This window comes from Arachis ipaensis, chromosome B10 (assembly GCF_059453495.1).
Source record: "Arachis ipaensis isolate K30076 ecotype BB chromosome B10, ASM5945349v1, whole genome shotgun sequence".
Lineage (NCBI taxonomy): Eukaryota > Viridiplantae > Streptophyta > Magnoliopsida > Fabales > Fabaceae > Arachis > Arachis ipaensis.
In genome coordinates this window covers 44,480,366-44,552,454 of record NC_142435.1, presented here as the reverse complement: position 1 = coordinate 44,552,454, position 72,089 = coordinate 44,480,366, and the positions used below count along the sequence as shown (strand labels likewise).

At 38.5% G+C, this 72,089-nt stretch overlaps 2 non-coding genes across 2 annotated transcripts; both read right to left on the bottom strand.

Moving 5' to 3' along the window:
* Nucleotides 1–20,460: 20,460 nt before the first annotated feature.
* LOC148579875 (small nucleolar RNA R71) lies at nucleotides 20,461–20,568 on the bottom strand. The gene has a single exon (XR_015896027.1). It is a non-coding gene; the product is annotated as a small nucleolar RNA R71 (small nucleolar RNA).
* Nucleotides 20,569–54,580: 34,012 nt separating this feature from the next.
* LOC148579874 (small nucleolar RNA R71) lies at nucleotides 54,581–54,688 on the bottom strand. The gene has a single exon (XR_015895794.1). It is a non-coding gene; the product is annotated as a small nucleolar RNA R71 (small nucleolar RNA).
* Nucleotides 54,689–72,089: the final 17,401 nt, after the last annotated feature.

Here is a 72,089-nt window from a genome sequence, read left to right as displayed (position 1 = left end):
TTTTAAAATTTTAATTTTGGTGTCCTTTTTGTGTTCTTTGTTTTCTTTGAATTTTCAAATTGTTCTTTGTGTTCTTTTTTGGTATCCAAGTTGTTCTTGTTTCTTTTCTTGTTTTGATCTAAAAGATTTTAAGTTAGGTGTCTTTTGGTGTTTGTTTGCCTAATTTTCGAAAATTATCACTCTGAGATCTAAAAATTTTAAATTTGGTGTCTTTTGGTTGTTTTTCTCCTTTTCATTAATTCAAAAAAAAAAAAAATATATTTTCTATCTTTATTTCAAATTTTAATTTCAGAATCATTATCTTATCTTATCTTAATTTCAAAAATCAAATTTCAAATCTTATCTTTTTATATCTTATCATATCTTTCTTTTCATTTGATTCTTTCTTATCTTATCTTTCTTTTGAATTTTAAAATCCAAAACTTTTTCAAATCTTTATCTTATCTTTTGTTATCTTTCATTAAATTTCAAATCATTATCTTATCTTATCCTAAATTTGAATTTTAAAATCAAATCTTTTCAAAAAATCAAATCTTTTTCAAATCTTTATCTTATCTTGTTTCAAAATTCAAAATTTAAAATTTTAATTTTCAAAATCTTATCTTATCTTAATTCAAATTCAATTTTCAAAATTAAATCTTTTTCAAAAATCAAAATTCAAATCTTACCTTTTCAAATTTTTTTCAAATCTTCAATCTTATCTTTTCAACTTATTTTCAATCTTTATCTTATCTTGTTTCTCTTTCAAAATTCAAAATAAAATCTTTTTCAGATCTTTTCAATTTCTATCTTATCTTTTCTAATTTTAAATTTCAAAATTAAATCTTTTTCAAATCTTCTATCTTATCTTAATTTCAAATCTTTCTTAATTAGTTACTTGTTTTCTCTTTCTTGTTTTTCAAAACTTCCTAACTAATTCTTCTTTCTCCTATGTTCAAAAACTTCCCTTCTATTTCTCTCTCTTCTTTTTCAAAATTCATCATTCAATTTTTAAATCTTTTTAGTTAATAAGCTTTTATTTTCGAATTCAATTAATAAAAAAATAAAAACAAAAATGTTTTAATTCCAGTTTCTCTTTTCACTTCTTAATTTTCGAATTCTTTACCCCCTTTCATTCGAATTCTTCTTCTCTTCTCTCCATCTTGATTCTTCTTTCTTCTTCACATCTCACAGGGAGTCCTCTATTCTTTGATATAGAGACTCCCATTTTTCTTTGTCTCTTATTTATGTATGCAGGAACACCGAAGTCACTATGGATCAAAAGGAGAATACACGAATTGGGAGACCTATGGGTTCCTATACATTTGACACTCCTATTGACTCAGATGACTTTAAGGTCAACCAAGACCAGATCCTGCTATTACGGCAAAAGTGCCAGTTTTATGAACACGATCCCAGTAAGTTCATCTCCGACTTCCTGCAATTTTGTGACATTGTAGAGGCTAATGGAGTGGACCTTGAAGTCCCCAGACTAAAACTTTTTCCATTTGCTTTGAGTGCTCAAGCAAATAAATGGTGGCATATGGAACTCAGAGGGAGTGTGAACTCCTGGGATAAGGTTGTTTACAATTTCCTGAATAGGTCCTCTCCCTCACAGGGATTAACTAAGCTAGTGACAGATGTTCAGAACATCAGGCAAAAGGAGAGCGAGTCTCTCCATGATGCTTGGGAGAGGTACAAGCTGATGTTTAGGAATTGCCCTCCCCATATGTTCTCAGGATGGAACAAGACTATCATCTTCTATGAAGCTATCTCTGAGATAGCCAGGAAGACAGTAGATCACTTTGCAGGTGGTTCCCTATACTTTATAGAGACACACGAAGAGGCAGATGAGCTCATTGAGATAGCTGCCAATAACCAACATTTATACTCCTGTGAGGAGATCCCAGTTAGGATAGACGTTCTAGACATGAAAACCATAAAAGAAGGTGGGACAGTAGTCTTCACCAAGGAGGCCGAAGCTCAGGAGCCTGCTACTGAGGGACTAAAGGAAATCAAGGACCAGGAGGATCCTGAGAATACCATTGAGCACGCCCCTACAGAAGAGAAGGAACCTCAAGTTGATTCTTCTCTAGGCGTGCAAGAGGAGCCTATGACTCCCACAGAGCACGCCCTTGCAGAGGTAAAAGAGCCTCAAGAGCTACCGTTCCTAGGCGTGCAAACAGAACCAGAAGATGAGACTGTGGTACTGACCAAGGAGTGCAGTACTTTAGTCCAGAATGAACTACCAAGGAAGATGCCAGACATAGGGAGCTTTCAGCTCCTAAGTCCTATTAGAAAGATCACTTTTGACAAGGCCCTGTATGATCTTGGCTTGTGTTTAAATCCGATACCTTCATCTGTGATGAAGGAGCTGGGAATCCAAGAGACACAAGAAACAAGGATTACCTTGCATGAGGACTGGATGGTGTTCAAGGCTCTTGACCCTCCATTACCCCCTGACAAGGGAAGTACTCGCATAAAGGATTTAGCATTCATGCCTCCCCCTTGATTGAAACCATTTCAATCCCTCCTAAGACCAAACGTAAGTTTGGTGTTGGATGTACACCATCCACCAAGGAGGAAGCCCCAAAAGGAAGATGCCTAAGGGTTGGAAAAACAAAAATATCCCTACTGAAGGCTTTTTGCCATGGAAGATGATAATATTCACTTATCTCATCTTAGTATTCACTATGGAAGAGGAAAATGGCACTAAGGGACACCAGCATATTACTGCAAGCCCAACCCTACATCATGCAGTGAATAAGAGCCTGTCTCTTGAGCGTATTAAGCTAATCCATGAGAGCACAGGAAGGATGCTTCTAGTAAGGAGTAAGAATTTATTCCTCTATGATTATCTTCCTCCTTGAAAGGAGCTGTCCGTCAAGCTAATGACATTAAAAAAATGCTTGTTGGGAGGCAACCCAACCATGAGTAAAGTATTTCTATTCTTATTTCTTTTGTTTATTTTCATTTGAGTCTATTTTAGTTTATTTCTAGAGCTTTCCCCTGCTTTTTAATGTTTGTGATCATGTGCAGTAGTTAGAACAGAAACAGAAGCAGTCAGAGCTAGAAACAGAACTCCCTGGAGCAGAGACCTTGCTGGCGTTGGACGCTAGCCAGGGAGGCCAGAGTGGGCGTTCAAAGATCAATGAGGGAAGAACAAAGAGTTATGAGGGAAGAACAACAAAGGCAAGGGCGTGACATAGAGGAGATCAAGTACTCTATTAGATCCTCTAGAAGGAGTAGTAGCCGCCATCACTGAGGTGGATTCATTCCCTTTACTCCCCTGTTGTTTATTTTATTTTTTGTTTTTCATGTATTTTGTTTTATTGTCTGTTTCTAGTGCATGATCATATTTATGTCTTAAGGCTATAAAGTATTCCATATATCTCTCACCTTACTTAAAAGAAAATTTTATTTGAAAAAGAAAAGTAAGATGCATGAATTTAAAGTTTTATTTTAAGAATAGTTCAATTATTTTGATGTGGTGGCATTGTTTTTGTTTTTTGAATGTATGAATAAACAGTGTACATTTGAAATTGGAGTTAAGAATATTGGCACTTGAAAGAATGATGAAAAAGGAGAAGTATTATTGGTAATCTAAAAAATCCAAAAATTGATTCTTGAAGCAAGAAAAAGCAGCAAAAAGAAAAAGAAAAAGTATGTTGCAATAAAAGAAAAAAATATGAATGCGAAAAAAAAAGGCAATAGAAAAATCCAATAGCTCTTTAAACCAAAAGGTAAGAGCATGGGTCCAAGGCTTTGAGCATCAATGGTTACGAGGGTCTAAAAGAAACAAAATCTTGGCCTAAGCAGCTCAAATAAGCTGTCCCTGACCATGTGCTTGTGGTGTAAAGGTGTCAAGTGCAAAGCTTGAGACTGAGCAGTTAAAGTTGTGATCCAAAGCAAAAAAAGTGTGGTTAAGAACTCTGAACACCTCTATCTGGGTATTCTAGCAAAGCTGAATCACAATCCGAAAGGATTCACCCACTTTAGTGTCTGTGGCATTTATGTATCTGGTGGTAATACTGGAAAACAAAGTGCTTAGGGCCATGGCCAAGACTCTATAAGCTGTGTTCACGAATAAAAAAGAACTAAATTAGGAAAGTCAATAATATCATCTGGATTCTAAGTTCCTGAAGATGCCAACACTTCTGAGCTTCAATGGATAGTGAGGTGCCAAAACTATTCAGAAGCAAAAAGCTACTAAGTCTCACTCATCTAATTGAAACTGAGCTTCATTGGAAACTCTGATATTTGTTGTATCTTGCTCTTCTTTATATCCCACTTATTTTTAGTTGCTTGGGGACAAGCAACAGTTCAAGTTTGGTGTTGTGATGAGCGGATATTTTATACGCTTTTTGACATCATTTTCATATAGTTTTCAGCATGTTTTGTTTAAGTTTTATTAAGTTTTCATAAGTTTTAATGAAAATTTCACATTTTTGGATTCTATTTTGAGTTTGTGTGTTTTTATGCAATTTCAGGTATTTTCTAGCTGAAATTGAGGAGCTGGAGCAAAAGTCTGTTTCAGAGACAAAGAAAGCATTGCAAATGCCATTAGGATCTTACCTCCGTGCACTCAAAAGAGCTTTTCTGGAGCTACAAAAGTCTCAATGGATCGTTCTCAATAGCTATGGCAAGTTAACATCCAGGGCTTTCCAGAAATATATAATAGTTCATACTTTGGTTCAAAATAAAAGGCCCAAAACTGGCATTCAACACCAGCCATCTACCGCAGTTCGGGCGTCCAACGCCCACAAGGGAGTAGCCAGCATTCCAACACCCAAAAAGGACCCCCAAGTAGGCGTTCAACGCCAAAGAGCCACCTTAGCTCATGGAGACCCTCAAGGCTCAGCCCAAACACTCACCAAGTGGACCCCGAAAGTGGATTTTCGCACTAAAAGACTGTTTTACCCTTCTTATGTCATCCTTAGTCATTAGATTAGTATTTAAAGAAGAAGATCACCCTTGTTTAGGATCTTTGCCCATCTCTCCTGGTATATTTCAAACCTTTCATTGTATTTCTCTATCAGTATGAGTTACTAAACCCCCTAGATTGAGGCTAGGAGCTCAACTGAGTTTTATAGATTAATAAAAGTACTACTGTTCTATTCTCAATTCATGTTTGATTCTATTCTAAGATGTATCTTCGTTCTTCATCCTTATGAATGTGTTGAACTGGCACAAGGTTATCTCATTCTACATGGGTTCGGAGTGAGTTTTTCATCGGACAACAATGAACCACTAACTTGATTATACATCTCTTAGACAGCTAATCCACGACTTCGTTAGGGATTTCTCGAGACACCAGTTCAGCCGAGGCACGGGGAGATTAGAGTCTTTGTGGTAAAGGCTAGAACCACAAGGCGCAATATTCTCTCATCCGGAATATTCGACCTTGTCTGTGGCATTTTGAGTAGGATCATCAAGGAGAATGAACTGCAGGACCTTTAGCCTCAATCAGACTGGATCTGCACTAACCCTGGGGTTCAGCACTGGAGGAGAATCGATGACCTCTTAAGAAAGGCGTTGATCACATACAACCTGCCATGGAAGAAATCATTCACAGTTGGAGTAGACAGTAAGACCGGAGTAATCCATAAGAATAAAGCATCTCTAAAACCTTAACCATCTTCTTATCTGATGATTCAAATTCACTCCCCATATAAAAATGATGAATCCGTTCTTTTGGCAACCGCACCAATCATCAAGTAATAACCCACAGTAGAGTGGGATCGTATCCACAGAGATTGGTGGATTTGAGCACTTTTAATCAATTGGTGAATTAGTTAAGCTAAGAAAAATAGATTATGATTGTAGAATTGTAATTGGGCAGAATTATAAATAACATCAAAAGTAAAGAAAAGCAGTAAAGTGCAAAAATGGAAATGGCAGTAATGTAAAGTGCAGAAACTTAAATGACTAAATTGTAAATCGGAATGGGGATTGATAGAATGTAAAGAAAGCTATAAAGAAAGTGGAAGATAAGAATAGAGGAGATTCATTGAGATCAGTTGATGTTGTTCTCTTTGGATTAAATCCAGTTCATCCCATCTTCAACCATGCAACTCATTGACCTCTTGGCAATCATGATTGATTGAGCTCCAATCCCTTGGTGACTCAATTTCTCAGATCTTGATCAATAGCCAATTTCTTGGTCTAATTGCTCATGAAGAGAGATATGCTTGGTCCCTGATTATACCACACATCATCATAGGTCCAAGTAGAGGGAGAATTATATGTCACCATATCCAAACACCAAAACCCAGATCCTACTCAAGTGTGAGAAGGTATTTCTAGCATGGTTTCATATTTCCTTTTCCAAGGTTTCCATGAAACCCATTTTTATTCAATCTCTTTTCCAAGATAATTGAACACTAACATTAAAACGAAATTCCTTCTAGCAAATCAAAGAGAAGATGAAGAGAAGAAGGAATTAACTATCATTAATCCATCAAGTACAACAGAGCTCCCTCTCTTAATGAGAGGGAATTTAGCTACTCATAGCTCAGAGAAAGGTACAAGAGATGGAAGAGATGATAAAGTGAAAAAGAAAATCTAAAAACTCTACTCCACAACTTAGCTTCCTAACTGCTTAACCCCCTTCTCAGTACTTTCAGGGGTTATTTATACTACTCCAAACACTAGAATAAAGAAAATACAAAAGAGAAAAGAAAAATACAATTTGGAGGGAAAAGAAACTCAATAAACGTGACCTTTCAGGCTGGCGTTTGGCTGGCGTTCAAGTAGCGTGCCACGCCTAGCCTCCAATTTGGCTTGGCGCGCCACGCCAAGCTCTTCAAGTGGCACGCCCCATGTGTTGATGTCCCTGGCGTGCCATGTCTTCGAGCCCAAGTGGCACGCCCAGGGTCTTCTTAAGTGTTGGTGTTGGCTTGGCGTGCCACGCCTTCGAACCCAAGTGGCACACCTAGCCCTTTTCCTTCTTCCTTTCTTCTCTGGAAAGTTGAACTAGCGTGGCACATCCAGGGTCTGCTGTGCCATGCCCATTGTGGGTGCTTGATCTTCCTCTCTGGCCAATTGAACTAGCGTGGCATGCCCAGGTTCTGGCGTGCCACGCCTATTGTGGGTGCTTGATCTTTCTCTCTGGCCAATTGAACTAGCGTGGCACGCCCAGGTTCTGGCGTGCCATGCCCAACATTCTTCTTTGATCTAGTAGCTGGCGTGCCACGCCTGGGTCCTCAAGTGGCACACCTCAGTGAGAATCTAGAGCTGGCGTGCCCCGCCTTCGACACCAAGTGGCACGCCCAGCCTTTGCTTTAGCCTTTTTTATCATTGGCGTGCCACGCCTGGATGCTCAAGTGGCACGCCTAAGTGAGGATGATAGCTTGGCGTGCCTTGTCTTTGACACCAAGTGGCATGCCCAGCTTTGCTTTGGTTTCCTTGAGTGCTGGCGTGCCACGCCTGAGTCTTCAAGTGGCACGCCCAAGTGACAACTGAGAGCTGACGTGCCACGCCTTCAACATCAAGTGGCACGCCCATCCCTTTTGGCTTTCAACTTCTTCTCTGGAAACTTGTACTAGCGTGCCACGCCTTGATGTTCAAGTGGCATGCCCACTTCAATTTGGCTCTTTCTAGCTTGGCGTGCCACGCCTGGCTCTTCAAGTGGCACGCCAAAGAGATGATTTGAAGCTGGCATGCCACGCCTTCGATACCAAGTGGCACGCCCAGCCTTTTGGGTCTTCAATATTGCTCTCTGTAATCTAGTACTGGCGTGCGACGCCTTGATACTCAAGTGGCACGCCCCTTTAGTGTGATTCTTTTCAGCTTGGCGTGCCATGCCTGGCTCTTCAAGTGGCACGCCAAAGTGACAATTTGAAGCTGGCGTGCCACACCTTCGATACCAACTGGCACACCCTTTTTGTGGCCTTTATCCTTGCTCTCTGGAAACTTACACTGGCATGCCACGCCCAGCTCTTGGCGTGCCACGCCCATGCAATTTCTTCAATCGTTCTCCTCTGGAAATCATAACTGGCGTGCCACGCCCAGTTCCTGGCGTGCCACGCCCATGTAGAGGACTTGAGGATTCTTTCTGGAATTCAATACTGGCGTGCCACGCCCAACTCCTAGCATGCCATGCCCATGCATTTTTGTGGCGTTTGCTCCAAATGGCACGCCAGTTTCACACACCCAGCTTTGTCTTGTTGTTTTCTTCCCTTTTTGATGCCCTTTTCATCTGAAATTCAGCACAAACTCATTTCAAAGCAATGTACCAAAATGTTCATCAAATAGTTCATGAATTACAATGATCAAATGAGATTATGCTCTTTTATGGTCCTTTTTATGCAAGAAAAAAGGGTACATGATGCAAGTCATCACAACACCAAACTTAAGCTTTGCTTGTCCCAAGCAGATCAATGTGAGTAGTTCTTAAATGAATTGAGACTTGACCTTGAATGGATGCAATCATTACTAAGGATGAGGCTATGTGTTTAACACATGAATATTTTTGTTTCAATGTCACAAAGAACTTCTAGATCCTTGAGGGTTCTTCCAAGTATAAGCTTCAGGGGCCCTTTTTATTGGTTGTCACCTTGAAGTAGTAAGAGTTATTTCATTCTCTTTTGGTTGTTCTTTCCTTTTTCACTTTTTCTTTTTCATTGACCACGACTCTAAATGTTTTGTCTCAAGACAACCCTTTAGTTAGGCTTTCAATTAGCACTCCCAAACCAGTTGGCTTTAGGGTACTAGGTGTTGAAACACCCCTAAGAATTTACTTACCCAGGTCTCTTCTTGACACATCTTCACCACAAGCATACTAGGTTCTCTAACTCTTTTGAGCTATTTAGTGTTTCTTTTCATCCTAGTAGTTGATGCTCAGAGTCTTGGGTCTTTATTGCTTACTACTTCTTAGTTCTATAGATATTCAAGGGACACCCCTTAGCCTCTACTTGTCATACCTTCTAAGCCTAGTTGCTTTTCATCACTCATTTTCTTTCTAGTTCATTCAAAGTTCTACACTTAGTTCCTTATCTCTTAGTTTTTGAATAGTCCCACTTGGTTTTAGTCTCTTTTGCTCTTGTTTTTGTAACACTCACAATGACTCTTATGGAAACAACTATTCTTTTATTGATGTTAATGAAACTTGAACTAACATTGCATTTTCTTTCTTGTAATTCATAAGACTCATAAAAGACTTCAGGGCATAAAAAAAACTACGCATTAAACAAAAACTATCCTAGCATTGCTATTTATTATCAAACAGAAATTTAAACATAAAGAAACTAAACAGAAATCCAGAAATTTGATAGTGTCAACCATGGAACTCAACAACCTTGAGCAGCTTTAGTTCATTGGCCCTTTTCCCTTGTCTTTCTTTTTAGAAGGGAAGGAGTCATCATCATCCTTTTTGGAGGATCCCTCTTGTGCCTTTGTGTCTTTGGGCTTCCAGAATCCTAGCCTCCTCATGTAATTTCTTTCATCCTCCTTGTGCTTGGCCAGAATTTCCTTTTGTCTTGCACTCAACTCCTCCATTCCTTGCATGAATGTTGGGTATCCAGGGTTTAAGGCAGCCACAGCATTACACAAGTGATTCAGCTTCGCTTGTGTGTTGATATCATATTGCCTCCTTGAAATAGTTCTGGCATCATAAAGATTTCTGAACTCAGCAAGGTTCCTCTGCTGCCATTTATTTTGCTCCACTATCTTGTTGAGTGCGCTTTGCATCTCTCCCCAGTCGAACTGTTCTTGCTGCTCCTTCCTCATGTGCTCCAAACTCCCTTGGAGTTGTTGTATGTTCTGATTCACTTGGTCCCATTGTTGTTGTTCTTTGAGTTGGTTGACATCCTCTCTCAGATGATGTATATCTCCCCTCATTTGGTGTATATCTCCTTGTAATTGCTCCCAATTAAAACCTTCATAAAATTGTTGATATTGTTGGTATGGTGGTGGTTGAAGTGCTAGGTAATGTGGTTACTCTTCTTCTTGTTGTGGTTGCCCTTGTGGTACATGAGCATGCCCTCTATGCTCCCTTCTCCTCTCAAGTGGGTTGACAGCCACCACTTTGGCCATCTTCTTGGCAGTTATGGGCTTGTCTTGTTCCACCAGCACCTCATCAATAATCTTCTCAACCCCTGCTTCATCACACAGCCTCTGGATAATTCTGGGGAAGGCCAACCTTATGCTATCCTTGGTGCTTTTTCGTACCCTGTTGATGTTGTTGGCTATCATTTCCCCAACATTCATATTCTTACCTTTCATGATGCTGTATATGAGCACAGCCCTTTCAAGTGTTACCTCAGATGTGTTGGATGTTGGGTTGAGAGATCTTCTTACAAAATCTAGCACCCTCTAGCTTGGGGGTTCAAATCCCTTCTTCTCAGCTAGTTGGGTCTCCCATCTTTGTCATTTATCTATTGCACATTCAACACACAAATCTCATTGAGGATTTAATCAAATCCTGGGTCTTCTTGCTTCATTCTTTCTTCTTCATTCTTTCTTCATAGCTCCGAGTGGAGCTTGTTTACTTCACCATGAGCATCCTTTCTATATTAGAGAGGTTGTAGTCAATGAATTTCCCCTAACATAGCTAAGATAGCCATAGGGTTGCCCTAACTGAGGTACATCATTGGCATAGAACTCTCAAACAAAGCTCTCCACCACTTTCCTTGGTGGGTTGCACAAGAGTGCCCACCCTCTGTTGTTGATTTCCCTGTTGATCTCAGGGTGTTCATTCCTTCCCAATTGAAAGCCAACCTCTGGGATGATCTGCCTCTCACTCACCCAACCATAGAATTGGTTTTGGTTGAATGCTGAGAGGAACTTATATTCATTGTGGCTTGAGGATCCTGAGGTTGGTTCCTTAGTCTTTCTCTTCTTTGATGATGCGGCTTTTGGTGGTGCCATTGGGATGAAGAAAGGGTGTTTGAAGGGTAAAAGAAAGTTGAAGAAAGTTGCAAGGGAGCAAGTAAAACACAGTTTTACTCCAACACCAAACTTAGAACTTGGTTGTCCCTAATCAAGTAGAAGAAGAAAGGTAAATAAAAGAGGGAAGAGACGAGAAGAAAGAAGGAATTGTGGGGTTCTTTTCGTATGTGAAGTTGGGGTTTGAAGTGGGAGGAGAGGTGGGAAAAGTGAGGGGGATTTTTATAGGGGTGGAAAGTGTGGTCTGAATGGTGGGAAGTGAAAGCAATTCAATGTTTTCCCACTTGGGGAGTGGCACCTAGCGTGGGAAGAGGCGCCAATCCTTATCCCTCTTTGCTTCCTGCATGTGTTGAGTTCCAAAGTGCAAGTACACTTTGACTTCTTTGCTTTATGAGCTATCAATCATATGGGCCCCATTCTCTCTAGTGAAAATAAAACCGAAACCCTATCAGTAATGACAAAAGAATTCTCCACATTCCTTTTAATATGAGTGAATGAAATTGCAACTGATGAGTGTCGCTTGGGACACCAAACTTAATCCCATTACATTTAATAAATTTGGTTCATCATTGGGTTTTTAATGTGTTCATAAGGGTGAATTAACTTTAATCCTTTCACATTCCTTTGCTTCTAACCCCTTCCGAACACATTTAAAACCAACTTTCCTGCACTTACCAACTTATTAAATGCTTTCAACTTGGATGGTATTGGGCTTGCTAGGTGATCTTCGTATGGTGGTGGCCACACCAAACTTAATCTCTGGGCTTACTTCTCAAAATTTAATTTGTTCAATTGGTTGTAAGCCTAGATTAAGTGGGTTGGTGGCCACACCAAACTTAGCTTTTTAGCTAGTTCTCAGCCCAATTACCCATCATCGGTAATTCTATTCATCAAATTGCACTTTCAGAGAAAAAGAAAATAAATTGAAGGTCTTCAAACTACCAAAACTAATATTTAAACTTCCTAATCTACCACTTACAATCTACCTTTAGAAAGAAATGAAAAAACAATATTAAACTGAGATTTAAACTACCTAAGTTGACAATTTTTAAGCTACTTCTAAGAAAGCAGTAAATCAAAAGGATATAAAGTGTTGGGGTGCCTCCCGACTAGCGCTACTTTAGCGTCATTAGCTTGACGTTCTTCCTTCTTTATCTGAGATGGTAGTTCACTCTCTTCTCATCTAGTGAGTCTCCCAAGTAATGCTTGAGCCTATGGCCATTCACAGTGAATGTTCTTTGTGTTGTGTCCTTCATGAGCTCTACATGACCATAAGGTGATACTTTGAGGATGGTGAAGGGTCCAGACCATCGAGACTTGAGCTTCCCTAGGAAGAACTTGAGTCTTGAATTGTACAACAACACTCTCTGTCCTTCTTTGAACTCTCTCCTTGCTATCTTTTGATCATGCCACCTATTTGTATTTTCTTTGTAAATCTTTGCATTGTCATAGGCTTGATTTCTGAATTCCTCCAGCTCATTGAGTTGCATTAGCCTCCTTTCTCTAGCAGCTTGATCATCAAAATTCAGCATTTTTAGAGCCCAGAATGCTCTATGTTCAAGCTCAACTGGTAAGTTACAAGCCTTACCAAACACCAATTGGTATGGAGACATCCCAATGGGTGTTTTGAAGGCTATCCTGTAGGCCCATAATGCATCATCCAGCTTCTTAGACCAATCCTTTCTTGAGCTTCTAACAGTTTTTTCAAGAATTCTTTTGAGCTCCCTGTTTGAAATCTCAGCTTGTCCGTTGGTCTGTGGATGGTATGGAGTTGCCACTTTGTGCTTGACTCCATACTTGAGGAGGAGTGCTTCAAGTTGCCTATTGCAGAAGTGTGTTCCTCCATCACTAATGAGAGCTCTAGGAACTCCAAATCTGCTGAAGATATTCTTTCTCAAGAAGTTCATCACAACCTTGTTGTCATTTGTTGCTGTGGCTATGGCTTCTACCTACTTTGACACATAATCTATAGCCACTAATATATAATTGTTTGAGTAGGAGAATGGGAAAGGTCCTATAAAATCAATTCCCCACACATCAAACAATTCTAACTCCATTATAAACCTCTGTGGCCTCTCATTTTTCTTGGGTAGATTGCCAGCCCTTTGGCATTCATCACACCTTGATACCAATTCCTTTGCATCCCTGAACATCGTTGGCCAATAGAACCCATATTGTAGCACCTTGGCTGTGGTTCTTTCCCCACTAAAATAGCCTCCATATGAAGAGCCATGACATTGCCAAAGTACTTTCTGCCATTCTTCATGGGAAATACACCTTCTCAAGATCCCATCAGCACACTTTTTAAACAAAAAGGGCTCATCCCAAATGTAGTGTTTAGCATCTTTGATCAGCTTTTTCCTTATGTGTTTGTTGATGTTGGTTGGTAGTTCTCCAATAGCCTTGAAGTTGGCTATGTCCGCAAACCAAGGAGCTTCTTGGATCATCATCAACTGCTCATCAGGGAAGCTCTCATTCACTGCAATTTGGGGTATATCATCTTCTTTTTGTGGGATCCTTGAGAGGTGGTCAGCCACTTTGTTCTCTGCTCCACTCCTATCTTTAATTTCAATGTCAAACTCTTGGAGAAGCAAGATCCATCTTATCAGTCTGGACTTGGACTCTTGTTTGGTAAGCAAGTATTTGAGTGCTGCATGATCAGTGAATACAATTACTTTAGAGCCAATAAGATATGATCTGAATTTATCAAAAGCAAAGACAATGGCAAGTAATTGCTTCTCTGTAGTGGTATAGTTCCTTTGATTCTCATTAAGGACTTTGCTGGCATAATAAATGACATGCACCAATTTGTCCCTCCTCTGTCCTAAGACAGCACCAACAGCAAAGTCAGATGCATCACACATCAACTCAAAGGGTAGATTCCAGCTGGGTGGAACTATGATAGGTGCAGAGGAAAGCTTGTTCTTAAGCTCTTCAAAGGCTAGCATACATTCTTTATCAAAAACAAAAGGTACATTAGAGACAAACAGGTTGCTCAAAGGTTTGGCAACCTTGGAGAAGTCTCTAATAAACCTCCTATAGAAGCCAGCATGTCCTAGAAAACTTCTAACTGCTTTGACATTGCAAGGTGGGGGTAACTTTTCAATCACCTCCACCTTAGCCTTGTCCACTTCTATGCCTCTTTTTGAGATCTTGTGGCCAAGAACTACCCCCTCTGTAACCATAAAGTGGCATTTTTCCCAGTTTAATACAAGGTTGGTTTCTTGGCATCTCTTTAACACCAAGGCTAAGTGCTGCAAACAGCTAGAATATGAATCACCAAATATAGAAACGTCATCCATAAACACCTCAATGAATCTTTCAATCATGTCTAAAAATATGGAGAGCATGCACCTTTAGAATGTTGCAGGTGCATTGCACAATCCAAAGGGCATTCTCCTATAAGCAAAAACATCATAAGGACAGGTAAATGAGGTCTTTTCTTAGTCCTTAGGTTCTACAACTATTTGGTTGTAACCAGAGTAACCGTCCAAGAAGCAATAATACTTATGTCCCGCAAGTCTTTCCAACATCTGGTCCATGAAAGGTAGGGGGAGGTGATCCTTCCTGGTCGCCTCATTAAGCTTCCTATAATCGATGCACATGCGCCAGCCGGTCACTGTTCTTGTAGGTATCAATTCATTCTTCTCATTTGGTATAACAGTGATCCCTCCTTTCTTTAGGACTACTTGAACTGGGCTTACCCAAGGGCTGTTTGAGATAGGGTAAATCACCCCAGCTTGCCACAATTTCAACACCTCTTTTTGGACTACTTCATTCATGGTTGGGTCTAGCCTTCTTTGCTACTGTCTTGAGGGCTTGGCTCCTTCTTCAAGTAGGATTTTGTGCATGCACATTGAAGGACCTTTCAAGTCTGCAAGTGTCCATCCTATAGCATCCTTATGTTGTCTCAGCACTTGGAGTAGCTCCTCTTCTTGCTCCTCACTCAAGCTTGAATTAATGATCACTGGGTAAGTTTTGTTGTCACCCAAGTATGCATACTTCAAGCTTGGAGTCAGGGTCTTCCAGCACTCCTCTCTTTTGAGTCCTTTCTGAAGCATAGAAGTACTCGTTTTCAGTTACAGTCTCTATGACATCTATGGTTTCTTCAATGGTTTTCTTTTTGTTGAGTGAACCTCCTAAAGAATGGTCCACATCTTTCTTTGCTTCATATGATAACCCCTCATAGAAGATGCGAAGTTGAACCCATTCGTTGAACATATCTGGAGGGCATTTCCTTGTCAAGTCTTTGAACCTCTCCCAGGCCTCATAAAGTGTTTCACCATCTTGTTGTCTGAAGGTCTGCACCTCAGCTCTCAATCTATTGACTCTCTGTGGAGGGTAGAATCTTGCTAGAAATTTGTTTACAACTTCATCCCAAGTTGTGAAACTCTCCTTGGGAAATGCTTCCAACCACTTTGCTGCCTTATCTCTGAGTGTAAAAGGGAACAAAAGTAGCTTGTAGGTGTCAGGGTGTACACCATTGGATTTTACAGTGTCATAAATCCTCAAGAATATAGTGAGATGTTGGTTTGGGTCCTCTTAGGCTTCTCCTCCATATGAACAATTATTCTGGACAAGTGTGATGAGTTGAGGCTTCAACTCAAAGTTGTTAGCATGGATTGTTGGTTTGAAAATGTTGCTGCCACAGTTTCCTGGATTTGGGTTGATATAGGAGCCTAAGACTCTCCACTCTTGCCCAATATGATTGCCAGCATCTACTCCAACATGGTCTTGTACCTCTCCTTCCAGAGTAGCTCCTAGATCTTCCTCTACTACTTCCTCTCCAACTATGCCTTTGCCTCTTGCTTCCCTCCTTAATCTAAGGAAGGTCCTCTCAGGTTCACTATCAAAGAAGGATGAAGTTTCTCCCCTTCTACCTGTCATATATTCAACAAACAACAAGAAGAGGGCAAGTGAAGGAATCACTCTTGTTAAGATTAATGGTTAGCTTGGTTGATGCAATTAATCAAACAGTTAGAAGAATGGAAATATGAAAAATGAATAACTGAATTCCAAAGTAAAATCAAAATAAAACAGAACAGAAGGAGAATTAAAGAACTAAAAAAAATAACAAGATAAGTAAAATGCTTAATCTAGCTCTACAATCAATTTAATCATTGTCAAATTCAAACCAATCTCTGGAAATGGCGCCATAAAACTTGATGATTCGAATTCACTCTCCATATAAAAATGATGAATATGTTCTTTTGGCAAGCGCACCAAAATTATCGTCAAGTAATAACCCACAGTGGAGTGGGATCGTATCCACAGAGATTGGTGGATTTGAGCAATTTTAATCAATTGGTGAATTAGTTAAGCTAAGCAAAATAGATTGTGATTGCAGAATTGTAATTGGGCAGAATTATAAATGACATCAAAAGTAAAGAAAAGCAATAAAGTGCAGAAATGGAAATGGTAGTAATGTAAAGTGTAGAAACTTAAATGACTTAATTGTAAATGGGAATGGGGATGGACAGAATGTAAAGAAAGTGATGAGCGGATAATTTATACGCTTTTTGGCATTGATTTTAAGTAGTTTTTAGTATGATTTAGTTAGTTTTTAGTATATTTTTATTAGTTTTTAAATAAAATCACATTTCTGGACTTCACTATGAGTTTGTGTATTTTTCTATGATTTCAAGTATTTTCTGGCTAAAATTGAGGGACCTGAGCAAAAATCTTATTCAGAGGCTGAAGAAGGACTGCAGATGTTGTTGGATTCTGACCTTCCTGAACTCGAAATTGCTTTTCTGGAGCTACAGAATCCCAATTGGTGCGCTCTTAATTGCGTTGAAAAGTAGACATCCAGGGCTTTCCAGCAATATATAATAGTCCATACTTTGCCCGAGTTTTGATGACGCAAACTGGCGTTCAAACACCAACTTCCTGCTCTATTCTAGAGTTAAACGCCAGAAACAGGTTGCAAACCAGAGTTAAACGCCAGAAATAGGCTACAACCTGGCGTTTAACTCCAAAAAGAGTCTCTACACATGAAAGCTCAATGCTCAGTCCAAGCACACACCAAGTGGGCCCAGAAGTGGATTTCTACATGATTTACTTATCTTATGTAACCCTAGCTACTAGTTTAGTATAAAAACTTCTTTTAGTAATTTATTTTATATCTCTGGTTAGTCTTTTGAATAATTTTATATTCAGAGATCACGTTTACGGGGCTGGCCATTCAGCCATGCCTGGACCTTCATCACTTATGTATTTTCAACGGTAGAGTTTCTACACACCATAGATTAAGGTGTGGAGCTCTACTGTTCCTCGTGAATTAATGCAAAGTACTATTGTTTTCTTATTCAATTCAAGCTTATTCCTATTCTAAGATATTCTCTTACACTTCAACCATGATGAATATGATGATCCATGACACTCATCACTATTCTCAACCTATGAACGCGTGCCTGACAACCACTTCCGTTCTACCTTGGATTGAGCATTTATCTCTTGGGCTCCTGGTTCATATCAAAGTCTTCGTGGTAGAGGATAGAATTATTGGCGGCCATTCTTGAGATCCAGAAAGTCTAAACCTTGTCTGTGGTATTCTGAGTAGGATTTGGGAAGGGATGACTGTGACGAGCTTCAAACTCGCGAGTGTTGGGCGTAGTGACAGACGCAAAAGGATCATTGGATCCTATTCCAACATGATCGAGAACCGACAGATGATTAGCTGTGCGGTGACAGTGCATTTGGACCATTTTCACTGAGAGGACGGACGGTAGCCATTGACAACGGTGATGCCTAACATACAGCTTTCCATGGAAAGGAGTATGAATGATTGGATGGAAGTAGTAGGAAAGCAGAAGTTCAGAAAGAACAAAGCATCTCCATACGCTTATCTGAAATTCCTACCAATGAATTACATAAGTATCTCTATCCTATTTTATATTTTAATTATCAAATCTCCATAACCATTTGAATCTGCCTGACTGAGATTTACAAGATGACCATAGCTTGCTTCAAGCCGACAATCTCCGTGGGATCGACCCTTACTCACGTAAGGTTTATTACTTGGACGACCCAGTGCACTTGCTGGTTAGTTGTGCGAAGTTGTGAAAAAGAATTGAGATTATGAACGTGCGTATCAAGTTTTTGGCGCCGTTACCAGGGAATGAACAATCACGATTTTGTGCACCAAGATTTTGGCACCGTTGTCGGGGATTGTTCGAGTTTGGACAACTGACGGTTCATTTTGTTGCTCAGATTAGGTAATTTTATTTTATTTTTAAAGCTTTTTATTTTCGAAAAAAAATTTCAAAAAAATAACTTATTCTATGGCTTCAGAATTTTTAAGAATGAATTCTAGAGTTTCATGATGATCTGTTGAAGTCTAGCTGTTTATGAAGCCATGTCTAATTTTTTGGACCGAGGTTTTAACTCATCTTCACAAGAGCTTTTTGATTCTCATCAATTCAGCTGTTGTATGCTTGATTTGTATGCTAAAGCTTGGCTGGCCATTGGCCATGTCTAGTGTTTTGGACCGAAGCTTTCACTGAAAGCTTGGCTGGCTAGTAAGCCATGTCTAATTCCTGGACCGGAGTTTTAGACTAACATTGCATGATTCCTATAATTCTCATTAAAAATTTTTGAATTCCTTATTTTCTCTTTTTCCAATTAATTTTCGAAAAAAAAAATAAAAAATTTTTTTATAAAATCATAAAAACAAAAAATTTGATGTTTCTTGTTTAAGTCAAGTGTCAATTTTTAAGTTTGGTGTCAATTGCATCTTTTTAATTTTTCTTAAAATTTTCGAAGAACACCTGCATGAAACTATTCTTCATAATCTTCAAGTTGTTCTTAATGATCTTCTTTGTTTGATCTTTGCATTTTCATGTTTTGTGTCTTTTCTTGTTTTTCATATGCATTTTCAATTTGTTAGTGTCTAAACATTGAAAATTTCTAAGTTTGGTGTCTTGCATGTGTGTCTTTTCTTATAAATTTTCAAAAATAAGTCTTGATGTTCATCTTGATCTTCAAAGTGTTCTTGGTGTTCATCTTGACATTCAAAGTGTTCTTGCATGTATCATGTGTTTTGATCTTGAATTTTTATGTTTTGCATCATTTTTATGTTTTTCTCTCTCCTCATTAAAATTCAAAAATAAAAAAATATATATTTCCTTTATTCTTCTCATAAATTTCGAATATTTGAATTGACTTTTTCAAAAAATTTTCAAAATTTAGTTGTTTCTTATGAATCAAACCAAATTTTCAATTAAAAAATTCTATCTTTTTCAAATCTTTTTCAAAAATCAAATCTTTTTCATTTTTTCTTTCATATTTTCGAAAATTTCAAAATGATTTTCAATTCTTATTTTGTTTCATAATTTTAAAATCTTTACTAACAATTAATGTGATTGATTCAAAAATTTTAAAGATTGTTACTTGCCTATTAAGAAAGGTTCAATCTTTAAACTCTAGAATCATATCTTTTTAGTCTCTTGTTAGTCAAGTAATCAGCTCTAATTTCAAAAAAAAAAAATCAAATCTTTTTAATTTCCTTTTCAAATCTCTTTCAAAATGATTTTCAATCATATCTTTTTCAAAATCAATTTCAAAACCTTTTCTAACTTCTTATCTTTTCAAAATTGATTTTCAAATCTTTTTCAATTAACCACTTGACTTTTTGTTTGTTTTGCTAATTCTTATCCTTTTCAAAACCACCTAACTACTTTTCTCTCTCTAATTTTTGAAAACTCCTCATTTTTTTTTCAAAATTCTTTTTAATTAACCAATTGTTTCAAATTTTAATTTTAATTTTATTTCTCTTTTTAATTTTCGAATTATAACCAATAATTAAAATAAAAACAAAAATATTTTCCTTTTATTTTAAATAAAATTCGAATTTTCTCCCCCTCTCTCATATCCTTCTATTTATTTATCTACTAACACTTCTCTCCCACCCAAAATTCGAACCCCATCTTCTTTTCTGTGTTCGAATTTTTCTCTTCTCCTTCGTCTATTCTTCTCTTCTTATACTCACATAAAGGAATCTCTATACTGTGACATAGAGGATTCCTATTCTTTTCTGTTCTCTTCTTTTTCATATGAGCAGGAACAAGGATAAGAACATTCTTGTTGAAGCTGACCCTGAACCTAGAAAGGACTCTGAAGAGGAAGCTAAGTGAAGCTAAGGCACAACTCTCTGGAGAGGACCTGACAAAAATTTTCGAAAAAGAAGGAGACATGGCCGAACCCAATAACAATGGTGGAGATGCAAGGAAGATGCTTGGTGAATTTATTGCACCCTCTTCTAACTTCTATGGAAGAAGCATCTCAATTCCTGTAATTGGAGCAAACAATTTTGAGCTTAAGCCTCAATTGGTTTCTCTAATACAGCAGAATTGCAAGTTTCATGGACTTCCAATGGAAGATCCTCATCAGTTCTTAGCTGAATTCTTGAAAATATGTGATACAGTCAAGACCAATGGAGTTGATCCCGAGGTCTACAGGCTTATGCTTTTCCCTTTTGCTGTAAGAGACAGAGCTAGAACATGGTTGGATTCACAACCTAAGGATAGCCTGAACTCTTGGGATAAGCTGGTTAGTGCTTTCCTGGCCAAGTTCTTTCCACCTTAAAAGATGAGCAAGCTTAGAGTGGAAATCCAAACCTTCAGACAGAAGGAAGGAGAATCCCTCTATGAAGCTTGGGAAAGATACAAGCAACTGATCAAAAGATGTCCTACTGACATGCTTCCAGAATGGAGCATCATAAGTATATTCTATGATGGTCTGTCTGAGTTGTCAGAAATGTCATTGGACCATTCTGCAGGAGGATCTCTTCACGTGAAAACCCATGCAAAAGCTCAGGAACTCATTGAAATTGTTGCAAATAACCAGTTCATGTACACCTCTGAGAGGAATCATGTGAACAATGGGACACCTCAGAAAAAGGGAGTTCTTGAAATTGATACTCTGAATGCCATATTGGCTCAGAACAAAATATTGACTCAGCAAGTCAATATGATTTCTCAGAGTCTAAATGGATTGCAAGCTGCATCCAACAGTACTAAGGAAGCATCTTCTGAAGAAGAAGCTTATGATCTTGAGAACCCTACAATGGCAGAGGTGAATTACATGGGAGAACCCTATGGAAACACCTATAATCCTTCATGGGGAAATCATCCAAATTTCTCATGAAAGGATCAACAGAAGCCTAATCAAGGCTTTAATAACAATAATGGTGGAAGAAATAGGTTTAGCAATAGCAAGTCTTTTCCATCATCTTCTCAGCAATAGACAGAGAATTCTGAACAGAGCCATTCTGGCCTGGCAACCATAGTCTCTGATCTATCCAAAATCACACTAAGTTTCATGAATAAAACAAGATCCTCCATTAGAAATTTAGAGGCACAGGTGGGTCAGCTGAGTAAGAAGGTTACTGAAACTCCTCCCAGTACTCTCCCAAGCAATACAGAAGAAAACCCCAAGAGAGAGTGCAAGGCCATAACCATGATCAACATGGCCAAACCTGGAGAAAGTGAGGAGGACGTGAGTCTGATGAACGGATTTTTGATGGTATAGAATTTCACAAATGAATTCTCGTTGCAAGTATAGTTTCTAAACCAATCACTAATCCTTTCATACAAAAAGTTGTTTGTCACTAAAACAAACCCCTAAAATTAATAACCGAAGTATTCAAACCTCGGGTCATTCTCCCTAGGAATTACAATAAAGCGTCTTGTTATTGGTTATGAGTTATTTTGGGGTTTTGGATAAGAAGCATGAAAAGTAAATGGCAATGAAAATAAACTAACAACTATAAAAGGCACTTGGCAAGGTATGAAAATTAGAAGTCCTATCCTAGTTATCCTTCTCAATTGTGATAAGAATTGTTCGTTGCTACCACTTAGTTAACCCTTACTAATTAAAGGAAAGTCAAGTGGATGAATTGACTTGAGCCACAAGTCCTAGCCAACTCCCAAGGAAAGACTAGCTTTAGTGCACTCCAAACCAATTAGCAATCTCTCCAATTATCAATCAACAAAGGGATTAGATAACTCAAGTGTCACTAATTACTCTACCTAGGCCAAGAGGAACAAAATCTACACTATATCTAGAAGAGGCATTTCAACAAACACATAGAGTGCAATAGAAGTAAACATTATTAATTGCAAGAATTAAAGGAATCTACAACTACAAAGGCAAGAGATCAACAATAGCAAAGCAAAGAAGAATAATTATTATGAATTACCTCTTATTGAATTGGAAGAATGTAGAAGGAACAATACTAGATCTACAACAAAATATAAGAACAACATAAAGGAAATTATAACAAAAGAATAGAAGAAGATTGAATGTAGCAACAAAGAATTGAGAGATAGAAGTGGAAGAAAGCAAAGATTAAAACCTAGATCTAAGAACTAAACCTAATCCTAATCCTAATTCTAGAGAGAAGAGAGAGCTTCTCTCTCTAGAAACTAACTCTAAACTATTCCTAATGAGTGTGTATGATTGGAATCCCCCTTGCTCTTCAATCCTTGGCTTTAAATAGCATCTTTGGCGCCAAAGTTGGTTGGGATTGGGCCCCACAACCCTTGAGAATTCGTTGGTCACGTTTTCATTAAAAAATCATAAACCAGCACCGACACGTACGCGCACAGCACGCGTACGCGTCCATGGGGTGATTCGCAGGTGCACGCGCGCGTCCATGGGCGAGTTCAACTTCTTTGACTTTTCATGATTTCTCCACTTTGCATGCTTTCCTCTTCACTCCTTTGATCCATTCCTAGCCTTTTCAATCTGAAATCACTAACAAACATATCAAGGTATCTAGTGGAATCAAAGGGAGATTAAAACCATCAAATTAAGGGTCTAAAAGCATGTTTTCACATCTAAGCACAAATAAGGAGACAATCACAAAACCATACTATTTCATTGAATAAATGTGGGTAAAAGGTGATAAAATCTCTTAAAATCAATACAGGATAAACCGTCAAAACGGGGTTTATCAACCTCCCCACACTTAAACCAAGCATGTCCTCATGCTTAAACCAAGAATGAAGCAAAGGGCATGGCATTTATTCAATGGAAACTAATTAAATGCAATCTACCTATATGCAACTATCTAAATGAATGCAATTGCTTGGTCAAAATAAATCAATTTTCAAGAAGTATATATGCACAAGGGTTAAGGACTAGAAAGCCTAATCCACAATTGAATTGAGTTATTAAATATTTTTACAAACTTGCATGAAAAGGGATGATCATAGGTGAAAACATGTAATTGAGCATCAAACCCTCACCGGTAGTGTTTGCACTCTATTCGCTCAAGTGTTTAGGGTCGATTCTCTCAATTCTCCCCTAATCATGCTTTCCAAGATTTGTTTTTCTTCTAACAATCGACATACATTTCATGCATGCATACAAGTATTATGAGGTCTTTTCTTTAGGTTGTAATGGGGTTAGGGTCAAGGTAGGATGCATATATGGTCAAGTGAGCTTGAAGGTTGAATCTTTGATAAGCTTAGACTTCCCACCTAACCTATGACATCCTATACAATTAAGTTCTAACCTAACTACCCATTCTTCACTTTTTCACATACTCATGCATTTTCTTTTTCATTTCGCAACACTTATGCATTGAGTTTATTGGACCTTGCTTTGGGGCATTTTGTCCCCTTTTTATTATTTTTTTCTTCTTCTTTTTTTTTCTTTTTTTCTATTTTTTTTCTTTTCCATATTATTTTTTCTTTTCTTTTTCTTTTGTTTTTCTTATTTTTTTTCTTTTTATATATAAGAACCTCAATGCATAAGGTTTTACATTTGATCAATACATGAGTACGTACCCAATTCCCAATATTTCCAATAACATTACAAAACTACCTTTTTATTCACCTAATGTCCCAAGGTTCCCACACTTGAATGATACTCACACACACTAGCCTAAGCTAATCAAAGATCCAAATTAAGGACATTTATTGTTTTTTCGCTTTAAGGCTAGTAATGTGCTAAATTAAAGAATAAGTGGGTTAAGCGTAGGCTCAAATTTGGCTAACAAAGGAAGATAAAAGGTAAGGCCATTTAGGTAAGTGAGCTAATGAAATGATAGCCTCAATCATATAAATGCATGAATACACAAAATAATGGACATAAAGAATCAAACAATTCAAAGATTATAATCATAGAAAGAGAATAATGCACACAAGAAGAAAAAATAAGTGGTTATAAGATGTAACCACACCATTAGGCTCAAATCTCACAAGCTTGTGTTCTTAGCTCAAAAACATGATCCACAATATATATAATTCAAGCAAGTTCTATGAAAAGTTTTCACTCAAATCAATTGAGATGCCCTATAGATAGAAATCTTAAAAAATTTCATTATTTGAAAAATTTCATTATTTTGACTAAGCTTATTGTGTATACATATGCAAAAATAAGAAAATGAAAGTAAAAAAATCCTAAAAACCTAAAATGAAATGCAAAAGTGTTGGGATTAGAAATTTGTCACCCAAAATCGCCGATCGGTCGGACGACCTCCCCACACTTAAAAGTTTGCACCGTCCTCGGTGCACTCAAAGATGAGCAAGGGGGTACGGCGAGTCTCTGGATTGCTGCGTGTGCTTAGTCTTGCTTCTATGTTTGCTTGTGGTGCATTTATCATGAAAAACAAAAATACAACACCATAAGATGGGAAGATATAAAAGCAAGGAAGCATACATTGTTGGAATGAGGTAAATCACTAGAATTGAGTGAGTGAATTAGTGTGACATTAAGAAATATTAGGTGTGTGAATTCTGAATTGCGCGGTTTAGAACACACATTAGCATAAAGAGCTATGTCACAAAAGAAGCATGCACGTCACTTATCCTAGTGTGCTTGAGATGCTTTAAGTAAGCTTGTAAGGTAAAACAAGCATTACCGAAGCATAAAAGCATTCAAGCCAAACATATGGATGGATATAATCATAAAATACAATGCATTAAGGTAAATGCACAACATCATCCATCAAGAGGTTGCCTAATCGAGGAAAAAGATTCAAATCACATGATGGCTAGCTACAACATGCAATTCAAAAGAGTCATAAGCTCAAAGGCAATTCTCATCACTTGGTATTCTTAAAAGGGTAAGCATGAAGAACTCAAAACCAAGTAGCAAAATATAACCTCAATTATAGAATCCAACAAGGATTATAAACATAATGATGTTAAGGAAACATCCCTTTTTAATACTTAGCAGCAATTAATGGTAAACAAGAATTAACAATCCAACACTTACGATGAAAAAAGAGAAAATGAAATGAAAACTAACTAAAACTAACTATCAACTAACTAACTAACTAATTAGTTAACCAAAATAAATGGTTGTCAATGGTGTTTGGAAGTGTTGGATGAGGGGTAGGAGGAGGGAAGAAGAAAGGAGAAGGGAAGAAATGGAAAGAGGAGAAGAAAAGAAATGGATGGAAGAAAGGGCATCCACGCGCACGCACGCATGGCGCGGGCGCGTCGATGGCTTATTTCGAGAGTGGCGCGTACGCGTCATGTGCGTGTGTGCGCAAGTGGGGTTTGTGCCAGAGGCACAACATTGGCGCGGCGCAGGCACAACTCTCTGGAAAATGTATGGAGGTTGGAACTTCTCAATCTACGCGTACGCACGCAAGGCGCGCGCGCGTGGATGGTCGAAAATGCTGGAAATGCGCGTACGCGCCATGTACGCGTACGCGCGGATGGTGCTCTGTTTTTCAAAATATTTTTTTTTAATGTTTTTGCACCAATCTCAGCATTCTAAACCTCCAAGCATCTACCAAAACACCCTAAAACCTTATTTAACATACTAAACTACCAATTAAACTCAACTATCTAAACAAAACATGAAATTAAACTAATTCTATCAATATGTACAAAAGAGAAAATGAAAGAATTTTACCATGGTGGGTTGTCTCCCACCTAGCACTTTTGTTTATTGTCCTTAAGTTGGACTTATGAGGAGCTCCTCATCAAGGTGGGTTGTGCTTGTATTCATCTTGGAACTCCCACCAATGCTTGGTTCTCCATTGTGCCCCAAGATTCTTCATGGATTGAGCCAAGTCTTGATGGAGTTCTTCACAAGCTTGGGGCTCCCAAAGTTGATCCTCTTCTTGTAATCCGAGATCCTACACTTTATTTTCACACCCGTCTTGAAGTTGATCATCATTATTAATCCATCCGGGTGGTGAACAAGATGAATTCTCTATGAAATGCCCAACAATCCTCCAGGACCCATCTATTTGAGCACTATTCCCACCTTTGTATTCAACTCTTGAAGTATCAACCAAAATGAGCCTTGATTTGCAACGCCAACCACGAAACACCTTTCGCTTACGCTTCATCCCACAAAGCATCCTAAGTTGACCATCCGTTTCAAGCAAGCCATACTCAAGTGGGACAATAAAACTAATAGAAATGAATTTTACCCACTCAAGTGAAGGAGTAGATGACAACCTAGGCAAAGATGCTTCCAAAGATCTTGACAAAGCATAACCAACCCTCGTTCTTCTATTTCTAGGGACTTCCACCTCTTCACAAGATCTCTTAATCTCAATCCTTTGTTCAACAATTTTATCTAAACCTTTTCCTTTACTCAAATCATAATAGGGAGGGTGAGAAAGATTTACCTCCTCAACGCTTTCAAATCCAACCGGAGAAGGTTCTTCATGCTTAAAGGATTCTTCACCACTAAGACTTGATGCTTGATCTTCATCACCAAGGGAACTCAATTCTTTCTCTATCCCATCCAAGTCTTCATATGGGATATGCCTTGGAAGGTGTGCACTTTCCTCCCTAGCATCAATTTCAATCATCTTGGAGGGGTTTTGTTCCCATGGAGGCTCCGCATCTCCTAAGTCTTCTACCACTTCTTCCTTGTCTTCAACAATTAAAGCTTCCTCCAATTGTTCCAATACAAAGCAACTTCCGTCATTTCCCACCGGAGTTTCCGATCTCTCCTTCATGCTATGTCCTTCATTCGATTCTCCACATGTAGCCATAGGAGTTCCTTGAGTGTTCAAGCATTGGGAGGCTAATTGATTTGTTACCGCATCCAAGGCGGCCATGAAATTTTGCACGTCCCTTTTCATCTCTTCTTGCCCTTGAACAAGAACACCAAGAGTCTCATCCATTAGAGATTGGGGTGGGTGGAAGGGTTCATCAAATTGGGGGGAGGGTTCATAGTAGGAAGGTGGTTCTTCTTGGTAGAATTGTGGTGGTTCTATGTTTTCCACTCTTTCCACTTGTTGCACAACACACTCCATGGTTGCTTGAAATTGATCCAATGCTTCCTTGAGATGATCCCTTGACTCTTGTTCCTCTTGGATAATATGATTAGGATCATGTGGCTCTTGGATCAATGGATATGAGTATTCTTCCATGGAAGGTTGTGGTGGAAAGTAGTATTCATCTTGTGGTTGAAAATTTTCATATATTGGAGGTGGTTCATCTTGGTAATAATGTGGAGGAGGTGGCTCTTGAAAATATTGATGTTGGAATGGTGGTGGCTCTATATGTGGTTCATATTGCTCATACGGTTCGATCCCCGGCAACGGCGCCATTTTGATGAACGGATTTTTGATGGTATAGAATTTCACAAATGAATTCTCGTTGCAAGTATAGTTTCTAAACCAATCACTAATCCTTTCATACAAAAAGTTGTTTGTCACTAAAACAAACCCCTAAAATTAATAACCGAAGTATTCAAACCTCGGGTCGTTCTCCCTAGGAATTACAATAAAGTGTCTTGTTATTGGTTATGAGTTATTTTGGGGTTTTGGATAAGAAGCATGAAAAGTAAATGGCAATGAAAATAAACTAACAACTATAGAAGGCTCTTGGCAAGGTATGAAAATTAGAAGTCCTATCCTAGTTATCCTTCTCAATTGTGATGAGAATTGTTCATTGCTACCACTTAGTTAACCCTTACTAATTAAAGGAAAGTCAAGTGGATGAATTGACTTGAGCCACAAGTCCTAGCCAACTCCCAAGGAAAGACTAGCTTTAGTGCACTCCAAACCAATTAGCAATCTCTCCAATTATCAATCAACAAAGGGATTAGATAACTCAAGTGTCACTAATTACTCTACCTAGGCCAAGAGGAACAAAATCTACACTATATCTAGAAGAGGCATTTCAACAAACACATAGAGTGCAATAGAAGTAAACATTATTAATTGTAAGAATTAAAGGAATCTACAACTACAAAGGCAAGAGATCAACAATAGCAAAGCAAAGAAGAACAATTATTATGAATTACCTCTTATTGAATTGGAAGAATGTAGAAGGAACAATACTAGATCTACAACAAAATATAAGAACAACATAAAGAAAATTATAACAAAAAAATAGAAGAAGATTGAATGTAGCAACAAAGAATTGAGAGATAGAAGTGGAAGAAAGCAAAGATTAAAACCTAGATCTAAGAACTAAACCTAATCCTAATCCTAATTCTAGAGAGAAGAGAGAGCTTCTCTCTCTAAAAACTAACTCTAAACTATTCCTAATGAGTGTGTATGATTGGAATCCCCCTTGCTCTTCAATCCTTGGCTTTAAATAGCATCTTTGGCGCCAAAGTTGGTTGGGATTGGGCCCCACAACCCTTGAGAATTCGTTGGTCACGTTTTCATTAAAAAATCATAAACTAGCACCAACGCGTACGCGCACAGCACGCGTACGCGTCCATGGGGTGATTTGCAGGTGCGCGCAAGCGCCAGGTGCGCGCGCGCGTCCATGGGCGAGTTCAACTTCTTTGACTTTTCATGATTTCTCCACTTTGCATGATTTCCTCTTCACTCCTTTGATCCATTCCTAGCCTTTTCAATCTGAAATCACTAACAAACATATCAAGGCATCTAGTGGAATCAAAGGGAGATTAAAACCATCAAATTAAGGGTCTAAAAGCATGTTTTCACATCTAAGCACAAATAAGGAGACAATCACAAAACCATGCTATTTCATTGAATAAATATGGGTAAAAGGTGATAAAATCTCTTAAAATCAATACAGGATAAACCGTCAAAACGGGGTTTATCAGAATCCCAGTGAGAAAAGCCTCATGGGACGTCCTCTAGACAGAAAGGAGTTTCCCTTAGAGGAACCAAAGGAATCTGAGGCTCATACTGAGACCATAGAGATTCCACTGAACTTCCTTCTGCCATTTATGAGCTTTGATGAATATTCTTCCTCTGAAGAGGATGAATACATCACTGAAGAGCAGGTTGCTAAATATCTAGGAGCAATCATGAAGCTGAATACCAAGTTATTTGGTACTGAGACTAGGAAGGATGAACTCCCCTTGTTCACCAATGAACTGAGTGCATTACTGAGGAAGACATTACCTCAGAAGAAACTGGATCCCGGAAAATTCTTAATACCTTGTACCATAGGCACTATGACCTTTGAAAAGGCTCTGTGTGACCTGGGATCAGGGATAAACCTCATGCCACTCTCTGTAATGGAGAAATTGAGAATCTTTGAGGTATAAGCTGCAAGAATCTTACTAGAGATGGCAGACAAATCAATGAAACAGGCTTATGGACTAGTAGAGGATGTGCTAGTGAAGGTTGAAGGCTTTTACATCCCTGCTGATTTCATAATCCTAGACACTAGGAAGGATGAGGATGAATCCATCATCCTTGGCAGACCCTTCCTAGCCACAGCAAAAGCTGTGATTGATGTTGACAGAGGAGAGTTGGTCCTTCAGGTGAATGAGGACTACCTTGTATTCAAGACTCAAGGTTCTCCTTCTATAACCATGGAGAGGAAGCATGAAAAGCTTCTCTCAATACAGAGTCAACCAAAACCTCCACATTCAAACTCTAAGTTTGGTGTTGGGAAGCCACAACCAAACTCCAAGTTTGGTGTTGAGAGGCTCCAACCTTGCTCTGATTATTTGTGAGGCTCCATGAGAGCTCACTGTCAAGCTATTGACATTAAAGAAACGCTTGTTGGGAGGCAACCCAATGTTATTTAATTATATCTATTTATTCTCCATTGCTATTTTATGTTTTCTTTAGATTGATGATCATGTGAAGTCACAAAAATAACTGAAAAATGAAAAAAATAGAATGAAAAATAGCGTTAAAAATAGCTCACCCTAGAGGAAGAGCTTACTGGCGTTTAAACATCAGTAAGAAGCAGCAGACTGGCGTTTAACGCCAAAAAGAAGCATCAAGTTGGCATTAAACACCAGAAACAAGCACCAAACTGGCGTTTAACGCCAGAACAGAGCATCTACTTGGCGTTTAATGCCAGAAATGGGAGAAAAGCTGGCGTTAAACGCCAAAACAAGCAGCAACCTGGCGTTTAACGCCAGAAGTTCAATCTAAGGGCATTTTTGCACGCCCTAAATGGAGCAGGGATGCTAAGTCCTTGACCCCTCAGGATCTGTGGGCCCTACAGGATCCCCACCTACCCCACCTCTTCTTCTCTCCTCTTCACACCCTTTCATAAAACTCTTCCACAAATACCCTTCACCAATCACCTCCATATCTCTTTCCTAAAAAAAAAAACCCTTCACTACTCACATCCATCCACTCTTTCCCAAAAACCCCACCTACCTCTAAATTCAAAATCCATTTCCCTCCCAAACCCAACCCTAATACACGAAACCTAACCCTCCCCCCACCCCTATATAAACCCCTCAACACTATTTCATTTTCACACATTACAAACACTTCTTCTCCCACTTGGCCGAATACACCTTCCCCTCCATCTCCTCCATTTTCTTCTTCTTCTACTATTTTTCTTCTTCTTTTGCTCGAGGACGAGCAAACATTTTAAGTTTGGTGTGGTAAAAGCATTGCTTTTTGTTTTTCCATAACCATTAATGGCACCTAAGGCCAGAGAAACCTCAAGAAAGAGGAAAGGGAAGGCAATTGCTTCCACCTCTGTGTCATGGGAGATGGAAAGATTCATCTTAGAGATCCATCAAGACTACTTCTATGAAGTTGTGGAAAATAATGCAAGGAGACCCTCACCCCTCTCACTAGAAGAGTCAACTTTGATCAAAGATTGGACCAAGTCCTCATGGACATCTGTGTGGAAGGAGCTCAATGCAAATAAGAGAGCCCACTCATGGACCTCAACAAGAGCATGAGGAAATTCCTCATCATGAAATCCCTGAGATGCCTCAAGGGATGCACTTTCCTCCACAAAACTATTGGGAGCAAATTAACACCTCCCTAGGAGAATTGAGTTCTAACATGGGACAACTAAGGGTGGAGACCAAGAGCACTCCATCATTCTCTATGAGATTAGAGAAGATCAAAGAGCTATGAGGGAGGAGCAATAAAGGCAAGGAAGAGACATAGAGGAGCTCAAGAACACCATTGGTTCTTCAAGAGGAAGAAGACGCCACCTTCACTAAGGTAGACCCGTTCCTTAATCTCCTTGTTCTTATTTTTCTGTTTTTCGGTTTTTGAGCCTTATGTTTTACTTATGTTTGTATCTTTATTACATGATCATTAGTGTTTAAGTGTCGATGTCTTAAAGCTATGAATGTCCTATGAATCCATCACCTTTCTTAAATGAAAAATGTTCTAAAATCAAAAGAACAAGAAGTACATGAATTTCGAATTCATCCCTAAGCTTAATTTAATTATTTTGATGTGGTGGCAATACTTTTTATTTTCTGAATGAATGCTTGAACAGTACATATGTCTTTTGAATTTGTTGTTTATGAATGTTAAAATTGTTGGCTCTTGAAAGAATGATGAAAAAGGAGAAATGTTATCGATAATCTAAAAAATCATAAAATTGATTCTTGAAGCAAGAAAAAGCAGTGAAGAACAAAAGCTTGCGAAAAAAAAAGAGAAAGAAAAATGGAGAAAATGAAAAAAAAAAAGCAAGCAGAAAAAGCCAGTACCCTTTAAACTAAAAGGCAAGGGTAAAATAAAAAGGATCCAAGGCTTTGAGCATTAATGGATAGGAGGGCCCAAAGGAATAAAATCCTGGCCTAAGCGGCTAAACCAAGCTGTCCCTAACCATGTGCTTGTGGCGTGAAGGTGTCAAGTAAAAGTTTGAGACTGAGCGGTTAAAGTCATGATCCAAAGCAAAAAGAGTGTGCTTAAGAACCCTGGACACCTCTAATTGGGGACTCTAGCAAAGCTGAGTCACAATCTAAAAAGATTCACCCAGTTATGTGTCTGTGGCATTTATGTATCCGGTGGTAATACTGGAAAACAAAGTGCTTAGGGCCACGGCCAAGACTCATAAAGTAGCTGTGTTCAAGAATCAACATACTGAACTAGGAGAATCAATAACACTATCTAAATTCTGAGTTCCTATAGATGCCAATCATTCTAAACTTCAAAGGATAAAGTGAGATGCCAAAACTGTTCAGAGGCAAAAAGCTACTAGTCCTGCTCATTTAATTGGAGCAAAGTTTCATTGATATTTTAGAATTTATAGTATATTCTCTTCTTTTTATCCTATTTTATTTTTAGTTGCTTGGAGACAAGCAACAATTTAAGTTTGGTGTTGTGATGAGCGGATAATTTATACGCTTTTTGTCATTATTTTTAAGTTGTTTTTAGTATGATTTAGTTAGTTTTTAGTATATTTTTATTAGTTTTTAAATAAAAATCACATTTCTAGACTTCACTATGAGTTTGTGTGTTTTTCTGTGATTTCAGGTATTTTCTGGCTGAAATTGAGGGACCTGAGCAAAAATCTGATTCAGAGGCTGAAGAAGGACTGCAGATGCTGTTGGATTCTAACCTCCCTGCACTCGAAATGGATTTTTTGGAGCTACAGAAACCCAATTGGCACGCTCTTAATTGCGTTGGAAAGTAGACATCCAGGGATTTCCAGCAATATATAATAGTCTATATTTTTCCTGAGTTTTGACGACGCAAACTGGCGTTCAAACGCCAACTTCCTGCCCTATTCTGGAGTTAAACGCCAGAAACAGGTTGCAAACCAGAGTTAAACGCTAGAAACAGGCTACAACCTAGCGTTTAACTCCAAAAAGAGTCTCTACATATGAAAGCTCAATGCTCAGCCCAAGCACACACCAAGTGGACCCGGAAGTGGATTTCTACATCATTTACTTATCTTATGTAACCCTAGCTACTAGTTTAGTATAAAAACTACTTTTAGTGATTTATTTTATATCTCTGGTTAGTCTTTTGAATAATTTTATGTTCAGAGATCACGTTTAGGGGGCTGGCCATTCGGCCATGCCTGGACCTTCATCACTTATGTATTTTCAACGGTAGAGTTTCTACACACCATAGATTAAGGTGTGGAGCTCTGCTGTTCCTCAAGAATTAATGTAAAGTACTATTGTTTTCTTATTCAATTCAAGCTTATTCCTATTCTAAGATATTCGCTTGCACTTCAACCATGATGAATATGATGATCCGTGACACTCATCACTATTCTCAACCTATGAACGCGTGCCTGACAACCACTTCCGTTCTACCTTGGATTGAGCATTTATCTCTTTGGTTCCTGGTTCAGATCAGAGTCTTCGTGGTATAGGCTAGAATTATTGGCGGCCATTCTTGAGATCCAAAAAGTCTAAACCTTGTCTGTGGTATTCCGAGTAGGATCTGGGAAGGGATGACTGTGACGAGCTTCAAACTCGCGAGTGTTGGGCGTAGTGACAGACGCAAAAGGATCACTGGATCCTATTCCAACATGATCAAGAACCGACAGATGATTAGCCCTGTGGTGATAGCGCATTTGGACCATTTTCACTGAGAGAACGGGAAGTAGCCATTGACAACGGTGATGCCCAACATACAGCTTGCCATGGAAAGGAGTATGAATGATTGGATGGAAGCAGTAGGAAAGCAGAGGTTTAGAAAGAACAAAGCATCTCCATACGCTTATCTGAAATTCCTACCAATGAAGTACATAAGTATCTCTATCCTATTTTATATTTTAATTATATTTTAATTATCAAATCTCCATAACCATTAGAATCTGCCTAACTGAGATTTACAAGATGACCATAGCATGCTTCAAGCCGACAATCTCCGTGGGATCGACCCTTACTCACGTAAGGTTTATTACTTGGACGACCTAGTGCACTTGCTGGTTAGTTATGCTAAGTTGTGAAAAAGAATTGAGATTATGAATGTGCGTATCAAGTTTTTGGCGCTGTTACCAGGGAATGAACAATCACGATTTCGTGCACCAGAAAGCTATAAAGAAAGTAGAAGATAAGAATAAGGGGATTCATTGAGATCAGGAGATGTTGTTCTCTTTGGATTAAATACAGTTCATCCCATCTTCAATCATGCAACTCATTGACCTCTTGGCAATCATGATTGATTGAGCCCCAATCCCTTGGTGACTCAATCTCTCAGATCTTGATCAATAGCTAATTCCTTGGTCTAATTGCTCATAAAGAGAGATATGCTTGGTCCCTAATTATAGCACACATCATCATAGGTCTAAGTAGAGGGAGGATTATATGTCACCATATCCAAACACCAAAACCCAGATCCTACTCAAGTGTGAGAAGGGATTTCTAGCATGATTTCATGTTTCCTTTTCCTAGGTTCCCATGAAACCCATTTTGCATTCAATCTCTTTTCCAAGATAATTAAACACTAACATTAAAACGAAATTCCTTCTAGCAAATCAAAGAAAAGATGAAGAGAAGAAGGAATTAACTATCATTAATCCATCAAGTACAACAGAGCTCCCTCTCTCAATGAGAGGGAATTTAGCTACTCATAGCTCAGAGAAAAGTACAAGAGATGGAAGAGATGATAAAGTGAAAAAGCAAATCTAAAAACTCTACTCCACAACTTAGCTTCCTAACTGCTTAACCCCCTTCTCAGTACTTGATAAACCCCATTTTGACGGTTTATCTTGTATTAATTTTAAGAGATTTTATCACCTTTTACCCACATTTATTCAATGAAATAGCATGGTTTTGTGATTGTCTCCTTATTTGTGCTTAGATGTGAAAACATGCTTTTAGACCCTTAATTTGATGGTTTTAATCTCCCTTTGATTCCACTAGATGCCTTGATATGTTTGTTAGTGATTTCAGATTGAAAAGGCTAGGAATGGATCAAAGGAGTGAAGAGGAAATCATGCAAAGTGGAGAAATCATGAAAAGTCAAAGAAGTTGAACTCGCCCATGGACGCGCGCGCGCACCTGGCGCTTGCGCGTACCTGCGAATCACCCCATGGACGCGTACGCGTGCAATGCGCGTACGCGTCGGTGCTGGTTTATAATTTTTTAAAGAAAACGTGACCAACGAATTCTCAAGGGTTGTGGGCCCAATCCCAACCAACTTTGGCACCAAAGATGCTATTTAAAGCCAAGGATTGAAGAGCAAGGGGGATTCCAATCATACACACTCATTAGGAATAGTTTAGAGTTAGTTTCTAGAGAGAGAAGCTCTGTCTTATCTCTAGAATTAGGATTAGGATTAGGTTTAGTTCTTAGATCTAGGTTTTAATCTTTGCTTTCTTCCACTTCTATCTCTCAATTCTTTGTTGCTACATTCAATCTTCTTCTATTCTTTTGTTATAATTTCCTTTATATTGTTCTTATATTTTGTTGTAGATCTAGTATTGTTCCTTCTACATTCTTCCAATTCAATAAGAGGTAATTCATAATAATTGTTCTTCTTTGCTTTGCTATTGTTGATCTCTTGCCTTTGTAGTTGTAGATTCCTTTAATTCTTACAATTAATAATGTTTACTTCTATTGCACTCTATGTGTTTGTTGAAATGCCTCTTCTAGATATAGTGTAGATTTTGTTCCTCTTGGCCTAGGTAGAGTAATTAGTGACACTTGAGTTATCTAATCCCTTTGTTGATTGATAATTGGAGAGATTGCTAATTGGTTTGGAGTGCACTAAAGCTAGTCTTTCCTTGGGAGTTGGCTAGGACTTGTGGCTCAAGTCAATTCATCCACTTGACTTTCCTTTAATTAGTAAGGGTTAACTAAGTGGTAGCAACGAACAATTCTTATCACAATTGAGAAGGATAACTAGGATAGGACTTCTAATTTTCATACCTTGCCAAGTGCCTTTTATAGTTGTTAGTTTATTTTCATTGCCATTTACTTTTCATGCTTCTTATCCAAAACCCCAAAATAACTCATAACCAATAACAAGACACTTTATTGTAATTCCTAGGGAGAATGACCCGAGGTTTGAATACTTCGGTTATTAATTTTAGGGGTTTGTTTTAGTGACAAACAACTTTTTGTATGAAAGGATTAGTGATTGGTTTAGAAACTATACTTGCAACGAGAATTCATTTGTGAAATTCTATACCATCAAAAATCCGTTCATCAGTACTTTCAGGGGTTATTTATACTACTCCTAACACTAGAATAAAGAAACTACAAAAGAGAAAAGAAAAATACAACTTGGATGGAAAAGAAACTCAATAAACGTGACCTTCCAGGCTGACATTTGGCTGGCGTTCAAGTGGCGTGCCACGCCTAGCCTCCAATTTGGCTTGGCGCGCCACGCCAAGCTCTTCAAGTGGCATGCCCCATGTGTTGATGTCCCTAGCGTGTCACGCCTTCGAGCCCAAGTGGCACGCCCTGGGTCTTCTTAAGTGTTGGTGTTGGCTTGGCGTGCCACACCTTCGAACCCAAGTGGCACGCCTAGCCCTTTTCCTTCTTCCTTTCTTCTGTAGAAAGTTGAACTAGCGTGGCACGCCCAAGGTCTAGCGTGCCACGCCCATTGTGGGTGCTTGATCTTCCTCTCTGGCCAATTGAACTAGCATGGCACACCCAGGTTCTGGCGTGCCACGCCCATTGTGGGTGCTTGATCTTTCTCTCTGGCCAATTGAAATAGCGTGGCACGCCCAGGTTCTGGCGTGCCACGCCCAGCGTTCTTCTTTGATCCAGTAGCTGGCGTGCCATGCCTGGGTCCTCAAGTGGCATGCCTAAGTGAGAATCTGGATCTGGCGTGCCATGCCTTCGACACCAAGTGGCACGCCCAGCCTTTACTTTAGCCTTTTTTATCATCGGTGTGCCACGCCTGGATGCTCAAGTGGCACGCCTAAGTGAGGATGAGAGCTTGGCGTGCCACGCCTTCGACACCAAGTGGCACGCCCAGCTTTGCTTTGGTCTCCTTGAGTGTTGGCATGCCACGCCTGGGTCTTCAAGTGGCACACCCAAGTGACAATTGAGAGCTGGCATGCCACGCCTTCGACATCAAGTGGCATGCCCAGCCCTTTTGGCTTTTAACCTCTTCTCTAGAAACTTGTACTAGCGTGCCATGCCTTGATGCTCAAGTAGCACGCCTACTTCAATGTGGCTCTTTCCAACTTGGTGTGCCACGCCTTCGATACCAAGTGGCACGCCCAGCCTTTTGGGTCTTCAATATTGCTCTCTGGAATCTAGTACTGGCATGCCACGCCTTGATGCTCAAGTGGCACGCCCCTTTAGTGTGATTCTTTTCAGCGTGGTGTGCCACGCCTGGCTCTTCAAGTGGCACACCAAAGTGACCATTTGAAGCTGGCGTGCCACACCTTTGATACCAAGTGGAACGCCCCTTTTGTGGCCTTCATCCTTGCTCTCTGGAAACTTACACTGGCGTGCCACGCCCAGCTCTTAGCGTGCTACGCCCATGCAATTTCTTCAATCATGCTCCTCTGGAAATCATGACTGGCGTGCCATGCCCATGTAGAGGACTTGAAATTTAGCACAAACTCATTTCAAAGCAATGTACCAAAATGTTCATCAAATAGTTCATGAATTGCAACGATCAAATGAGATTATGCTCTTTTAGGGTCCTTTTTATGCAAGAAGAAAAGGTTAGATGATGCAAGTCATCATTATAACTGGTTTCATTCAATTTCAGTAATTTCATTCCTATTTTACTTTTATGCATTTAAACAAACAAACAACTTTTCTATCCGCCTGACTAAGATCTACAAGATAACCATAGCTTGATTCAAGCCAACAATCCTCGTGGAATCAATCCTGACTAACTCAGGTATTACTTAGACGACCCAGTGCACTTGCTAGTTCAGCTGTACGGAGTGTGCGAATCCGTGTACCAATGATGCTTGTTTATGATTGATCTTTATTTACGTCACCTAGTTAATGTATTGAGATTGTAGAATTATGAAATTGGATCGTAAACTTATCTAATGACATCTTTTTTAGCATTTTAAGCTTTATGGACCATGGTTGCTATGTGATTAATCTAAACTTATATCTCTCTTTTTTTCTAAGTTGCATGGCACCCATGTTCTCTCACTTTATGTCAATTAGGTGATGCCAACAAACTTCAAGGTGTGTCATTGATTGATGTGCGTGTTCCATATTTCATTTGGTTCATTGAATTCTCTTGCACATCAACCAATTTTCATTCATTATCCATTTCACAATTGCTTGATTTTTGCTTGACTAATTTTATGCTTCTTTATTCCTTGTTTGTTTATCTAAACCTACAACTTTCCTTTAAAGTATCTCAAGCATACTTGAATGAGTTAAGTACAAACTTCTTTTGTGTAATTGTGACATAGCTGTTAATGCTAGTGTGTGATTTTTAAACCGCGTGCAACTTAGAATTAACATACTATTTTCCTTAATGTCACAACCTTATTAATTCACTTTATTTTAGTGATCTTTACCTCATTCCAACAATACATGCTTCATTATTTTCAAATTTACTCATCTTACTATAGTCTGTGTTATATTCTTCAGAATGAGTCACCATAAGCAAAAAGGGAAGCAGAAGAAAAGAACATGCAGTAGCTGGATGACCCACCCTTGCTCATCTTTAAATGCACAAAGGATCGTGCAAACTTTTAAGTATGGAGAGGTTGTCCGACCAATCGGCCAATCTTGGGTGAAAATTTATAATCCAAACACTTTCACATTTCATTTTTTTTCTTCTATTACTAGGTCTTATAGAATTTTTAGTTGCATTTTTCTTGGTTTGTATATATTTTAGAGCTATATTTGTAATTTTTCTTAGTTTATTGCATGTCTTTTCATATATACATCTATATAATAAGTTTAGTCAAAAAAAAATAAAAATTTCAAGACCATTTTTTTATAAGACATTCCGAAAATTGATTTGAGTTAAAATATTTTTCATTAAACTTTCTTGAAACATAATTACCGAACATAGTTCTTGAGCTAAGAACACACAACCTTGTGAGGTTTGAGCTTAATTGGGTGGTTGCATCATATAACTATTATTTTCATTATTGTGTGTATTATCTTTCTATGATTGTAATCTTTCATTTGTTTGATTCTTTATGTCCATTATTCTGTGTATGAATGCATTTATATGATTGAGACCTTCATTTCAATTAGCTCACTTACCCAAATAGCCTACCTTTCATCTACCATTGTCAGCCATTTTGAGCCTATTTTAATTCCACTTGTTCTTAATTTTAGCACATCACAATCCCTAAGTAAAAAATAATAAATGTCCTTAATTTGGGTCTTTGAATAGCTTAGCCTAGTGAGAGTGTGTATCATTTAAGTGTAGGAAAGTTTGGAAAGATTGGTTGACATAAAAGTGTATTTTTGTATTTTTGTTGAAGATCTAGGAATTGGATACATACTCATGCATTAATTGTTTAAACCATATGCATTGATACTCTTGTATATATTTTATTTTGAAAAGAAAAAAAAAAGAGAAAGAAAAAAGAAGAAAAAGAAAAAGAGAAAAAGAAAGCAATAAAAGGAGACAAATGTTAACCCCAAGGTAAAGTAATAAGAATAATGCATATGAGATGTGAATTGAAAAGAATGTATGAGTGTGTGAAAAAGTGAAGAATAAAAAGTTAGGTTTGCATTTGAATTATATATGTTGTTATGTATGTTAGGTGAGAGTTTAAGTTAATCAAAGAATCAAATTTTAAGCTCACTTGACCATATATGCATCCTTATCCTTACCCTAGCCCCATTATAACCTTGAAAAAGTCCTCATGATACTTGCATGCATGCATTGAATAATTTTTTATTGTTAGAAGAAGAACAAATCTTAGAAAGCATGATTAGAGGAGAATTGAGTAAATCAACCCTAAACACTTGAGTGACTAGAGCATATACACATCCAGTGAGGGTTCGATTGCTCAATTCGATATTTTCTCCTGTGATTATTTCTTATCTTGCAAGTTTGTAAATTATTTTATATGGCTAAATTCAATTGTGAATTTGATTTGGTTATGATTATTTTATATGATTGTTTTCTTAAAATTTGATTTATTTTGACTAATTAGATAGGTAGATACTATTAGTTAGAATAGTTGCATACATGTAGATAGGTTGCATTTAGATAGTTTGCACTGAATAAATGTTGATACTCCCTTTCTTGTCTTTCTTGGGTTTAGCATGAGGACATGCTATTGTTTAAGTGTGGAGAGATTGATAAACCATAATTTTATGGTTTATTTTGTATTGAAATGAGTGGATTTTATCAACTTTTCCTATATTTATTCACTAAAATAGCATGATTTTGTAAATTTCTCCTAAATTGTGTTTAAGATTGAAAACATGATTTTTACGTCCTTAATTTGCTAAATTTAATTTACTTTAATCCCATTCGATGCCTTAATTTGTTTGTTAAGTGATTTCAAGCTTAGAAGGCAAAGATTAGATTGAAGTGAAGAAAAAGCATGCAAAATGGAGAATTCATGAATAAATAAAGTTTTGGAGCAATTCATGGACATGAGTACGCATGCCTTGCACGTATGCATGCTTCGGGATTTTGCCATGTTGCACGTACGCATGACATGAAGCACATGAATCACTTAAGAAAAACGTGGCTGACGATTTCTCGACTTTCTTATGCCCAAATCCAACTGATTTCTAAAGCTATTTCAAGCCAAATTAAAGAAAGAACAAGGGGGAGAGCAATTAGGAATAGTTTAGTAACATGTTTTAGGTTATTTTTCTAGAGAGAGAAGCTCTCTCTTCTCTCTAGAATTAGGGTAGATTTAGTTTACATCCATCTTAGATTTAGGTTTTGATTCTTCTTTTGATCTAGTTTCATTTACTTCTCCTTGTTTATTGCCTTGATTCTCTTAGTTTTCTTGTTGATTTCTCATTTGTGCCACTTTTAGTTTCATGACTCTTGTTAATTTTGATTTTTATTAATGCCATTTGACGTTTTTATGTTTATTGATGTTTAATTGAGTTGTTTTATTGTTATCTTGCATTTGGTAGCTTTAGATTTTATTATATTACAATTTTACTATGCTTTCATTTTATGCCTTCCAAGTGTTATAGAAATTTCTCTTTTAGCTTTAGAGTAGATTTCTACACTCTTGGCTTGGAATTGAGTAATGAAGGTGACCTTGATGTCTTCGATATCCGATATTGATTGGTGATTGAGAGTTGTTAGTTGTTCTTGTTTCCATTGACAAGTAAGACCCATGGATTAAGACTGACTATGCCTATTTGACTTTCTCCCAATGTTGGAGATGACTAAATAGGATTAACTCTAGATAATCACCATGTTCGTGATCAATGACTCGGATAGGAAGTCCTTGATTCTTAATCCTAGCCAGGAATGTCTTTTAGCATTTATACTTCTTTAGTTGTTGGTTTTACTTTCTTGTTATTTACTTTTTCGCCTCTTTATCCGCAAACCCCCCTCTTATACTCATAACTGATAACATGCATACCTCACTACAATTCCTTTGAGAGACAACCCATGGTTTAGATACTCTTGGTTTTATTAGTTTGTATTGTGACAAACAAAATTAAACTTTGATACGAGTCATTCGTTAGTTTGGAACTATACTTGCAACTAATCAATTCTTTTATTGAGAAAAATTATAAACCGACGTTTGGCTCACATCAGTCAACACCACCACCACCTTCTCCTCCTCCTCCTCTTTTTTTTCTTATTTGAATTTCTTTTTCTCCTTTCTTTTTCTCTTCCTCCTCCTCCTCCGTCGTCATCATCATCATCATCATCATCATCATCATCATCATCATCATCATCATCTTCTTCTTCTTCTTCTTCTTCTTCTTCTTCTTCTTCTTCTTCTTCTTCTTCTTCTTCTTCTTCTTCTTCTTATACGTACGTCGTTATCGTTATCATTATCATCGTTATTGTTATCATTATCGTTGAATTTTTATCATATTGATGACGTTGTCTGAACCAAAATTGATTTAGGTGTGTTTTTGTTCATGATTCAGTCTTGTTTGTTTGCTTGTTTTCGAACTGAATTTGTGTTTCGTAATCATTAAATAATTTTGGTGCATTTCTGAGTTAATTGAGGTATATTTGGTCTCATTCACTTAGATTTGGTATAATCGGGTCTTCAAATGTAATTGTAGTGGTTCTGGTGTCATTTAAGCCATATTGATGACATTGGCTGATCCAAAAATTGATTTGGATGTGTTTTTGTTCAATATTTAGTCTTGTTTGTATTATTTGTATAGCATAAGAACCAACAACATCAACTACAAAACACATATAAAAGTAACCACAACAAAATACACAACACCAAAAATAATTCTTGTATGGGAAGCAATGTTCCTAAACGAAGAACTAAGAGTAACAGAAAAAAGAAACAAAGAAAGAAAGAAGAACAGAAAGAATGAAAAAAAATGCAGTATTAAAGAAGACATTTTTGTGCTTTTGTAGCAAAATTTCGATGTCAAAACTAAGAAGTTTATGTGTTATTATTAAAAAAATTTTGTCATATTTTTCTAATAGATTCTGTACAATTCAAAATCTTCTTCTTCTTTCTCTTCTTATAATTCTTCTTATTTCACTTTCTTAAGAGGAATAAAACCAAGACAAAGAGAAGAAAAAACAAACAAAAAAGAATATATAACTGCAATAACACATGAGAAAGAAGAGGATAAGAAGAAACAAAAATTTTGGTGTTATTTTTTGATAAATTCTTCACAATTCAAAACTTTATTTCCTCCCCGTTCTCCTCTTCCTCCTCCTCACTACAAGAAAAATTAATTTTAGCGACAAACTTTTAACCGACATAATACAATAGTCGCTATTTCTTTTATTTAAGATATTTTTTGTGATAATTATATATTTACCGTTATTGCTATATGTTATAATGGCAATTATTACTATTACCACTAAATTATTATATTTTTATATTTTTTATCCTACTTTCTCTAAATCAATAGTGGCAACTATCAATATTGTGGCTAATTTTTTATTATTTTTTTTATCTCATCTTCTTAATTCAGATGACCATTAACTTTGTTCCCTAAATCAAGTAACCTAAAGAAAAACTCCTCAAGCTTTTTCCACCGCAGCTGACCACCACCGCAGATCACCACCACAGGCCTTACCATTGCCGACAACCGTCCGTCATCCTTCACTCATTCTCACTTATTCAAATTGATCGCTCTTAATGTTTTCACCCCCCACCCTCAGATCCGCATCACTATTCTTGTTTGTTTGTGTCTCAGATCTCTATTGCTAGGTTCAATTCCTATCTTAAAAGCATCGTTAATGGTGGCAGGAAAGTCCAACACGGAGGTTGAGGAGGTTCTTGATCAAATGCTCACTCATTTGGCTCTCTGCGACGATTCCAAGCTTGAGCCCTTACTCTGTAAACTTCTCCCTCTCTGCATATCTTCACTCTCCTTAAACTCCGCCGTTGTTTACAGCAAGGTTCACCAATTCTCCTCTCTCTCTCTTTCTAGCTCAATTTTATTTATCAGCAATTTCAAGTGTTGTTGCTTTCAAATTTGAAGATGCTACTGCTGCTGTTTCGCTTTTAATTTTGTGAATACTTGTGTTAATTCTGCAAATGTCATAGGATTTCAAATTTGCAGTTGCTAGAGACTTAGGGAACATTGGAGTTAGAATATAAGAGGAAAGATAGTTTCAGCATTGAATTCATGGATCTTCAATCCGAAGAGATAAAGTAACAAATTACACAGTTTTGAGTTCTACCAATATTGCTTCTATGATCTATGATTCACTTTTTGGTATTCATTACAGTTTTCACAGTTTCACATTGATCTAATTGTAAAACTAAATAATTTTAGGTTGTATATTCTATGAATAGCATTCGCATCTTCATTTGTTTCGTAAGAATGTAGTTGGTGACAATCTCATCCCATGTTCTCATTTTGTTGCTGTGATGAACTTATTATTTTTCGTATATTACAAGCAACAAAGCTTATTCATTTTTTGTTATGAATATATTATAGGTGCTTCTGGTGGTCACTTAGATTTCATTCTATTAGCAGGATTGAAGGTAATTTTCAATTTTAATTTTCTTGTCCTTTTGGTTATGATTTGTTTCACTTTCAAGTTATTTACCATGTAATATAGTATTGTGATTTTTGACTTAATTTGATTTCATTATTCCTCTGCATTCTACTTTACTTTTGACATATTGATTATGAGTTATGGTTTATATGGAAAGCTATTTCCTAGTTAAGGAACCCCATAATGTCATGCTAGTAGGGAAATTTAGAGTAATAACATATTATAAGGGGCTGGTTATTTGTGGCTTTATGTAATTTGGGATTTCTATTGAATGAGGTCTTAATATTTTAGATTTGGATTAATTGATTTTCCTGTTGAATAGTAAGTTTTGCTTAGGATTAACATGTGGTCTGGACCTCTCTTCCAATCTGCTTCTGTTACGAGGGTTACCTGAAACTGAAGGTCGATCTCGGATGAGATCTGCTGTGGTGGCCGGAGCTGTCGTGTCCGACTTATTTAACTTGGTGGAGCTGGTGGTGCTGCTGACCCTTGATCACCGGAGGGGGCAGTACCTGCAAGAGGCTCTGATGCTTAAGTTAGCATGGGCTTTAAGCAGGTTTTTAGTAGAATCAGAGTATGAGTTATACCTGGGTGCTCCAGTGTATTTATAGTAGTGTAGGTTTTTAGTAGTATGGACTTGTCTTTAATCAGCCTGGGTTGTACAGCTCGACCCAGGACATGAACAGTGCCCCTGCTTGAGCGCGATCTTCCTTTTGAGGTCGAATCTTTTTTAGACTTCCATCTCTTTTTGGAGAAGCCGAGCTCGATCATTTTTGTCAGTCTTTATGGTAGAACTCCTTTTAGTAATTTGAATGCAGAGAATTTTTCTCACTCTTTTTAATTGCAACGCGCGTTTTGTGTTTCCTTGGAAACATGCGAGAGTAAAACTTATTAACTCTTTGCCATTTCCTTTGTTTCCCTCTTTGTATCTCATTTTTGAATTTCAAAGCTTCTTTCAGTTTCTCCTCTCTTGCTCGCTGTAACTCTTCATCTTCTGCTTACCCTTTCGCTTTTGCATCTTTGCGCTTTCTTTTACTCGAAAGATAATTTGCTGGTGTCGTTTCGGTTGTTTGCTTCAATCTTTAATCAGTTATTGTCTCCTTCTTCTCTGCAGGTTGGCTTTCTTCTTCTCTCTTTTTTTACTTTCCACGCCATTCTTTTCATGTTTGCATTGTTTTGATTTTGAAAAGTTTTGATCTTGCTTGGGTTCATGTTGGAAAGTTTGAACCTTTCTGCGTTTTGCTGTGCCTGATCGTTGCTGTAACGTGTGCTTTGATGCTGTCTAGGGTTTTGTTTTGTTGCTTGTCCCTATGACTTCTTTATGTGTAGATCTTTGAATTTTGTCTGTAGCCTTGAAATGATGAACTGTACTTCTGTAAAAGGGTTGTATCTTTTAACGATTTCTTTGTGCGATCTTTGTTTTGACGATGGTGGCTTTCCTGCTATTTTGTGTAAAATGCTTTTTGCTAGAGAAGGATATTCGATCTTTTTTGTGTTTTTAGGATTTAGGCTGCAAGATTTTTCCTGAATCTTTACACTGTTACTGCCTCCAAAGGATGCCTCTGGACCTTGGTGTGAGTCCTGGGGTTTCCTTTTACTGCTGTATCTGACTTCTAACATTCGTATGCTTTTGCCTGAACTATCTCCATATTTTACTGAGCTATTTTCTTGAGCTGTTTGATTAGTAACCCATTTTCCCTTTTTCTCACTATAGGATTAGTTGACCCATGTCTTCTCGCAAAAACATTGTCGAGATGTCCACTAAGATCCCAGATGGCATGTTTGACTGGCTGGATTCTCTTGTCTTGATGTGTGTCACTGTGGTTGATTCTGAATACTGTGCGCGACTTAGGAATCATCATAGGATTTGTAGTAGTAGAGATCAGGAGAAAAACTTCGAGTTGGTAGTGCCTGACCCTGATGAGAGAGTTTGTTTTCCTTCTCTGACTCAGGGGGAACGTCCCTTCTTTTATGCGTATGATTACTTTTTTAGCCAAATGAACATCACCATTCCTTTTACCTCCTTTGAGACCGACCTGTTGTGGTCCTGCAACATAGCTCCTTCTCAACTTCACCCAAACTTGTGGGGCTTCATAAAAATCTTCCAACTGTTGTGCCAAGAATTGGATGTATGACCTTCTCAAACTCTCTTTCTTTACCTTTTTGTTTTGATGAAGCCTAGGGCAGCTAAGAAAAAGGCTTCCTGGATTTCTTTCCGAGCTGCTCAGGGAAAGAAAGTTTTTTCTATATACGACGAATCTTTTAGGGATTTAAAAAACTATTATTTCAAGGTCCGAGCTGTTTTAGGAGCTCAGCCTTCCTTCTTGGAACAGAATAATGAGCCTGCCTTCCCCCTATGCTGGCAAAAGAATGTGGTAGTGTCTAGGTATACTTGGGAAATACTAGATGAAATCGAGCAGGTCTTCGTACATGTGTTAGAGGAGAATTGGGGGGAATCTCCTCACCTCAACACAAAAAGGTTCTTAGGGGATCCTTCCCTTCTCTGAGCTGAATTGGGTAGTTGCCGATTTCTCTTTATCTTTTTCCTTTGTTTTATTTGATGGTTTTTGTGAATCCATCCCTTTCTTACTTCGTAATTCTGACTTTGCTGCTTTCTTTTTCAGAGATGGTGAAGATCAGTGATTCCATGAAGGCCTTTAAGAGGGCGAGGATGGCAATTGCAGCCCAGAACATCTCGGCCAAAGGTTCTAGGGAGGGATCTTCGAGAGTTACCCTAAGGAGGTCGACCTCGGACACCTCTGGGCCGAGGAGAGTCATACCGACCCCCCAGGTTTGCCTAGCTTCTTCTGATCTTTCCCAGTCGACCTCTGGTGCCGCCTCTCCTTCTGCTGCTAGTCCTCCACCCAAGAAGCAGAAGACTGTTGAACCCTATAATCTGGATGCCCCTGACTTTGATGCTGTGGGGTTTGTTGATAACCAGATTTCCCCTTATTGCCGACTTCCTATGGATGACGTGTCCATCCTGCACCACCTGGATTTTATCACCAGTAGTAGTGTTCGGATGGCACACATGGGTGCAGATTTGTTTCGCTCGATCCAAGACTCTCCTATTCATGCGATGAAGGCTTTTATGCTGGAAGCCAAGTCAAAGAATGACAGGATCAATGGGTTGAAGGATGAGTTGGATGCCAAAGTGGCCAAGTTGGAATTGGCTGTAGAGAAAGAAAAATCCAGGGCTGTTGCTGTGGAGGCTGCTGCGAATCTGGCCGAGGAGATGGCCAAAAAGTTGAAGGAGAGTTATACTCGAACTTATGGCGAGTTGCTGGAGACCAGGGAGAGGCTTGACTCGGCCCGTGCTGACTATTTTGAGCTTCAGGGCCATCTTGTGGGCAGCATGATGGATGCATATGAGAACCTAAAAGCTCAGGTCCGAGTTCTTGCTCCCGAGCTCGACCTGAGTCTTTTTAGTTTGGACAATATCGTTGAAAATGGTAAGATTGTCCCTGCCCCAGATGAGGATGAAGAGGAAGGTCCCCCCTCTGAGCTGCCAGTCAAATCTCCTTCTGCGGTGACTTCTTCGACTCCTGCTGTTGAGGCTGGCCACCTTGAGTCCGACCCTGACGTCCAGATCTTAAACCAGGAGGATGGGACTGTAGATGCGATTCTGATGAAGATCATTCCTCCCCCGACGACTCAGGGTGCTGCTCCTGAGGAGAACTTAGATTCCCTATAACTTTTTCTGATGTATTTTGTATAGCCCGGTTTGTGGGCTTTTAAACTTTGCTTTTTTGTAGTTGAGCCCTGGTGTGGCCTTGACATTTTAGTTGCTTTTCTTAGCAACTTTATTTAGGAAAAAACAAATGCTTTTGAACTCCTGAGGTCGACCTTCAGGTGGCCTTCTGAGTTTTTATTGTAGTAGCGTTGTCTCTCTTGGTATGTTTGTTTGCAGCCTTTGATGCTTCCAGGAATCTTTAGAGTGTTGGACTTTGCTGTCCGACCTCTTTTGATTGCCTTTGTGTTTATTTGTTTCCTGATTTAGTCGGAGTGACCTTTGAGGCTATCTTTGTTCGATGATTTTCTAGTGTTCTCATGGAACCTTTTTTAATCTGAACAATTCTGATAGTTTTTTGTGAGGTCGTGGCTTTTTAGGTCGCGCTGTGTCCTTTCTAGTGTATGTCTTTTGTTGGTCCGACTTCTCTTGTCGATTCTTCTCGAGTTATTTTTAGTAATCCATTTTTAATTAGGCTTGGTCAGGCCTGGTTCTATGGATTACTTTTTATAACCCTGTCGCTTTGATTAGTCTGGCCCGACTTCTTCATGTCGGTCCGTCCCATGTTATTTTAGTAATCCATTTTTTCTCAGACCTCGTCAGGCCTCTTTCTATAGATTGCTTTTATAACTTTTGTAGCTTTCATGTTGATTGGTCCGACTTCTTCATGTCGGTCCGTCCCAAGTTATTTTTAGTAATCCTTTTTTTCTCAGACCTCGTCAGGCCTCTTTCTATGGATTACTTTTTATAACTTTTGTAGCTTTTATGTCGATTGGTCCGACTTCTTCATGTCGGTCCATTCTAAGTTATTTTTAGCAATCCGTTTTTACTCAGACCTCGTCAGGCCTCTTTCTATGGATTACTTTTTATAACTTCTTGCATTAACTTATTTTTATCGCTTCTTCATCTTGCCGGTTTTGTAGAAATCGGGCGGTGAGTTTGGTTCTCACTCAGCCAACCTTTGTCGAAATCAGACGATGAATTCGGTTTTCATCATGATCGGGCGGTGAATTTGGTTTTCACCTTGCTGACCTATAGCTTTGTAATCCGACGATGAATTTTTGTGCTCAGATTCATGCGTCTTGGTAGGGAGACTTTTGTAGAGAATCTGAAAAGTTTTATTCAAATAAAAAGTAGACATATAGGCATACGAAATATATACATGTGGGTGCTTACCCTTCTAAGTCAGGCCATTTCGCAGATTTTAGCTTGGTGCCTCGTTAAAAAACCTTTTCTGGAAAAAGAGTGCACCTTGACCTAAAACCTTTATTACCTCCTAACTATAATACCTCCTTAGGTTGCAGGCGTGCCATGACCTTAGTAGCTCTCTCCCTTCGAGTTCGGACACCTTGTAGTAGCTTTTTCCCAGTACCTCGGTAACTCGGTATGGTCCTTTCCAATTGGCTGCGAGCTTTTCTTCTCCTGGTCGACCTATTCCGATGTCATTTCGGATTAAATGAGATCGTTGTGGGCGAAACTTTGCTGGACGACTCTTTGGTTGTATCATGAGGCCATTCGACGTTTTAACGCCTCTTCCCTAATTCGAGCTCTTTCTCAAATTTCTGGAAGTAGGTCGAGCTCTTTTCTTTGATTTTGGGAGTTGGCCTCTTCATTGTAGTAGATCATTCTGGGGGATCCTTCTTCGATTTCTACCGGGATCATTGCCTCCATTCCGTAAGCCAATCGGAAAGGTGATTCCTTTGCAGTAGAGTGTGGAGTTGTCCGATATGCCCATAGGACTTGTGGGAGCTCTTCGGCCCAAGCTTCCTTTGCGTCCTATAGTCTCCATTTTAACCCATCTAATATGACTTTGTTAGCTACTTCTGCTTATCCATTAGCTTGTGGGTGTTCTACGGATGTAAATTGGTGCTTTATTTTCAAGTCTGCTACCAACTTCCTGAAGCCTGCGTTTGTGAATTGAGTGCCATTGTCTGTAGTGATGGAATGGGAAACCCCAAACCTTGTAACAATGTTCCTATATAAGAATTTCTGACTTCTTTGAGCAGTGGCATTAGCTAGGGACTCTGCCTCAATCCATTTTGTGAAGTAATCTACCCCTACAATGAGGAACTTGCCTTGTCCCAATCCTTGGGGAAAGGGTCCAAGTAGGTCGAGTCCTCATTTTACGAATGGCCAAGGTGATGTTATACTGATAAGCTCCTCTGGTGGGGCGATGTGGAAGTTAGCATGCTTTTGACATGGTGGGCATGTCTTAACGAACTCGATTGCTTCTTTTTGCAGAGTCGGCCAAAAGAATCCTGCCCGGAGTACCTTTTTGGAAAGAACTCGTGCCCCCAGATGATTGCCACATATGCCGCTATGTATTTCTTCCAAAACCTCCTTTGTATTAGAGGTCGGCACACATTTTAATAGAGGTGTCGAAATCCCCTTTTGTATAGGGTGTTGTTTATGATGGTGTAGTATTGTGCCTCTCGTCTCAGCCTGGTTGCCTCCTTCTTGTCTGTAGGGAGTGTCTCTGATTTGAGGTAATTGATTATGGGGGTCATCCATCCTTGATCATGACCTGATATGGCTAGGACCTTTTCTTCCTCCGAGATTGATGGGATTTGTAGTATTTCCTGGATGAGGCTTCTATTATTGCCCCCTGGTTTGGTGCTAGCTAATTTTGAGAGTGCATCAGCTCGAGCGTTCTGTTCCCAGTGTATATGGCAGACCTCGTATTCCCCGAGTTGTTCGAGCTATTCCCTGGTTTTGTCCAGGTACTTTTTCATGGTAGGATACTTAGCTTGGTAACTGATGAGCGGATAATTTATACGCTTTTTGACATTGTTTTTAGTATGTTTTTAGTAGGATCTAGTTACTTTTAGGGATGTTTTTAATAGATTTTGTGTTAAATTCACATTTCTGGACTTTACTATGAGTTTGTGTGTTTTTCTGTGATTTCAGGTATTTTCTGGCTGAAATTGAGGGACTTGAGCAGAAATCAGATTCAGAGGTTGAAGAAGGACTGCTGATGCTGTTGGATTCTGACCTCCCTGCACTCAAAGTGGATTTTCTGGAGCTACAGAACTCGAAATGGCGCGCTTCCAATTGCGTTGGAAAGTAGATATCCAGGGCTTTCCAGCAATATATAATAGTCCATACTTTGGCCAAGAATAGACGATGTAAACTGGCGTTCAACGCCAGCCTTCTGCCCAAATCTGGCGTCCAGCGCCAGAAAAGGATCCAAAACCAGAGCTGAACGCCCAAACTGGCACAGAAACTGGCGTTCAACTCCACAAATGGCCTCTGCACGTGCTACACTTAAGCTCAGCCCAAACACACACCAAGTGGGCCCCAGAAGTGGATTTATGCATCAATTACTTACTCATGTAAACCCTAGTGACTAGTTTATTATAAATAGGACCTCTTACTATTGTATTAGGCGTCTTTTTGACCATCTTTGAACGCATTGTTCTTAGACCATAGGGGCTGGCCACACGGCCATGCCTGGACCTTCACTTATGTATTTTCATACGGTAGAGTTTCTACACTCCATAGATTAAGGTGTGGAGCTCTGCTGTTCCTCAAAGATTAATGCAAAGTACTACTGTTTTCTATTCAATTCTTCTTATTTCGCTTCTAAGATATCCATTCGCACCCAAGAACGTGATGAAGGTGATGATTATGTGTGACGCTCATCATCCTTCTCCTTTATGAACGCGTGCCTGACAAACACTTCTGTTCTACATGAATTAAGCTAGAATGAGTATCTCTTAGATCTCCTAACCAGAATCTTTGTGGCGTAAGCTAGAATGATGGCGGCATTCAAGAGAATCCGGAAGGTCTAAACCTTGTCTGTGGTATTCTGAGTAGGATTCAATGATTGAATGACTGTGACGAGCTTCAAACTCGCGATTGTTGGGCGTTAGTGACAGACGCAAAAGGAGGGTGAATCTTATTCCAGCATGATCGGGAACCGACAGATGAATAGCCGTGCTGTGACAGGGTGCGTGAGCATATTATTCACTGAGAGGAGGGGATGTAGCCACTGACAACGGTGATGCCCTTGCATAAAGCCAGCCATGGAAAGGAGTAAGACTGATTGGATGAAGATAGCAGGAAAGCAGAGGTTCAGAGGAACGAAAAGCATCTCCATTCGCTTATCTGAAATTCCTACCAATGATTTACATAAGTATCTCTATCCCTATTCTATTATATAATATTCGAAAACCACATAATTATTTTATATCCGCCTGACTGAGATTTACAAGGTGACCATAGCTTGCTTCATACCAACAATCTCCGTGGGATTCGACCCTTACTCACGTAAGGTATTACTTGGACGACCCAGTGCACTTGCTGGTTAGTTGTATCGAAGTTGTGACAGACAATAAAACTAGATCAGAGCACCAGGCCTTTGAAGCCATGGATATGTATCACAATTTCGTGCACCAAGTTTTTGGCGCCGTTGCCGGGGATTGGTCGTGTTTGGACAACTGACGGTTCATCTTGTTGCTCAGATTGGGTAACTTTCTTTTCGTTTTCTTTTCAAAAATCTTTCAAAAATATTTTCAAAAAAAATTTTCTCTTTTGTTTTCGAAAAAAATAAAAATGTTTTCAAAAATTTATTCAAAATTTTTAAGAATGAATTCTAGTGTTTCATGAAGCATGTGAAGCCTGGCTGGCTGTAAAGCCATGTCTAAATTCATTTGGACTGAGGCTTGCAATTTGTTATCAAAAGCAACTTAGTTGTTGCTCATCCATCCGCTGCTGATCCATGATCACCTGCTGAAGCTTGGCTGGCCATAGGCCATGTCTAGTGTTTTGGACTGAAGCTTTCTTTGAAAGCTTGGCTGGCTAGTGAGCCATGTCTAATTCCTGGACTGAAGCTTTAGACTAACATGGCAAGATTCCTGGAATTCATATTAAAAATTTTGGAATCATTATTTTTTCTTTTTTTTTTTTCATATTATTTTCGAAAAAAAAATCCAAAAAAATTAGAAAATCATAAAAATCAAAAATATTTTGTGTTTCTTGTTTGAGTCTTGAGTCATATCATAAGTTTGGTGTCACTTGCATATGCATTTTGCATTTTTCGAAAATATCATGCATTCATAGTGTTCTTCATGATCTTCAAGTTGTTCTTGGTAAGTCTTCTTGTTTGATCTTGATGATTTTTTGTTTTGTGTCTTTTCATGTTTATCATATGCATTCTTGAATTCTTAGTGCGTAAGCATTAAAGAATTCTAAGTTTGGTGTCTTTCATGTTTTCTTTGCATTAAAAATTTTTCAAAAATATGTTCTTGATGTTCATCATGATCTTCATAGTGTTCTTGGTGTTCATCTTGACATTCATAGCATTCTTGCATGCATTCATTGTTTTGATCTAAAAATTTCATGCATTGCATAATTTTCATGTTTTCATAAAAATTTCAAAAATCAAAAAAATATCTTTCCCTTTTTCTCTCATCAAATTCGAAAATTGAGTTGACTTTTTCAAAAATTTTTAAAAATCAAGTTGTTTCTTATGAGTCAAATCAAATTTTCAATTTGAAAATCTTATCTTTTTCAAAATCTTTTTCAAAATTCAAATCTTTTTCAAAATTCATGGTTATTTTCGAAAATTCCAACAAAATAATTTTCAAAAACCTTTTTCTTATTTTATATCATAATTTTCGAAAATAACATAAACAATTAATGTTTTGATTCAAAAATTTGAAGTTTGTTACTTGCTTGTTAAGAAAGATTCAAACTTTAAGTTCTAGAATCATATCTTGTGATTTCTTATGAATCAAGTCATTAATTGTGATTTTAAAAATCAAATCTTTTTCAAAACTAATCCTATCATATCTTTTCAAAATATCCTCTTATCTTATCTTGTTCAAAAGTATCTTTTCAAAATATCTTTTCTAACTTCCTAACTTCTTATCTTTTCAAAATTTGTTTCAACTAACTAACTAACTTTTTGTTTGTTTCTTAACTTTTTCAAAACTACCTAACTAACTCTCTCTCTCTAATTTTCGAAAATATCTCCCCCTTTTTCAAAAATTTCTTTTTAATTAACTAATTATTTTTATTTTTATTTTTATTTCAAAAAATTTTCGAAAAACCAATTTTCAAAAATCACTAACTCCTTTTCAAAATAATTTTCGAAAATTATCCCTCCCCCATCTCATCTTATTTTATTTATTCATTCATATCCTAACATCTCATCTCACATCTCTTCCATTAGTACAGTTGTGTTTCTTCCTTTACATCACATTCTTTGTCTCCCACTCTTCTTCCACTAACAAAGGGATCCCTATACTGTGGTATAAAGGATCTCTATTATTATTATTATTATTTTTCTGTGCCTTCTTCTTTGTCATATGAGCAGGAGCAAGGATAAGAACATTCTTGTGGAAGCAGATCCAGAACCTGAAAGGACTCTGAAGAGAAAATTAAGAGAAGCTAAAATACAACAATCCAGAGATAACCTTTCAGAAATTTTCGAACAGGCAGAGGAGATGGCAGCCGAAAATAATAATAATGTAAGGAAGATGCTTGGTGACTTTACTGCACCTAATTCCAATTTACATGGAAGAAGCATCTCCATTCCTGCCATTGGAGCAAACAACTTTGAGCTGAAACCTCAATTAGTTTCTCTGATGCAGCAGAACTGCAAGTTTCATGGACTTCCATCTGAAGATCCTTTTCAGTTCTTAACTGAATTCTTGCAAATATGTGATACTGTAAAGACTAATGGAGTAGATCCTGAAGTCTACAGGCTCATGCTTTTCCCTTTTGCTGTAAGAGACAGAGCTAGATTATGGTTGGATTCTCAACCCAAAGACAGCCTGAACTCTTGGGATAAGCTGGTCACGGCTTTCTTAGCCAAGTACTTTCCTCCTCAAAAGCTGAGCAAGCTTAGAGCTGATGTTCAAACCTTCAGACAGAAAGAAGGTGAATCCCTCTATGAAGCTTGGGAAAGATACAAACAGTTGACCAAAAAGTGTCCTTCTGACATGCTTTCAGAATGGACCATCCTGGATATATTCTATGATGGTTTATCTGAGCTATCAAAGATGTCACTGGACACCTCTGCAGGTGGATCCATTCACCTAAAGAAAACGCCTGCAGAAGCTCAAGAACTCATTGACATAGTTGCTAATAACCAGTTCATGTACACTTCTGAAAGGAATCCTGTGAATAATGGGACGCCTATGAAGAAGGGAGTTCTTGAGGTTGATACTCTGAATGCCATATTGGCTCAGAATAAAATATTGACTCAGCAAGTCAATATGATCTCTCAGAGTCTGCATGGAATGCAAGCTGCATCCAACAGTACTCAAGAGGCTTCTCCTGAAGAAGAAGCTTATGTTCCTGAGAACCCTGCAATAGCAGAGGTAAATTACTTAGGTGAACCTTATGGAAACACCTATAACTCAACATGGAGAAATCATCCAAATTTCTCATGGAAGGATCAAAAGCCTCAACAAGGCTTTAACAATGGTGGAAGAAACAGGTTTAGCAACAGCAAGCCTTTTCCATCATCAACTCAGCAACAGACAGAGAACTCTGAACAAAATGCTTCTAATTTAGCAAATCTAGTCTCTGATCTATCTAAGGCCACTGTAAGTTTCATGAATGAAACAAGGTCTTCCATTAGAAATCTGGAAGCACAAGTGGGCCAGCTGAGTAAAAGGATCACTGAAATCCCTCCTAGTACTCTCCCAAACAATACAAAAGAGAACCCAAAAGGAGAGTGCAAGGCCATTGACATAAGCGCCATGGCCGAACCTGTGAGGAGAGGAGAGGACGTGAATCCCAAGGAGGAAGACCTCCTGGGACGTCCAGTGATCAATAAGGAGCTTCCCTCTGAGGAACCAAAGGACTCTGAGGCTCATTTAGAGACCATAGAGATTCCATTGAACCTCCTTATGCCCTTCATGAGCTTTGATGAGTATTCCTCTTCTGAAGAGAATGAGGATGTTACTGAAGAGCAAACTGCCAAGTTTCTTGGTGCAATCATGAAGCTGAATGCCAAATTGTTTGGCATTGATGCTTGGGAAGTTGAACCTCCCTTGTTCATCAATGAACTAAGTGATCTGGATCAACTGACATTGCCTCAGAAGAGACAGGATCCTGGAAAGTTCATAATACCCTGTACCATAGGCACCATGCTCTTTAAGGCTCTGTGTGACCTTGGTTCAGGAATAAACCTCATGCCCCTCTCTGTAATAGAGAAACTGGGAATCTATGGGGTGCAAGCTGCTAAAATCTCACTAGAGATGGCAGACAGCTCAAGAAGACAGGCTTATGGACAAGTAGAAGATGTATTAGTAAAGGTTGAGGGCCTTTACATACCTACTGATTTCATAGTCCTGGATACTGGAAAGGAAGAGGATGAATCCATCATCCTAGGAAGACCTTTCCTGGCCACAGCAAGAGCTGTGATTGATGTTAACAGAGGTGAAATAGTCCTTCAATGGAATGAGAACTCCCTTGTATTCAAAACTCAAGGATCTCCCTCTACAACTATGGAGAGGAAGCAGAAAAAGATTCTCTCCAAGCAGAGTCAACCAGAGCCCCCACAGTTAAACTCTAAGTTTGGTGTTGGGAGGCCACAACCAAACTCTAAGTTTGGTGTTGAACTCCCATATCCAAACTCTAAGTTTGGTGTTGGAGAGTTTCAACAAAGCTCTGCACATCTGTGAGGCTCCATGAGAGCCCACTGTCAAGCTATTGACATTAAAGAAGCGCTTGTTGGGAGGCAACCCAATGTTTATCTAATTCTTATTTTTATTGTTTTTCGTGTTTTCTTAGGTTCATGATCATGTGGAGTCACAAAATAAATATAAAAATTGAAAATGGAATCAAAAACAGCAGAAGAAAAATCACACCCTGGAGGAGCATCTGTCTGGCGTTCAAACGCCAGAACAGAGCATAGTTCTGGCGCTGAACGCCCAGAATGGGAGCATCCTGGTGCTGAACGCCCAGAACAAGCATGGTTCTGGCGTTCAACGCCAGAAATGGCAGCAAAGGGGCGTTGAACGCCCAAAATGGGCACCAACCTGACGCTGAACGCCCAGAGTTGTGTGCAAGGGCATTTTACATGCCTAAATTGGTGCAGGGATGTAAATGCCTTGACACCTCAGGATCTATGGACCCCACAGGATCATCTCAGGATCTGTGGACCCCACAGGATCCCCACCTACCTCATCATCTCTCTTTCCATTCATGATCATCCCTTCTTTTTTTCCATTTACCACTCACATCCATACACCCACTACCTTCAAAAATTCAACATCTCTCTCCCACCCAATCCCACCCATATGGCCGAATACACACTCCCATCCATCTCCTCCATATCTTCTTCTTATTCTTCTATTCTTTCTTCTTTTGCTCGAGGGCGAGCAACATTCTAAGTTTGGTATGGTAAAAGCATAGCTTTTTTGTTTTTTCCATAACCATTGATGGCACCTAAGGCCAGAGAAACCTCTAGAAAGAGGAAAGGGAAGACAAAAGCTTCCATCAAGGGTCTATAGCTCAGTGGTAGAACATTTGACTGCAAATCAAGAGATCCCTGAGATACCTCAGGCGATACATTTTCTTCCACACAATTATTGGAAGCAACTAAGGGTGGAACATCAAGAGCACTCCATCATCCTTCATGAAATCAGAGAAGATCTAAAAGCAATGAAGGAGGAGCAACAAAGACAAGGAAGAGACATAGAAGAGCTCAAGGACATCATTGGTTCCTCAAGAAGGAAACGCCACCATTACTAAGGTGGATTCATTCCTTGTTCTTATTTCTTCTGTTTTTCGTTTTCTATGTTATGTGCTTATCTGTGTTTGTGTCTTCATTATATGATCATTAGTAGTAGTAACTATGTCTTAAAGTTATGAATGTCCTATGAATCCATCACCTCTCTTAAATAAAAACTGTTTTAATTCAAAAGAACAAGAAGTACATGAGTTTTGAATTTATCCTTGAGCTTAGCTTAATTATATTGATGTGGTGATAATGCTTCTTGTTTTCTGAATGTATGCTTGAACAGTGCATATGTCTTTTGAAGTTGTTGTTTAAGAATGTTAAATATGTTGGCTCTTGAAAGAATGATGACTAGGAGACATGTTATTCGATAATCTGAAAAATCATAAAAATGATTCTTGAAGCAAGAAAAAGCAGCAAAGAACAAAGCTTGCAGAAAAAAAAAAAAGAGGGGGCGAAAAAAAAAGAATAGAAAAAAAAAGAAAAAGAAAAAGCAAGCAGAAAAAGCCTATAACCCTTAAAACCAAAAGGCAAGGGCAAATAAAAAGGATCCCAAGGCTTTGAGCATCAGTGGATAGGAGGGCCTAAAGGAATAAAATCCTAGTTTAAGCGGCTAAACCAAGTTGTCCCTAACCATGTGCTTGTGGCGTGTATGTGTCAAGTGAAAACTTGAGACTGAGCGGTTAAAGTCAAGGTCCAAAGCAAAAAAAGAGTGTGCTTAAGAACCCTGGACACCTCTAATTGGGGACTTTAGCAAAGCTGAGTCACAATCTGAAAAGGTTCACCCAATTATGTGTCTGTGGCATTTATGTATCCGGTGGTAATACTGGAAAACAAAGTGCTTAGGGCCACAGCCAAGACTCATAAAGAAGCTGTGTTCAAGAATCATCATACTGAACTAAGAGAGTCAATAACACTATTCAAAATCTGAAGTTCCTATAGATGCCAATCATTCTGAACCTCAATGAATAAAGTGAGATGCCAAAACTATTCAAGAGGCAAAAAGCTATAAGTCCCGCTCATATGATTGAAGCTATGTTTCATTGATAGTTTGGAATTTATAGTATATTCTCTTCTTTTTATCCTATTTGATTTTCAGTTGCTTGGGGACAAGCAACAATTTAAGTTTGGTGTTGTGATGAGCGGATAATTTATACGCTTTTTGACATTGTTTTTAGTATGTTTTTAGTAGGATCTAGTTACTTTTAGGGATGTTTTTAATAGATTTTGTGTTAAATTCACATTTCTGGACTTTACTATGAGTTTGTGTGTTTTTCTGTGATTTCAGGTATTTTCTGGCTGAAATTGAGGGACTTGAGCAGAAATCAGATTCAGAGGTTGAAGAAGGACTGCTGATGCTGTTGGATTCTGACCTCCCTGCACTCAAAGTGGATTTTCTGGAGCTAAAAAACTCGAAATGGCGCGCTTCTAATTGCGTTGGAAAGTAGCCATCCAGGGCTTTCCAGCAATATATAATAGTCCATACTTTGGCCAAGAATAGACGACGTAAACTGGCGTTCAACGCCAGCCTTCTGCCCAAATCTGGCGTCAAGCGCCAGAAAAGGATCCAAAACCAGAGCTGAACGCCCAAACTGGCACAGAAACTAGCGTTCAACTCCACAAATGGCCTCTGCATGTGCTACACTTAAGCTCAGCCCAAACACACACCAAGTGGGCCCCGGAAGTGGATTTATGCATCAATTACTTACTCATGTAAACCCTAGTGACTAGTTTATTATAAATAGGACCTCTTACTATTGTATTAGGCGTCTTTTTGACCATCTTTGAACGCATTGTTCTTAGACCATAGGGGCTGGCCACACGGCCATGCCTGGACCTTCACTTATGTATTTTCATACGGTAGAGTTTCTACACTCCATAGATTAAGGTGTCGAGCTCTGCTGTTCCTCAAAGATTAATGCAAAGTACTACTGTTTTCTATTCAATTCTTCTTATTTCGCTTCTAAGATATCCATTCGCACCCAAGAACGTGATGAAGGTGATGATTATGTGTGACGCTCATCATCCTTCTCCTTTATGAACGCGTGCCTGACAAACACTTCTGTTCTACATGAATTAAGCTAGAATGAGTATCTCTTAGATCTCCTAACCAGAATCTTCGTGGCGTAAGCTAGAATGATGGCGGCATTCAAGAGAATCCGGAAGGTCTAAACCTTGTCTGTGGTATTCTGAGTAGGATTCAATGATTGAATGACTGTGACGAGCTTCAAACTCGCGATTGTTGGGCGTTAGTGACAGACGCAAAAGGAGGGTGAATCCTATTCCAGCATGATTGGGAACCGACAGATGAATAGCCGTGCCGTGACAGGGTGCGTGAGCATATTATTCACTGAGAGGAGGGGATGTAGCCACTGACAACGGTGATGCCCTTGCATAAAGCCAGCCATGGAAAGGAGTAAGACTGATTGGATGAAGATAGCAGGAAAGCAGAGGTTCAGAGGAACGAAAAGCATCTCCATTCGCTTATCTGAAATTCCTACCAATGATTTACATAAGTATCTCTATCCCTATTCTATTATATAATATTCGAAAACCACATAATTATTTTATATCCGCCTGACTGAGATTTACAAGGTGACCATAGCTTGCTTCATACCAACAATCTCCGTGGGATTCGACCCTTACTCACGTAAGGTATTACTTGGACGACCCAGTGCACTTGCTGGTTAGTTGTATCGAAGTTGTGACAGACAATAAAACTAGATCAGAGCACCAGGCCTTTGAAGCCATGGATATGTATCACAATTTCGTGCACCAGTAACTCCCTGCTATTTGTGAGGTGACTACTTGGGAATCACTGAAGATGATAAGCTTTTGAACTCCAACTTCTTTAGCCAGTCTCAAACCAGCTAGTAATACCTCGTATTCGGCCTGGTTGTTTGAAGCAGGGAACTCAAATTTTAGGGAGAGTTCGATTTGGGTTCCCTGGTCGCTTTCTATTATCACACCTGCACCACTCCCGGTTTTATTTGAAGAGCCGTCTACATAGAGATTCCATTTTGTAGGAGTTCCCGGGGTGTCAGTGTACTCAGCAATGAAATCGGCCAAATACTGAGACTTGATGGCCGTCCGAGCTTCATATTGAAGATCGAACTCAGATAGTTCGACTGCCCACTGTAGAATTCTTCCAGCTAAGTCTGTCTTCTGTAGAACGCCTTTCATGCGTTGGTTAGTGGTGTGGGAAATTGTGATTACACTTTTAACAACTCTGCATAACTAACCAGTAAGTACACTGGGTCATCCAAGTAATACCTTACGTGAGTAAGGGTCGATCCCACGGAGATTGTCGGCTTGAAGCAAGCTATGGTTATTTTGTAAATTTTAGTCAGAAGTTTAATAATAAGAGTGATTGTATTTACGAAAAATAAATAACGTGAAATAAATAGTACTTGTGATTCAGTAATGAGAAACAGGCTGAGGTTCCGGAGATGCTCTGTTATCTGAATCTCTACTTTCTACTGTCTTCTTCTCCAAACACGCATGGCTTCCTTCAATGGCAAGCTGTATGATCCTCTCGGATGAAAAATACCAGGTACGATGTCTGCACGGCTAATCAACTGTCGGATTGCTCGTCTCGGATGAAAAATACCATGTACAGCTACCGCACAGCTAATCATCAGTCGGTTCTAACTAGCGTCGGAATAGGACCCTTGTCCTTTTGCATACTGTTACTGCGCCCAACATTCACAGGTTTGAAGCTCGTCACAGTCATCCCTTCCCAGATCCTACTCGAAATACCACAGAGAAGGTTCAGACTTTTCGGATCCCAGGAATGCTGCCCATTTGGTTCTAGCCTATACCACGAAGGTTCTAACCCCCGGACTCGGTCTGTGGATCAGAAACCCAAGAGATACGCACTCAAGCTATCGCCCAATGACTACGTTGAGCTCAGATAGAATGGAGTGGTTGTCAGGCACGCGTTCATAGGGTTGAGGATAATGATGAGTGTCACGGATCATCATGTTCTCATTGTTGAAGTACGAGTGAGTATCTTAGAATAGAATCAAGTGTGATTGAATAGAAAATAGTAGTAATTGCATTAATCCATTGAAACACAGCAGAGCTCCTCACCCCCACCTATGGGGTTTAGAGACTCATGCCGTCAAAGTTACAATATGAAGTGTAAAAAATGTCAAAAGGTTACAAAATAAATCCTTAAAAGTAGTTTTTATACTAGACTAGTAACTTAGGTTTACAGAAAATGAGTAACTAAGTGCAGATAGTGCAGAAATCCACTTCCGGGACCCACTTGGTGCGTGCCTGGGCTGAGCTTTCAAGATTTCACGTTCATATGCCCAAAGTTGGCGTTAAACGCCACCCTGAGTGCCAGAATGGGCGTTTAACGCCGAAAAAGGTGCCAGTTCTGGCGTTTTACGCCAGAAAGTTTTAGGCTAACTTTGGACGCCAGTTTGGGCCATCAAATGAAAACGCCAGAAAGTTTTAGGCTAACTTTGGACGCCAGTTTGGGCCATCAAATCTCGGGCAAAGTATGGACTATTATATATTGCTGGAAATCCCATAATGTCTACTTTCCAACACAATTAAGAGCGCGCCAATTGGACTTTTGTAGCTTGAGAAAATCTATTTCGAGTGCAGGAGAGTCAGAATCCAACAGCATCTGCAGTCCTTTTTTCAGCCTCTGAATCAGATTTTTGCTCAGATCCCTCAATTTTAGCCAGAAAATACCTGAAATTACAGAAAAACACACAAACTCATAGTAAAGTCCAGAAATGTGATTTTTGAATAAAAACTAATAAAAATATAATAAAAAGTTACTAAATCTTACTAAAAACTATGTAAAAATAATGCCAAAAAGGGTATAAATTATCCACTCATCACAATACCAAACTTAAATTGTTGCTTGTCCCCAAGCAACTAAAAACAAAATAGGATAAAAAGAAGAGAATATACATTGAATTCCAAACTTATCAATGAAGATTAGCTTCAATTAGATGAGCGGGACTTGTAGCCTTTTTTCTTCTGAATAGTTTTGGCATCTCACTTTATCCTTTGAAGTTCAGAATGATTGACATCTATAGGAACTCAGAATTCAGATAGTGTTATTGATTCTCTTAGTTCAGTATGTTGATTCTTGAACACTACTACTTTATGAGTCTTGGCTGTGACCCTAAGCATTTTGTTTTCCAGTATTATCACCGGATACATAAATGCCACAGACACATAACTGGGTGAACCTTTTCAGATTGTGACTCAGCTTTGCTAGAGTCCCCAGTTAGAGGTACCCAGAGCTCTTAAGCACACTTTTTTTGCTTTGGACCACGAATTTAACCGCTCAGTCTCAAGCTTTTCACTTGACACCTTCACGCCACAAGCACATGGTTAGGGACAGCTTGATTTAGCCGCTTAGGCCAGGATTTTATTCCTGTGGGCCCTCATATCCATTAATGCTCAAAGCCTTGGATCCTCTTTATCCTTGCCTTTTGGTTTAAAGGGCTATTGACTTTTTCTGCTTGCTTTTTCTTTTTCTTTCTTTTTTTCTCTCTTTTTTTTCTTTTTTCGCAAGCTTTGTGTTTTTCACTGCTTTTTCTTGCTTCAAGAATCAATTTTATGATTTTTCAGATTAACAATAATATTTCTCTTTTTTTTTTATTCTCTCAAGAGCCAACAATTTTAACATTCATAAACAACAAATTCAAAAATATGCACTGTTCAAGCATTCACTCAGAAAACAAAAAGTATTGCCACCACATCAAGATAATTAAACTAATTTCAAGATAGAATTCGAAATGATGTACTTCTTGTTCTTTTGCAATTAAAAATATTTTTCATTTAAGAAGGGTGAAGGATTCATGGAATCTTTCATAGCTTTAAGACATAGACTCTAAACTTTATTGATCATGGAATAAAAATAAGACATAAAATAAACATAAAAGCAGACAAATAATAATAAAAGAAAGGAAATTAAAGACATAGAAATAAATCACTCTAATACTAATGCTTATGTAACTCTTAAAATAGGTTTCTAATAATAAAAGTTATCACAGAGTTAGGACTCAACAACCTTTATTTTGAGAGATAGGTGCTCCTTCAATCTGTGGGACGTCCAACTCTTCAAGGATCAACTTCTGGCGTTTTAGTTCCTGTAGCTCATGCCCTTGCTCCTCTTGTTCTCTGAGCAGTTTGCGGAGCATGCTGTTCTGATTCTGTTGCTCTTCTTTGAGTTGACCCATAGATTCTTGCAGCTTGTTGACAGACGCTTTTAAGCGGGCCCAATAGTCAAATTGAGGAATTTTTGGGAGGAGCTCATGCGCCCTCCTCTTGGTGAGGTTGTCTTAAACTTGAGGTCCATCCATTACCCTTTTGGTGATTGGGTGTTCAACTGGGATATACTCATCCATACCTATCTATACTCTCGCATCATTACATAACAGACTTATCAAGCTTGGGTAAGCCAATTTGGCTTTAGTGGATTCCTTGTTTGTAAATAATTAAATTTCACAAGGAATTAACTGATGAACCTCCACTTCTTTTCCCAGCATAATTTAGTGAATCATCACTGCTCTTTTGACAGTGACTTCAGAGCGGTTACTGGTGGGAAGTATAGACCGCCCAATGAAATCCAGCCAGCCCCTAGCAACTAGCTTAAGGTCTCCTCTCTTCAGTTAGTTTGGAACACCTTTTACATTGGTTATCCACTTGGTTCCAGCGAGGCATATGTCCTCTAGAACTTGATCCAGCTTTTTATCTTTAGCCATTCTCCTATTAAAGGATTCTGGATCATCCTGCAGTTGAGGAAGTTTGAGGACTTCTCTCACTTTGTCAAGATGGAAGTAGATAATCCTCCATCTGACCATGGTTCGAAAAGTGTGGAAGGCAGTTCCTTCCATTCTTTACTTATCTGTCAGCCACAAATTTGTATAGAATTTCTGGACCATGTTTCTTCCCACATTCATCTTAGGATTAGCTAGGATTTTCCAGCCTCTGTTTCGAATCTGCTCTTAGATCTCTGGATATTCATTTTCTTTCAGATCGAAATTGACTTCCGGGATCACTGATCTTCTGCACACTATTTTGAAGTAATGATCTACATGTTCTTTGGTGTAGAACCTCTCATGCATCCATTGTGGTTTTGGATTGTTTTTTTTTTTCTTGCCTCTTGGAGTGGTTTGTTTTCCTTTAAGGGCCATGATCTTAGTCAGTGATCACAGAAAATCACACCAAACTTAGAGGTTTGCTTATCCTCAAGCAAAAGTAAGAAAAAAAGAGGAATAGGTGGAGAGAAGGATTTGAATGATGGAGGTGGGGGATGGCCGAATGTATAGATAGAAGGAAGGGGGGATTGGTTTCAAAATTTTGGAAAAAAGATATGATTGAAGGATATGATTGATAAAAGATAAACATAATGTGACAAAACTGAGATTCTTTTCAAAAATTTAAAAGATATGAAAGAGATATGAGGAAGTTAAATCTGAATTATTTTGTTTATGCATCTAAGAAATAAAAGATGATATGAATGAATGAAAAAGATTTGAAAAGAAATTGGAAAGATGAATGAGTTTTGAAAAAGAATTGAGAAGAATTGAAAAAGAATTAAGAAGAATTTATAAGATTATAAATTTTTATGAATGGAAATTAAAAAATGAATGTTTGTAATGTTTGGATGCAGAAAATTTTGATTTAAAACATAAAAATTCAAAAAAAAAAAATTGAATTGGAAATGAAATTACCTCTCCCCTAGCTATTCTGGCGTTAAACGCCCAGAATGATAGCCATTCTGGCGTTTAACGCCCATCTGGTGGCCATTTTGGGCGTTTAACGCCCAGCCAGATACCCTGGCTGGCGTTAAACGCCAGCAATCCTTTCTTACTGGGCATTTTTCTGAACGCCCAGGATGCTGCTGTTTCTGGCGTTTAACGCCCAGAATGATATCTTTACTGGCGTTAAACGCCCAGAATGATAGCCATTCTGGTGTTTAACGCCCAATTTGCCTCTTTACTGGCGTTTTAATGCCAGTGAGCTCTTTTTCTCTGTGATTCGTCTGTTTTATGTTTTGAACCTTCATTTCCTTTACTTTTTCACTGATAAGCATTAACAAACATAATTAACAAAATTAAATAAACTTATATAATTGTTATAAACATCTAATAATGGCTGGGTTGCCTCCTAGTAGGTGCTTCTTTACTGTCTTTAGCTGGACTTTACTGAGCTTTTAATTTAGTCTCAGCTCTGAGCATTTTTGCTCAACATTGCCTTCAAGATAATGTTTGATTCTCTGTCCATTAACAATAAACTTTTTGTCAGAATGAATATCTTGAAGCTCTACAAAACCATATGGTGACACACTTGTAATCACATATGGTCCCCTCCACCGGGATTTCAACTTCCCAGGGAACAATCTAAGCCTAGAGTTAAACAGTAGGATATTCTGTCCTACCTCAAAGACTCTAGAAGATAGCCTTTTTTCATGCCATCTTTTTGCTTTCTCTTTATAAATTTGAGCATTTTCAAAAGCACTAAGTCTGAACTCTTCCAGCTCATTCAATTGGAGTAATCTTTTCTCTCCAGCTACCTTAGCATCAAGGTTTAGGAACCTGGTTGCCCAATAGGCTTTGTGTTCTAGCTCCACTGGCAGATGATAGTCTTTGCCATACAAGCTGGTATGGAGAGGTTCCTATAGGAGTCTTGAATGCTATTCTGTATGCCCACAGAGCATCATCCAGACTTCTTGCCCAATCCTTTCTACAGGTACTTACAGTCCTCTCCAGGATTCATTTTAGTTCTCTATTCGAGACTTCGGCCTGCCCATTTGTCTGTGGATGATATGGAGTCGCCATTTTGTGGTTAATCCCATATCGGACCAGAGCAGAGTCAAGCTGTTTATTGCAGAAATGAGTGCCTCCATCACTGATCAGTATCCTAGGGACACCGAACCTGCTGAAGATATGCTTCTAGAGGAACTTCATTACTGTCTTAGTGTCATTAGTGGGTGTTGCAATTGCCTCTACCTATTTAGATACATAGTCTACTGCCACTAGAATATAAGTGTTTGAGTATGATGGTGGGAAAGGCCCCATGAAGTCAATACCCCATACATCAAACAACTCAATTTTTAAGATCCCTTGTTGAGGCATGGCGTAACCATGAGGCAGATTACCAGCTCTCTGGTAACTGTCACAGTTACCTACAAACTCTCAGGAGTCTCTATAGAGAGTGGGCCAGTAGAAGCCACATTAGAGAACCTTGGTGGCTGTTCGCTCACCTCCAAAGTGTCCTCCATATTGTGATCCATGGCAATGCCATAGGATCTTCTGTGCCTCTTCTCTAGGCACACATTTATAGATTACTCCGTCTGCACACCTCTTAAAGATATACGGTTCATCCCACAAGTAGTACTTTGCATCTGAAATCAACTTTTTCATTTGTTGCTTACTGTACTCTTTGGGTATGAATCTCTCAGCTTTATAGTTTACAATGTCTGTAAACCATGGTAATTCTTGAATGGCAAAGAGTTGCTCATCTGGAAAGGTTTCAGAGATTTCAGTAGGAGGGAGGGACGCCCCTGCTACTGGTTTTATCCGGGATAGGTGATCTGCTACCTGGTTCTTTGTCCCTTTTCTGTCTCTTATTTCTATATCAAACTCTTGCAGAAGCAACACCCATCTGATGAGTCTGGGTTTTGAATCCTGCTTTGTGAGGAGATATTTTAGAGCAGCATGGTCACTGTACACAATCACTTTTGACCCCACTAAATAAGATCTGAACTTGTCAATGGCATAAACCACTGCAAGAAACTCTTTTTCTGTGGTTGTGTAATTCTTCTGTGCGTCATTCAAAACACGACTAGCATAATAAATGATGTGCTGAAGCTTGTTATGCCTCTATCCCAATACTGCACCAATGGCATGGTCACTGGCATCACACATTAGTTCGAACGGTAATGTCCAGTCTGGTGCAGAAATAACTGGTGCTGTGATAAGCTTAGCTTTCAGAGTTTTAAATGCCTGTAGACACTCCGTGTCAAAGACAAATGGCGTGTCAGCAGCTAGCAGATTGCTCAGAGGTTTTGCAATTTTTGAAAAATCCTTTATAAACCTTCTATAGAATCCTGCATGCCCCAGAAAGCTTCTGATTGCCTTAACATTGGCAGATGGTGGTAATTTTTCAATTACCTCTACTTTAGCTTTATCCACCTCTATTCCTTTGTTCGAAATTTTGTGCCCAAGGACAATTCCTTCAGTCACCATAAAGTGACATTTCTCCCAATTTAAAACCAGGTTAGTCTCTTGGCACCTTTTCAGAACAAGTGCTAGATGATCAAGACAGGAGCTGAATGAGTCTCCAAATACTGAGAAGTCATCCATGAAGGCTTCCAGAAATTTTTCTACCATATCAGAGAAAATAGAGAGCATGCACCTCTGAAAGGTTGCAGGTGCATTGCACAGACCAAATGGCATCCTTCTGTAGGCAAATACTCCAGATGGACATGTGAATGCTGTTTTCTCTTGGTCCTGAGGATCTACTGCAATTTAGTTGTAACCTGAATAGCCATCCAAAAAGCAGTAGTATTCATGGCTTGCTAGTCTCTCTAGCATCTGGTTTATGAATGGTAAAGGAAAATGATCCTTTCTGGTGGCTGTATTGAGCCTTCTGTAGTCAATACACATATGCCACCCTGTAACTGTTCTTGTAGGAACTAGTTCATTCTTTTCATTATGAACTACTGTCATGCCCCCCTTCTTAGGGACAACTTGGACAGGGCTCACCCAGGGACTATCAGAAATAGGATAAATAATCCCAGCCTCTAGTAACTTAGTGACCTCTTTCTGTACCACCTCCTTCATGGCTGGATTCAGCCGCCTCTGTGGTTGAACCACTGGCTTAGCATCATCCTCCAATAGGATCTTGTGCATGCATTTAGCTGGGCTAATGCCCTTAAGATCACTTATGGACCACCTAAGAGCTGTCTTGTGTGTCCTTAGCACCTGAATTAGTGCTTTCTCTTCCTGTGGCTCTAAGATAGAGCTTATGATCATAGGAAAAGTGTCATCTTCTCCCAGAAATGCATATATCAGAGAGGGTGGTAGTGGTTTGAGCTCGGGTTTAGGAGGCTTATCCTCTTCCTGAGGAGTTTTCAGAGGTTCTTCTGTTTTCTTTGATTCCTCCATATCAGGCTGAACATCTTTAAAAATGTCCTCTAGCTCTGATTCGAGACTCTCAGTCATATTGACCTCTTCCACCAAGGAATCAATAATATCAGCGCTCAAGCAGTCTTTTGGTGTGTCTGGATGTTGCATAGCTTTGACAGCATTTAACTTAAACTCATCCTCATTGACTCTCAGGGTTATCTCCCCTTTTTGGACGTCAATCAGAGTTCGTCCAGTTGCTAGGAAAGGTCTTCCTAGGATAAGAGTTGCACTCTTGTGCTCCTCCATTTCCATCACTACAAAATCAGTAGGAAAGGCAAATGGCCCAACCTTGACAATCATGTCCACAATTATGCCTGATGGGATTTTAATGGAGCCATCAGCAAGTTGGAGGCATATCCGGGTTGGTTTAACTTCATCAGTCAAACCAAGCTTTTTGATAGTGGATACCAGTATTAGGTTGATACTTGCCCCAAGATCACATAGAGCTGTCTTGGTACAAGCACCCTCTAATGTGCATGGTATCATAAAGCTTCCGGGGTCTTTAAGCTTCTCTGGTAAGCTTTTCAGAATGACTGCACTGCATTCTTTAGTGAGGAAAACTTTTTCAGTTTCTCTCCAATCCTTCTTATGACTTAAGATCTCTTTCATGAACTTAGCATAAGAGGATATTTTCTCAAGTGTCTCTACAAACGGAATCTTTATTTCAAGGGTCCTGAGATAGTTTGCAAAGCGGGCAAATTGTTTACCTTGTTCTGCTTGGCAGAGTTTCTAAGGACAAGGCATCTTGGCTTTGTATTCTTCAACCTTAGTTGCTGCAGGTTTATTTCCTACAGAAGTGGTTGGAGAAGCCTGCTTAAGGGGGTTGTTATCAGCACTTGTAGGTGTCTGATCCCTTATTGGCATTTGAATGCCAGAATTGGGTGCTGCATGGGCTTTTAACGCCAAATTGCCACCCTTTTCTGGCGTTTGGATGCCAGAACTGGCCATCCCTTGGGCGTTTAACGCCACTTTCTTACCCTTTTCTGGCATTTGAACACCAGAATCATTCCTCTCTGGGCTCTTACTGTCCTCAGAGGGATTTTAGGTAGTGGGTTGGTCATCCTCTATTATTTGTTCCTTTCTTGGCTTTCTGCTGCTTTGAATTGAGACATTCAATGTCTTTCCACTCCTTAATTGAACAGCTTGGCATTCTTCTGTTATCTATTTCGATAGCTACTGTCTTGTCTGATCCAATTGTGCTTCCATATTCTGGCAAGCATTTTTAGTGTCTTGGAGCATCTCTTTGAATTCTGCAAACTGTTTTGTTATAATAAGCAATTGCTAATTGAGTTCAGCAACTTGTTCTTGAGGACTAAGTTTAGTAGATACTGCATTAGCTTCTTCTTTCATGGAGGTCCCACTACTTAAGTATAGATATTGATTTCTAGCAACTATATCAATGAGCTCTTGAGCCTCTTTAATTGTCTTTCTCATATGTATAGATCCACCAGCTGAGTGGTCTAGAGATATTTGGTCCTTTTCTGTAAGGCCATAGTAACAGATATCCAACTGTACCCATTCTGAAAATATTTCAGAGGGGCATCTCCTTAGCATCCCTCTGTACCTCTCCCAAGCATCATAAAGGGATTCATTATCCTCTTGTTTAAAGCCTTGGATGTCCAGCCTTAGCTATGTCAGCCTTTTTGGAGGGAAATATTGATTCAAGAATTTGTCTGATAACTGTTTGCATGTTCTTTTGCTTGCTGTGGGTTGGTTGTTTAACCACCTCTTAGCTTGATCTTTTACAGCAAATGGAAATAGTAATAATCTGTAGACATCCTGATCTACTTTCTTATCACGTACTGTGTCAGCAATTTGTAAGAACTGTGCCAGAAACTCAGTAGGTTCTTCCTGTGGAAGACCAGAATACTGGCAGTTTTGCTGCACCATGATAATGAGCTGAGGATTTAGCTCCAAACTGCTTGCTCTGATGGAAAGTATACAGATACTACTCCCATAGAAAGCATTAGTGGGGTTAGCATATGACCCCAGAGTCCTTCTGGACTGTTCATTTCCACTTAGGTCCATGATGGAGAAAGGGAGATGTTGTAGATTGTAAAATAGAAATAAAGTAAAAGAAAAATCAAAATATTTTTATTTTTATTTTATTTATTTAATGCTAACCGAATTCAAAAGAGAAGAAAATAAAATAAAATAATTGGAAACTAGAAAAATAAGCTTCGAAAATAAAATAAAATAAATAGATTAAAATAAATAAAAAAAAATTTGAATACTAAAATGGCTAATTAATTAAGAAGATTTGAAAAATTTTGGATATGATTTTAAAATTTGAAGATTGAAACTTTCTCAATAAGGAAACACCAAACTTAAAATTTTTCAATCAAAATAATAAAATGGTACAAGTAATTCGAAAATTGTGAATAAGAAAAGAAAAAGATTTTGAAAAAAAAATTTTAAAGGATTTTCGAAAAATAATAAAAGAAATTTGAAAAAGAATTTGTTTTGAAAAAGATTTAAGAAGATAAATTTTTAAAATTGAATTTTTAACATACCTAACAAGAAACTACCAAATTTTAAAAATTTTGACTAAGTCAACCTAAGGAATTCGAAAATAATGAGCAAATAAAGGAAAGGATATTTTTTTGAATTTTTGAATTTAATGAAGAAAGAGAAAAACAATAAAATGACACCAAACTTAGAATTTTTAGATCAAAATAAAGAAAGAAAACAGGAAAACTTTGCATGTCAAGATGAACACCAAGAACAAATTTTAAAAATTTTTAAGAAAATAGAAACACAAAGGACACCAAACTTAAAAATTTTTATATTTTGGACACTAATAATTTGAAAATGCACAAGAAAAACAAGAAAAGACACAAAACAAGAAAAACTAAAGATCAAACAAGGAAAATAAACAAGAACAACTTGAAGATTAAGAAAGAACTAAGAACATATAATTCAAAAAATTGAAAGAAAAATAAAATCATGCAATTGACACCAAACTTAAAATATAAAACTAAACTCAAACAGAAGACTAAATTATAAAGTTATTGGTTATTTTTTAAAAAAATTTTGAAAACAATTTAGAAAAATAAAATAAGGATTTTAAAATTTTAACCAAAAATAATAATAGAAGACTCGATTTTAGTGATTCTAAACCAAAAAGATAGATTTTTCCTAATCTAAGCAACAAAATAAACCGTCAGTTGTCCAAACTCGAACTATCCCCGGCAACGGCGCCAAAAACTTGGTGTGGGAAATTATGATTACACTTTTCACAACTCTGCACAACTAACCAAATAGGATAAAAAGAAGAGAATATACTATAAATTCCAAAATATCAATGAAACTTAGCTCCAATTAGATGAGCGGGACTAGTAGCTTTTTGCCTCTGAACAGTTTTGGCATCTCACTTTATCCCTTGAAGTTCAAAATGATTGGCATCTATAGGAATTCAGAATTCAGATAGTGTTATTGATTCTCCTAGTTCAGTATGTTGATTCTTGAACACAACTACTTTATGAGTCT